Source organism: Sinohyriopsis cumingii, chromosome 3, assembly GCF_028554795.1.
Source record: "Sinohyriopsis cumingii isolate HCF-2022 chromosome 3, ASM2855479v2, whole genome shotgun sequence".
Taxonomy (NCBI): Eukaryota; Metazoa; Mollusca; class Bivalvia; order Unionida; family Unionidae; genus Sinohyriopsis; species Sinohyriopsis cumingii.
In genome coordinates, this window is record NC_142963.1 from 99160995 (window position 1) to 99233083 (window position 72089).

Here is a 72089-nt window from a genome sequence, read left to right on the forward strand (position 1 = left end):
TTCTTAAAATATCAACTCGCGTTTCATGGGAGTCTCTTTTAATAATTGTATGCATAATAAGGTACAATTGTAGCTTGTGTTTATACAAGTGAACCAGAATGATGATGATGATAGTGAAGAGGAAATTATAGATGGTTATGAATAACAAATTGCATAATGCTATGCACTGAGAGGGACATCAGAAATAATTTAAACAGTTTATCCCAGAGACCATGAGATCATTATGCGATATAATGGCACTGAATTATCTATATTGATTATCCAAAATGTTTCAAAGACATTGGATAGGTATTGAATATATATATATATATATATATATATATATATATATATATATATATATATATATATATATATATATATATATATATATATAAGTAAGTAAAGAAACTATACAATCTTATTTAAAACACTAGGTGACTAAACAAACCAATACAAAAGTCGTTGAAAAACATTTAACTATAATGGGCAAAGACGACTTTTCCAGCCACGAAATGGAGACTCGGAATTGCCGAAACTATGGGACTGGTTTAGAGGAAAATACAAGTGCGATTAAGAGATCGATACTATTCCAGAATGAGATAATATAGATATCAGATAAATACACGTACATATTCATGATGAAAGTGAAATAGATACCAAAATATCGAGTGCAAATAATCCAGAGTCAAACAAACAGCTAACATAAATATAAACACAATGTAACAAGATAACCGGGTGGAATTTCCGGATTGACAACAGAACACTTTTGACGATTATATAAGTACAATGTTTAATAATGAATTAACAATTGGAATAATTAACATAAGAACGCACAGACATAATAATGAAAAAAACAGTTAAGTTACATTACAAACTACAGAGACAAGGAGTGAATGGTTCACAACGATTTCACAATGAAAAGATGGATATAGTTTACTCAGCTAGTAAACAATGTAGAATTTTACTCATTAGTAAAATGAATTCACTCAGATGGTGAAATTATGCACACACAAAAAAAGACAGATATACAAACCATCATTACAGTCCCGAAAGATACAATGGGTTTTACGAACCCAAAACTTATATGTAAGGAGATACACTCCGTCATCAGCACACTCTATTTCATCACCACGGCTGCTACAGTTAAGCTTCACAGCTGCTATGGTCAATTCCCGTGGTTGGCTTTACAGATTGCACCACGTCGACCCCGATCACTTATGACTTTGAACGCTCGGGTCACTCTGGTCACTCTAGACACCCTAGATACTCTGGAAACTACAGAACGTTCTACACAGCTCTACACACTCCGGACACTCGGAACACTCGGAAAACTCCGACCACTCTGAACAGCTGAAAATATATCCAATACCGTGTACTATATATGACACGGGTATAATAACGTAATAACGTTATACACGGTAAATTATACGGATTACATTACCGGTACAATAATTTCACATCAACAGGTTCAGAAGTGAACGTAAACCTGCTTGATGAGAATCCTATTATACTAAACATTTCTTAAAAACGTAGCTTTATGTTACTAAAATAGATCCCTTGCTAAGTCGCAAACAATAATAGAAATACGTGCATTATACTGCGAAAACCAAAACTACATAGCAAACATACAAAATAAACGTGGTAGTACAATAGTTATATCTTATATACAAGAAATTAATAAACTTACATGCCTCTGCAGCTGAAGATGTGCAAGTCCTTATAGTAGACCGCTGACTGACAAGACTATCCGTACTGTAAAGAGCTTTACCTACGGCGAGGTATTTATACACAGATATCGTCTGTGCACTGAAGGCATTCGGTTCTTCCCATCGAAAGAACTTCGCATAGGATGAACCGAACTCACATTTTCGAAATACAATACCAATATACATAAATCACCCTCGGGTATCGTTGTACACGAAAACCGAAACCCGAGTACACGTATTTCATAATTAAAAATGTTTATGCAATTCCGTGGCACACAAGTGCATACATTCAGTCAAATTCAAAGAGTGTTTCAATGGTGTAGTTGCTCTCCTTGAAATACTTCAACATGTCCCCATATTGTGGTTATATCTGTATTGATAATTTAAATTAATGAATTGGATCCGCGGATTACAAGAGCCATCCTCTCGCTCCAAGCACCAACAACCCATACCTACACATACTCATAATCGAGAAATAGAATATATCACGTACGTTTCTATTTAGAAAAAACTGACATTCAACCAGAAATATGCACATCATTGTTACGAAGGATATATGGAAGTCATGACGTACGCATTTTTCTGCAATGCTCCTCTGGTATGGCTCTTTGTGGGTAGAGAGAAATTGATGACCGGGCATCTGTATGTCATCTAAAAATTTTATATATACATTTTAGTCAAACCTAAACACGCTAACTACGAAGTAAACATCTTAGAACAATAGAAAACGGTCAAAACCTTTTTAAAAAATTATGAGATATAACCAATTCAGACATTGATATCCATGAATTCGTGCAATGGTATAATATATATTTAAAGTTGTATGTGTCAAATGCTTCTTTATACGAATCTGGTAATCTTGATGTGTGAATGCGATTTGATACATTTTAGGCAATGAAAATGTATTGTAAATAGATTTTTATATTCGGGTTTGACACATTTCCTTTATCTCTGTGAAAGTAATAATTTTCACAACGTATATTTTCAGATTTTTTGCGTTTTGTTTTGAACAGAAACTTGGATTTTTATTCAGTTTATTGAAGTATTAAGTTTGAAAACAACGATTAATTTGGAATGGTAATGAAATAGTTACTTTTCAGGCTTTCAAAATGAGTAGGTAATATAGTAGCTAATATTGTAGGAGAGGTTCTTGCTTCAGATAGGTAGGATACAAAAGATAATTTACAAACAATTTACATTGGAAAACAAATTACAAATTAGATAATACATTGGAAAGGTACAATTGATGTAGAAAGCTAGACTAGAGCGTGCATTAAGAAAGATAATAGTTTTCGAAACACCTGTCAAAACTCTCAAATGAATTCCACTTAAACACTTAAGACGCACCATCCGTTATTAAATAGAGTAAAAAACACTTAACTTCCTTTCATTTGTGCTTGAAGTATGTTTCTCATTGTGTAACTGAACGCATAAGTTAAATAACAGTAGGATTAAAAACAGGTTTGGACACCACACATTATATGCGTATCTACTGCCCTTTTACCTACCAATGACTGATCTTAGCGCTACAAACCTATCAGTGGTATGATAAGATGTGGAACTTGATCAATGTTCAAGAAAATATATTTAGTGGTTAAAATGCTCCAGCCTAGATCTGAGATCAGGTGAATGACATCTCTCGCTTATAATAGGTCGTAATCACAGTAACAAATAAATCAATTCTGCAAGAACAATTTAGATGAGGAAAGACTTTCTTTGGATACCGGTATAATTCATAAAGTAATTCTGGCTCCACTCAACATTCCGTAGTATGATATCATACCACACCACCCTTGGCTGAACGCTGTCTTCGTTGTCGTGTAAGCGTGTGTTAAAAAGTGTGACAGGATAAGCAATATTCAGTGAGACAGAGAAAGATGATTAGTAAGGAGTAGAAACCGAACCTACCTCATTGGGTCTGCGATCGAAGTCACTTTTATGTACCCAGGCTGACGAATACAATTTCGATGTAGTTAAATCATGGTTGGGTTTGAAAACAACAGACGAGACTAATCTATTTACTTGCATTGAGATTTCCAGAAATTGTCCATGAGCAATCAAAGACTCTAAAAAACACTTTATGGGGTTTATGCGACCAGATGTAAGCTAAACATGCAGGCTCTTTGTTTTTCAATAGGTATAACTGTTTTATCTACTATGACTGCTTTCATTACAATCCTTATATTAAAATATAGTACTTGCCAGATGCTGAAAACAATCTTTGTTTTTAATAAACTAACAATAAACTTAGCGCTAAGTTGGAAATACTGCTAGAATTTATCTTCCCTCTCTGATCTGGACACGTCATTTTCCTGGTTCAATTCAAGAACAGGATTTTAATGACTAGTCAGTGAAGGCCTCAAAGCTCTCAAATATTAATTGTTGGAAATAGGAATTGTTGTCATCTGATCAAGTGTGTATTTAGCCCGGGTGTTTTAATTTACACAAATCGCGTTTAGTAACCAATCAAATTGGAAAAATGAATTTGAATACAGTCAATTATTTTCTTCTATGCAAACAAATATTTGTTAACTTTTGATTGTTGAACTTATTAGTTTAAGGGTTGTTAACCTGGCTAGCGTTATTGTTTTTTTTTCATTCTGAAAGCTACATCGATGTTGTGAGAGAATTTTCTTACCTTAAAAAGTTTCGAGCATCCTGAAACAAAAACAGATCAGATGGAGATAAATAATATTCAGATACAGGAGGTAATGATTGTATGTATATAATCGTAAAGCGATTTTGTCTGCTTTTATCGAGCCCTAAGCTGTTATAAATGTTGTCAGGATTTGAAACATGGGCGTTATTGGGCACGGGACAATGCATCTTCTGGCAAGCAAGTGAATAGAAAGAATTTTAAAATCCTACTTGTGTTTGCATGTATTGACTGCACGACGATGTCCGTAGTGGTATAGGTTATATATATATATATATATATATATATATATATATATATATATATATATATATATATATATATATATATATATATATGTATATATGTATGTATATCTTTGCTCTCTTCCCAGTTTGCCATGTTCAAACAGGTCAATATCCATACATAACGAAGACAATATATGCTCCCGGGCTAATTCCAGGGTCTCCAGTTCTAACGTTCATCAAACTGATTCAGTACACATATTTCGCAATAAATCATCAAATTTTTACTGTTTTCGTTTTTATGTTTCTAGCAACGGACTTTCGTTACTGCGAACCAACTGAGCTGCCAATTCTTAAAGCGAAGACCTGTATTGATGTCAGTAATGTTCAATTCACCGATGAAAGGGCCTGTCTGGATTTGGGATTTCCTTCCTCGGTTACTCTCATTCATATCCAGACATTTGTCTATATGGATCAAAAACGGGAAATTGAGTCTATATACTTTTTATTATGACAATTGCTGTGTAATATTACAGTAAAGACATTACATTATATATGTTGTTGCAGCTGAAGGAGTGAATCAATCCTGAATAAAAGCTTTCTACTTAGACTTGAATTTACTGGTTATTTGCAAAAAAATCATTTATTTTGTTTTCTATTTGTGAGTTTTGCCTACGGGACTTGTAATCAGTAATCGTAGTTTCCACAGTCAAAGACAAGCATGACAATTTATTACAATTTAATGTCTACTTTTCATTGTTACTAATGTATATACTGTTATAACATATTTTCCTCTTCTTAAAGGTCATGAGTGTGTTCAATTTTGATTAACAGTCTTTTATTGTTTTCGGAGAAGAGTAAATTATGTTCAGATCGTGCTTTAACATATAAATGATGCATATTTTTGTCACTTAAGCCAGCACATGTAACTCACAAATTACAAATGTAAAAAGGTTTATCTCGCTATACTACCAGGCTAGTTTTATAAATCCTGGTTGCAATATATACTTCTATGAATTAATGACCCGAAATATTTGACTTAAATCGACATAAACGGATGAACCACAGTAGTTGTGCTTAACTGTTTACACTATCCAGGATATCATGGTTCCATTTGCAACATGATTACAATTGTGCGATGATTAGCTAGTATGCAACGTGTACGGAATAACTATTTTCAACGTTGCTATAAACGACATAAGTAGGTTTCACTTGGTCATGACTATTTCCGAAATTGTCCGCAAATGAACATTTATTCTGGCAAGATGTCTGTCGAGTTGTTTCGATTTTTTCCAGATGTTTCTGTCCTAACATTTGATTATTCAAAATTATATTTTAGGGTTCATAAACATATCTCCCGTATTTCTACATTTATAAGAGTCTTAAATTTAAACACATTCCGGCAAACTTATATACGAGCTTTCTCGAAGTGATTGAGAACTAACCAGATGCAATCTAAACAAATACACATGTGCCAAAGATCTACATTTTTCTTTTATTTATGCTATGTTCACATTTGGTAGGTGAAATGTCGAAGAAAATCTTTATTGCAACGATTACTACAAGAGGTGTCGGTGGGAGGGAAACATCCACCACTCCCTTCCTATCTTTCAAATTTTATTAAAAGCTGGCACACTTGCCATCAAACTTTCATGATGAAATACTGATCATAATGCTTTGCAAACTGCCACGATTAAACCAAGGTTAGAAACCGACATACATGAATGAAACAATAGGATAAAGATTGTTAGTATTTTGTGCAAAAATGTGTCTCTATTTGTCAAAATATGTAAAAGTGTGAGAGGCAAGCCTTTAAAATGTGTCTTATACCACTGATGGTCATTACACGTCACCATTTATCAGTACAAGCCATGCACGACTGGCCCTCAAATATTAAAACAGAAAACATGGGTCTCTTTTGGTCAAAGTTTTCTTTCAAAACAGCTATTTCTTTGGCCTTCAAAATTATATGAGAAAAAATTATACATGTGATAGTTGATGTATAATACCGAAATGAAATTCAAATAGCTGTTATAGAAACATAATATACTTCCATACTCACCGCCTGAGTAGCAAACGCACACAACATGGAATAAGCCACGCGTATTTCATTTTTTATATTGCAATTCACTATCAGTCTACTATTATGGTGCTATCTGGTTATAATGTTCTACAATCCAAGTACACTCTGCCGCCATGTATAGCATATCTTGTGCTGAAAAATGGCGTTAAACCCTATAACAACAATAACAACAACACTCTGCAACGTAATAAACAGTATTTACTATAACTTTCGTTGAAGACAAGAGAGGTGGTTATTGCTTTGAGCATAAAAGTTCAAATGACAATCTCAGATGTTACCAAGTAAATATAGCATTTTCCGACAAAAAACAAAGACAAATATTCAACAAAACATGAATAAACTAAATGGAAGGCCTGCATAAAATTAGACATCTTTTTATTCAGGGGTAAATAGGGCGAAGGTAAATATTACTGACTGAACGAAAAATGGTTTACGTAGATTATGTCGAGCTTTTGTGACTTTTATCATGTCAAGTATGTTTATAACAAATTTAAGGCAAGGTAATTATCTTCAAATTTTGCATTCAACATTTCAAGTATCCGACGAATAAAACAATTCTCGTTATCATATATCTGATATAATATAAACAGTGTACGGTGTTTTTCCGCTTTATGGATATTTTCTTACACGTACAGCGATAAACACCAAACGTTTTTGCATGTTACAATCCTTGATACTATTTCGAATGGCTTTGCGTGTGGAGGATAGGAGGATGCCATATAATCATCTTTTCATTCATGCCATACATCAGAAACGTTAATTTGCTCCGTTAATCAAGAAAACCGCGTTCCAGATCCGGAAATCAAAATAGGGGACCAAAGTGTTAAATTACAATAAAACGTGTCTCTATAATCTGGAAATAATCTGTCCAAATATAAGGAAATTCAAAAAATTGTATATGAAACTACAGTCAGTCGGATAACAGATTTACCTACGTCAGTTTGGGAGTGTGTAAATGTATCAATCTCTGATTAGTAAACTTCGAGTGGCATGTTAAAGTTATCAATTGATCATGTGATCATGGGTGTGGAAAAAGTAAGTAGCGTGACCATATTGTAACCAGCGATTGTATAAACAATGTCTGTTTTAGCTAATCGCTGACGGGGGTGTTAATAATTAAATAAACACAATGGGATCAAATAGGCCACTGTTTTTGACACACACACACACACACACACACACACACAAACACACACACACACACACACACATATATGAAGAATGTTCTGGAATATTTGGGTAGTGTGCACCCTTTTAATGTATTTAGCAAGTTAGTGTCGCAGTTTGGAAAATTATTGCCATGTAGCTCGTTACACTAATGATCAATACTACTACTAATAATAATAATGTTCAATCAATGATGAATATAACTAATATAGAATGTTCCTCCGTCGTACAAGTAATCGAACAGGTGCAATGTGTTCGTGACATGTACATATGAAACGTTTCTAAGCAAGTTTAAAACAATTTTTTTAATATATCATCGCTTTCTACATTTTCATGATACGCATTCAATGATGTACTGTCTTATGGAATGCTTGACGTTATCATTACAGTTGTATATTTTGTTACGCAAATCAAAGTAACAAAACAAAGAATTGTCGCTGATCGCCTTTTACCGTTTACGTGTTGAAACATATCTCAGGTGCGCTGTTATTTACAAGGACGCACCCTATCAAAAACATCAAACATACAATAAAGTCTATTTCATATAGCACCCTGCATAATTCACATGTTCGACTGCATCTTTAGAATATTAGTGATTCTGTTTCTTTACATCTTCAAAATGAATCAAATGTATTCGTTAGATACATAAATTTTCTCAAAACTTCTAGTCTCCATTCCTCAAAATAATTTACCCTTTCTGTACATTTTGTGATGCGTTTAGATATTTACCCGGTTGTTCGCGTTAGTAGCCCATAAACAGATAAAAATTAGGAAATTTTATTGTCCATTTTATAGAATAAAACTCCTTTCTTGAGGCTTCCGACCTATTTTTTCACACCTTTCAACTATGAAATGCTTGCTAATCGATAAATTTGCTTCGTCCTTATTTCCTATTATTGACACTTCTTGATCTGACACGTGGGTTCAGATAGTCGGAAGAGAATTATAGCAGTTATGTGATGATGATTTCTTACTTTGTAGTTGATAACGATAGGACCTGCTTCTTCCAGTTCGTTATCGTCGTATTGATCTTCTCAGGACGCCTAGTTAAAACAACATTTGCCGTCGTTTCTGTTGCAGATAACACGTTGTTAATATTGACTTTCATTATAATTTTCATATTTTGGTTTTTGTTTTCTAACGACGACATAAAAAGAAATCCAATGTGGATTATTTTCTTCCACTTCATCCTTTACTCTATATGTTTATAGCGAGTCGCCTAACAAAACAAACCTCTTGTTACCCAACGTGTAACATCTATTTAGGCTATATTCATAGAACAATGTATTTTAATCGTTATCGATATCCTCTTGAGATGTTCGAATCTTGACTGTACCTAGCATTCGTACGATTCATAAACACGCGATCGCTAAATAAATCCATACCCGGTCATTTTGGGGATTTCTACCTTCTAAATTTATTCCCAAATCGATTCATTGTAAGAGATGGATAAAGTTCCAGTGGAATGGTATAATTAACAGAAAGACACTTTCTAACATTTTTCAAACATTTCATTACACTTTATTTATTTCTTTTCGAGGTGACATAGCAGAGTTTAATATTTGGCACTTTTATTTTCTACATCAATTTTCTAAATATAACTTTATGTTTAAAATGCCTTGCTCATTAAAACTCAAATAAATGAAATGAAAATAAAATGTCTTGAGACTACTCTTAAGGTTACTTAAAAAATGCAATGTGGCATGTGAATATTGCACGGTGTCATTTTGAATTCGCTTTATCATATTGAGGTTGTTATGCTGGAGTACTCATCCTGAATATGTGTCCACCCGATATATGTTTTAACAAGTGCACTTTTTCCCCTGTGCAAGTCTGCCATATCTGATCAGGGTCAAATTTTAGAACTGGATGTTTCCAGCTTGCTATGCATGAATTCTACATTCAGCAATTTAAATCTTCTGCCAATCTCATACTTGGAAGTATATTATTATGTTAGCTCCAGATTTCAGTCAAATATTTAAAACGTCTCTCGATGAAAATAATGTTGGGGTTTATAGCAATATTGATTCAAGAAGACACACATTGTGTAGATCACACAGTATGATATTATTTTGATAAATTAAACAGGCACCATGGACATTATTCCACAATCGAGAAGGAATTTTTGTCTTTATTATTGACTTTGCAACACGTTGTGTTGTGTATTAATTCAACTCTTTCCCCCAGTATTGTATTTAATAGTCATAAGCCCTTAATTTCGTTAACAAAATGAAAAGCAAAACTCCAAGATTGTTCAGGTAGAGTTTGGTGTTGCAGAAATACCACACTGACATTAGGAAAATCAAGGAAAAAAATAACCAATCTGAATGGAGATGTACTTTCACATGCATAAAAGTAATATATTCCTTTCTTGCATATTTTTAGTGAATCAATGTGACTAATATGTATCAAATTATTTTGTTAAAGTGTTCTTAAATTCGTCTGTATTTGAGGGTAGCAGTTTTTGGCTGCCTGAATAATGTCACTTTTCAAAAATAGTTTTACTTGGACTTGAATTCAAAATGTTGGTATCGTCATTGGAGATGCTAAGGGCTACCTGCGTTTGCCATGTTTGTAATATATAACTAGGTTATTTCCTGATATTGGAGCCCAAAGTCTAGCCGTACTTACAAAATTTAGAATGTTGTAGAAGTGAATTTGTTTACAAATTTGATGGGAAAATGACCCAAATCCTGGTCATCTTATTGTGTCTAAGTTTTTAATAACGTTTTGAAGTAAAGAAGACTCCACTGCCATCTTAATATCAATCTTATAGATCTGTTCTGTTATAATTTAAAAGAAGTTGTTTTTCCGAGTAATGCATTGGATTTACAAAGTGATTACTGACATTTTGAACTAAAGCACTATTTCGGGATTATTGTTAATTCATTCAAAGACATCACATATTATATGATTGTGATACACCAAGAATGTTGGAAGACTGACGCAGTCAAGACAATCGGTTCATCATCGCAATTAAGAGTGGATTTCAATCGGAACACCGCTGGAATTCATTCTGAACACTATATGTTTTCACTTGTAATAGAAAGATTCAGATTAGTTTTTGATTTTATTTACGACATTGCAAGTTCCTCTTAAATGTTCATTTTTAAGCGTAGATAAATATGTTCTTTGTTGAATTTTACTCAGCGTTTAGGTTTTGCTTTTCTATGTTACTTAGTCCAAGTCCATATAGTCGTAACACTTGTCTCAAATGCAACTTACAAGCTTAGCTGAGAGGTATGATCCAAAGCTTCTATAGTTTTGCGGAAATCGATTTTCCTTCTGCTTATTATATTTGGTATCAAATGCGAGTCCTCCACGAAGATTGGTAAGTATGTGATAAAGAATTAAAGATGTATTTTTAACTGAGTTTGAAACAAACGTACAACTCGATGGAAAGGTCCTTGCTTTATAGTCACCACATTGATAGAACGAAATAAACAGTTTATGGCTTTAGTCTTGAATCTGCTGGGTCTAGTTTGTATGTAGTCATATACAGTGAAATATATTCTAAGGAAACTAAAACATACCATAAAAGATTAAAATGTTTTATAATATATTTTAAATCTTCTGCGATAATATAAGATCTGGCGAGTTCTAAAAGCATTTTTTAGCAGTTCAGTTTTATTCAATCTTTCAAATAAACCCATGTATTGGTATGAAAAATAAAATAATCATTTCTCAAAATTCTTGTTTCTACTTCCTGTAAATGTATCATCCTTTTAGGTTTATAGCGAGGTGCATTAATTGTTGGCAGAAATACCGGTAAAGATCTCAAATTTGACAATTCATTTTACAGAATATTGTTTATTACTTTCCCAAGTTTTACGTAGATCAAGAATACAATTGTCATTAAAATAAGTATGTTAGGTCATTATTTGGTAGTATTGATACACTATGATTTGGGTCATTTTTTTAAAATTCGAATGCTTTAGCAATCAGATCAGAATGGTGGAACGTACTGTTCTTATTTTGTAATTCAAATTACGGCGTAAATGTTCAGGACCAGTTATGTTACAGTTAAATAATCATGATCTTTCTACCGCACAATCTGCTCTCTTCGCATATTTTATACATATTTTAAGCATGATGTCTTGATGCAAACAATTTTTTATATGGACAAATCTCTTGGTCGGTTCAAAATAGACTCCGTTGAATGCACAAGTAAGGATTGTGAAAATGTGGAAATGATGGAGATATAAAGAAGAAAAAATGAAAAAAAACCACCATCAAACCAAAATGACCAATCATCAAAGATGATTATATTAATTATTGTTTCTTCTACAGCTAGCAAACAACGGTCATTTAAATGTTTGATATACATGTCTTGCAGATATCTTACGACACTGTTGTTTTATGGAAATTTCTCTTTATTTCTATTAAAAGTAGGAGTCGTCATGTATGAACCAGTCTACAATACATTCTTTCACATTTTTCGCAGGAAGCAAAGTTTGTGCCTTTATATAATACTATTTTATCTAAATGAACATTCTGAGTGTGTGTGTGTGTGTGTGTGTGTGTGTGTGTGTGTGTGTGATTAGGAATTTCAACGTAGCATTACCAATTTTTCAGTCATTTCCCTACGATGTCTGCAGTGTGGCAGTTTATAGTAATGTCTATCACTGGGGCATCCTGGCCTACATGTCCCACCCAGTCACATTATCCTGACTCCACTCTGACCAGTCCTAACGCTAACCTCTTAATACTGACCGCCAAATAAGGAAGCTATTAGTACCATTTTTAGTCGTTTTGGTATGACTCGGCCGGGGTTCAAACCTACGACATCCCGCATCAAACGCGGACGTTGTAACCACTAGACTACCGGAGCGGTAATGAACATTTTGATCAAATATTTCGACTTGTTTGAGTGGTGTATTGTTCTTCACTTAAAAAAGTAGTATGCACTCATTGTTTAAAATGAATGAATACATCTCAGTTGAGAGCATTTACGCACTTACAAGTAATATTTGATTGGTTGTTGCGTTATGTTGTTATCTCCTCTGCTATAAAGACGTTTCGGCTTCAGTGTACAATATGTTTATGATGTATAACTGCTATTTATGCTCAATTTTATCCAAGGTCTCATTTGATAACACATAATACAAATCATTGGATCAATGTATATCACATAATATGTATGTTCGCATCATAATACTATGACGTTTTTAAGACGATTATTCAGGGTACATGGGGCGAGACGTGGTAGACAACATATTCTTCAAAATAACAACTAAGATTCATTATTTCCTTTCCTTTTGACAGCGCTTGCTTTTGTCATTGAATAATATATTTTCCGAACTTTTCTCAGCCCTAAAGGTATCTTCCTTGTCGTATTGAGGTAAATATATTCTTGATATGTTCCCTCATTATTCTGCCCCTTTCAGTATTCTGTCTCATATACTGTAATATCTCCTAAAATTACTATTGTTCTATGCAATTATGAATATAGCCTATAGCAATAATAAAATCATATAATTACATTCTGACTTTCTCACTAAATATATTTGGACGTACAGAACACATCTGTTGCCGAAAGATAGCCATAATCCATAGTATCCATCAACGAATTTGTAAATTATCTAAGCATTCTCGGGTTTCATTTTGAGGATGCTGTCCTACATTTTAGAATTAAGAGTTCGATTCAATATTTCCAATATTTCTCTTGGTGATTACTGAAAGTTCCTTTTGTGTTCATAATACTCGTTTTTACAAACCTAGTTATTTACACATTTAAACACAGTGAACATACTGATAGTTATCTAAGCCAGCTAACAACCTGGAACTGTATTCAGTTGTCACGTGGGTTAGAAACTATGCCATTAGTAAGCGAGGCAGATGGATGGCACATTCTTTTTTCAGATTTTAAGTCAAGAGTTTAGGGTTCTTACCAAATATTTCGCCTAAATTATTTTGCATATATTATTGCTGTCAACCTAAGTACCCTAAATGTAAGATTTTCCAAATACAGTCTAAAAACAGAAATCTCCACAAAAACATAAGCATGTCATAATTTGTAATATACAAAGAAAGAACAAATACTAAAATCAAAATATATTAGTGACAAATTACAACGCATGATATTAACCGATAGTAGGAAAATAGAGATATGCAAGGTAGATGAATCCCTTGTATTTAAGTGATAACTAGCCTTTTTCCTGGGTAATGTCCATATGAAGGGTCATTCTGGAATGGGATTAACAGATTCCAAGTGAATTGCGGATTGATACATTTCAGGATATGTGCTAGCTTTGTGTCCTGGATAGTTTGTATATTAGTGCCTTATTGAAGGCGGAAGCGGCAATATGATTGTGCTTCTGTAACAATTATTTTCGCTCATAGTTTTGCTTTCTCAGAATAGATTCTAGATAAGTAATTTTCACAAACTATTTTGAAGACCTGTGGTAGAGTGCTCCTTTTGCTTGAAACTATTGAAGGATAAGTAGAGATGGCCTAGCGTTTGGTGGCTATGGGTCATATGTGACCTTGATGGCACATGAATCGTACTTTCCACATTCCTTACATATCATTTACCAGCAACAAAGATGAATCTACATTCGAACCAGACAGGGATTTAATTGACGGTTTAATTGAGCATTTATCATATATTTTACATGCGATCTTTGTAAAGGGACAACGTAAAAATAACATGTTTAACGTAGCATATAAATAGGTATCAATTATTCGGAGGAAACTCATAAACCTGAAGATAAAGAATGATTTAGGATTTTCATGTGCTAAGGTAAAAGTAGAAGTAACCACAGAATAGACCAGGTTAAAGTTTAGAAAGATACAGTAATTGGTTCAATAAGTATCCCCATTTAAATCGACATGATACCCCAAATTGATCATGAATATGACATGTCCGGAATTTCTATGGAATAATTGAAAAGAAATGCATTAGACCCGTTAGACTGTCTGAAAATGTAAAATCTAAAACGTTGTCATGTTGATTTTATTTCTGTAAACAAATGTTTGAGTTTATTCAGCATATCAGCAGTGGTATAAAATCACTAAAGAATTCGTAGCACTTTGATATAGATAATTTGATAGAAACTTTTCATTGTCATTTATTGTGACATTAAAACTCTCACCATACCATACGCGATGAACACTTGGAGGTCATCACAAAATTATGATGAGGGTGACTTTTGAGGCCAATAACTTCATGGGGAGCTGATCACAAAATTATAATGAAGGTGACCTTCGAGGTCAGTAATTTACTGAGGAGTTCATCTCAAAATTATAACGAGAGTGACATGCGAGGCCAATAATTTACTGAAGGTACAGGCTACATTTAGGTGCTTAGTAACTTACTGGGTTATTAAATGTACAACTAACTGAAATATGCAAAGTCTGAGATAATAACAGGTGAAGACGAAACACATATTAACCCAACAGGTACATGATATATCAGTGGCAATAAAATATTTAAAGATAGAACAAACGCTTCTTATATTATAACACTCAAATAAGGTAGTTCTGCCCATGGAGAATGTGACGAAATGATTTAATACACAGAACGAGCGAATGTTGTATGTTCATCTTGAATGTCGGTAGATGCGATGCATGTTAGACATGTTAGACGAGTGATTATATAGAAACCTTTAAAAACACTTGAAAGCATGCAAGTTCAGGACCATTAACTAAATGTACAGGAAGCATTGACTTTCATTACGACAAACACACGTAGCAACAGTCTTTAAGTAGGATGATTAAGGGCACGATAAAGCATATGTCAAGTCGAGAAAACAATATAAAAAAGTAACTTTCTGCGAAGTGACCTTGCATAGCTCCTGTATGGGAATCTCTATAAGAGGTCAAGAACTATGTCATAAAAGAAGTGCGATCATTGGGAATTGGTTTTCAGTAAGAGTAGCGCTAGAAAATGTTCATCAATATATACAGTAAAAAGCACAGTTGTATTGATGGTATGCCTAGGATTGCAGACAATAAGAGTAGGAAGATAAGAAAAGATAAGAAAGGAGCAAAGATTAAAATTTTGCAGTATTGATCAAGGAATTGGCCTCAACAAAAAGTTGAATCTATGATATCCGTGTCAAGATAAAATCGTAACCACAACTACTACGATACACACACACACGCACACACAAACATTCATTAGAAATAGTATAAAGATCGTGAGAATTCAATATCAGTGATGATTATTGCTGTAAAGGGAATCTAATATAACCACATAGTTCACGAACGCAGTAATCAGTTTATTTTATTCCAATCATATGGTTACTAGAATTGAAAAGACAGAACGACTACATCTGTCGAGAAACGATATTATTTAAATATGTGAATGAAGTACAGATATAAATATCAGATGTTTGGCCTCCGCTTTAACAAACGCTAAATGTTCTATATATTTAAAACTATTATGTTATATCCAGACTAAAATGGCGAAATATTCTCTCTAAATATATTAAACAGGGGCAGAGGAACATCGCTAAATTTATATTGTCTAATTTCATGGACATTTGTGTGGTTTCACGATCCTATAATTTAAATTTTAAATCGTTATGAAAATGCTCTTTGTTTTGAAAGTACAATAACTGAATTGTAAGCAGTAATGCATAGCGCGTTAGTATTTTGAATGACTTTATCACATATAAACATATCACGAGCATTGTTCTTATAATTTCCTTGGTTGCCAATGCACTAGGTTGCACTTTTTGGGTTGCGTTCTATATTGGTAAGATCCAAGTGTCTCCTGACTTGCCTTCTAAGTCATCATTGTCGTACTATGAAAATCTGACACTTTTCGTCCAATGAAAACATAACCCTCTCTGATTTTAAACAATCCAATTCGAAGTTACAAGTTATCTTTCCAACTTACTCTGGATAAATTAAAAGCAGTAGTTTCCAACCACGTTTTCAGCAACAATACAAATAGTTTATCTGAGAAACATGACCACATTTTCCACATCTTCATCATGTTTTTTTTGTGACAATAAACAAAGTTTTGGCGACCCTTTGCGACCCTTTGCGACCCTTTCAAACGTTTTGACGACCTTATTTGGGTCGGAAGCACTGAATTAAAGTCTTCTGTTTATGAAAAAAGATAAGAAGACAACTACTGAGAAAAACAACTTTTAATGATAGCTTCGAAACAAAGGAGAGAAAATGTAGAAAATGGTACATTCTGTCCTAATGTAAACAATATATATATATATATATATATATATATATATATATATATATATATATATATATATATATATATATATATATATAGAGAGAGAGAGAGAGAGAGAGAGAGAGAGAGAGAGATATCAAACTTGTATCATAATATTAAAATCTATCAATAATTGTTGACTTATTTTAAACGGAATTAGCATATTCAGAGTCTATGTAGAACAAACGATTCATTTATTTGTTTATAGTTTAAAGTCCTATGGTAATTGTCAGTGAAACATACGATTATGCACTCAAAAGCGTTTTGGGACCATACGTATATAATCAGGATATTGTCTGCGAAGAACGTCACATATAAATGTATAAAATGCCGTCTGCAAAAGGAATATGTAAACGTATCACAGATAAAATCTATAACGTTTAGTATCCAACGAATAATTTAAAACTTTACCATATAAGAATATTCCTAAACAGAGGTTAATTTTATAAACAAAATTGAAAGTAACACAGCTCCAATGTATCTGCCGAGTTTTGTTACGTGAGACAACAACATAGTAAATTTAAGGTCTTTCTCAGCCAACCATACGATTGTTCGAAACCTCACTAAAAACGTTTAGAATTGTGAAAGCAGCTCATCCTTACTGTTTTTAAGCAGCATTTCATATTAAATAAAGTAAAGTGCTAAGAAATTTAAGAATAAATTTAATTTAGCATGAAGCTAAATATTCCCAAGTCAGTATGTGGTTTGTACCGTCATACCATTTTGAACTCCCCCGCAGTCATTGCGATTGTCTGCTTCGATTGTGTAAAGAATTCTGACATGATCATACATCTATTTGTTAACATAGCTTATCTCTAAATCTACAGCAGTTTTGTATTAATTCGCTTTTTATCTTATCCTTGAACAATCCAAACACGTTTTTATTTAGTCGCAAAGAGTAATCTTTTTATTTTTCGAAATGTACGTGAAAATTAATCCAGTTTTACACATATCAATCCAATATAAAATATATTCTTCCATTTCCTTAATCAATATTTCGTCTTCGCATTAAACTTTTCTAACGAGCGTGGGTTCAAATTCGTAATATTTTGGTACATAATATGTTAGATTGGCCATGGTTTATACACATTTAACTAAACAAAACATTAGATTATCTTTCTTCACGTAGCCGTCGTCAAGACCACCACATGTATTTATTTGGACACGCTTCTTTCAAGTACTGGTAATCTTTTGGTATAATTCAAGATCTGGTGAGTTTTAGATAAAATTACTGCGTTTTCAGTTTCATTAAAGCTTTCAACAATAATATATTGGCATTTGAGAAATATATGTGTTCAAAATTTCTGGTTTCCTTTTCCTCAAGATTCTTTTTTTTTTCTGTACATTTATCATCCTTTAGATGTTAAACAAGGTGCATTCATCATTAGCCTTCAACCAAAAACTATTTAAAACCCTCATTATTCTTTCAAAATAAGCTTCTGTGTCTTTTTTGCTTCTATTTTATACATGGATGAACAATACAATTTGAACTAAGCGAATTATATTTGTATTGGTTATTTGGTATAAGAGATACTTCATGATCTGGATTTTTCATTGGTAATTAGATGAGGATAGAATTGATGCAAATTATGAATAAATAGTGGAATATATTTTTATACTTATAATTTAAACCACACCGTACATATGCGGGACCTCTGTACGAAAAAATTAAATCATCTCGATCTTTTACTTCTCAGTTGTCTACCGTAAAGTCTGCTTGGAAAACTCCACCTCTTTCCCCAGTTTTGTACATACATGAGTAGAATGTTTGCATAAAACAATCTTTGCTGTCTCTCTTGTTTGTCGGCATTGGTTCCTCAAGAACAACATAGAGAAGCAATTGTAAATATTTCAAACTTCATGTATATAGTCTACTCATTTGCAGAGTATGATATGATACCTCTTGTGAGTAGACATGAAGCAAAGACACGATCATGATGGGGTTTCTTTTGCTGTTTTCGTTGTCATTGACATAAATGGATTCTTAAGGTTTACAACCTCACTGCTTATTAACTCAATGTAACTTGGTGAAATATAAAATATAGAACGAAAGTAACCTTTGACTGATTTTACGATTTTACAAATTTCTAAATTTAACGACAGGACACTTTTCTGGCAGTATGCCATTTGCGTTAGGTGTTTGGTTACTTAAAATTTAAAATAAAGAACAAAGGGAATTTTTGATAATTTTTCCTGCTTTTAAAATGCACGTACAGAACTCTTTTCTGGCAATATGTCTACTGAGATAAATATTTGGTTTAGTAATATTTTGTTTGCTTGGAAAACGACTATTATTTTGTTTGTTCTGCTTTGTGAGCAAAACAATTTGAAAAATCCTTTATTAACAAATAATGACAAGATGCACAAAATTATTATCTCCATTAAGTTTTGACCTTTAAATATGACCCTTTAAGATATTTATAAATCTGTCTTTCCTGTAACGATCAAATGTTCTTTGTAATTTTGAAAATGAAAATAAGATCTGAAACTATATTTTAGTCTATTAGGAAAACAAAAGAAAACGGGAACAATTAAAGAAAATTGAGCAGAAAATGATAGAAATTCAGGGGGAACTGTCGAATAACATAAATGGGGTAACTGTGGAAATGTAGAGAAAAAAAGCAGATTTGGATCAATCTGGGAAAAAATACATAGAAGGTGTTAATGTAAGATCTAAAGCTAGATGGAACACATTTGGGGAAACAAGCATAAAGTATCGTTTTTAGACCTTGAGAAAAGAAACTATGTCAATAAGACAATAAAGGAAATTATTTTTGATGGTGGGACAAATATATCTGACCAAATATATATTTTAGAAGCTCAAAAACATTTTTATATGGAATTGAACAAAAATGGAATTGCTCAGCTCGATGATGAGGCTACTCACGAAATTCGAAATAGATGTTTTAATCATAATATTAAACTTAATCAAGAGGAAAGAGAATCATGCGAGGGTCTGCTTACAATAAATGAATTTGGTATGTCTCTAAAATGGAAGGAAAATGGAAAAAGTCCTGGCTGAGATGAATTCGCTGTAGAGTTCTATAATTTCTTTTGGAAGTCTCTTGGGGGATTTATATGCAGATCAATAAATTATGGATATACAGTAGGAAACCTTTCAGATTTTCAGACTCAAATAGTCATCACATATCTACTAAAAAAAGAAAAAGACAGAAGATATGTTAAAAATTGGAGACCTATATCACAATTAAATATTGCCATTAAGATTGCTTCGAGAGCCATTGCAGCTAGGATTAAAAAGGTTATTCCATCAATAATTAGTGATACTCACAAATGATATATGAAGCGTAGATTCATTGGAAAAATACCAGGCTGTTATACGATATCATGGAACACCCTCAGAATAAAAATATATATGGTTTATTATTGTCATTAGACTTTGAAAAAGCCGTTGCCTGAATTAACTGGACCTTTTTGGATGAAGCTTTAGAATCTTTTAACTTTAGTGATTCCGTTTGTAAGTGGTTTAAACTGCTTTGTAATGACTCTAAAAGTTGTGTTATAAATAATGGGTATATTTCATCTTTATTATATTTGAAAGAGGATATCGCCAAGGAGGTCCCCTTGCACCTTATTTGTTTATCATTGGGGTTGAGATTTTAGCTATGACTTTAAAATGAAATGAGAATGTACGGGAACCAGTCTTTGACGACGGTGAATATAAATTGGGTCAGTATGCAGATGACGCTTTTATTCTTCTTGATGGATCTCAACTTTCTCTTAAAGCAACTATGAATATTTTGCAAGGTTTCTTTCTATTATCTGAACCTAAATCTAACATTACAAAAGCAAAAGCTATCTGGATTGGAAACCCGAATTTCTCTAATGCAAAAATATGTCCCAAAATGGGCATAATTTAGTCCTCTTCTAACAATACACTCCTTGTCATAGATGTTTCTCCAGATTTACAACAACTGGTGGAAATTAATTATATAAAGAAACTAACAAAGCAAAACGAATACTGGCAAGCTGGAATGAAAGACATGTGTCAATAATTGGTAAGGTAATTGTTATAAACACTATTGTTCTACCCATATTCATACATCTTTTTCAGCACTTCATAATATAAGATGGGTAAAAATATTGCTGGAAAAGAAAAGTGGAACGTGGCCGAACTTAGTCAATAAAACTATTTTCAGAAATAGAAAAGGATACTTGGAATTTAGGGAGAAGGAAATTAGAAGAATTTAGTTAGCTCATTAAAACATTTTCTTAAGAGATGTAATTGGAAAGAGGAACAGCAAAGTCCTAACGAGCATCTATCCATGAGTATTTAACATTTTGTCTTCCCTAAAATGTTCTATCAATAAAAGTCCCGGACAGTAGGCGGTTTTGAAATTGTGAACGGTCTAGTAGATGATCACGGTAATTTAATACCTTTTGAAATAATAAAACAAAAAACTAGAAGCGATGAATTCTTGAAATACTTAATATACAAAATTCAAAAGCATGGAAAAACGCCATAACAAACCATTTAGTACATACTAATTTTGATAAGCACGAAGATAAAACAATGAACTTGTAAAAACAAAATTCACCCAAGTTTGTTTACAGACATCTTTTAAAAAGATAACAGGCAACAAACTGCTAAGCAAGAAACTTGGATGCAAGTATTTAATTAAAATATAAGTAGTGAGGAGCGAAATGCTGTACCAATGATACCAAGTTGATCTCTTTTAACTTTAAATTAATCCATATAATAATCGCTACTATTGATTTTCTGAGAGAATTAACATATCAGATGATGATAAATGTACTTTCTGTAAGAGTGAAAGTGAAAGTATTAAGCATCTCTTTCATGATTGCAATACTAGTTCACTATTTTGGTACCGTTTAATTGAACATTTTGCACCTATTTGCCCAAATATTGTACAGTTGTTCCAAAAAGAAACATTTTTAGGGAGGGAACAAATGGACAGTTTGTCTAATTTCGTGCTTATTTTGGCAAAACGTTATATTTATACTTGCACATTCAATATGAAAAATCCTTCTAATTTTGCTTTTAAGCAGATAGTTGCAATGGATAAGAGCATTGAAAAATATACATCTAAGGGAAATGAAAATAGGACCAATTTCTTCAAAAACGGACCTCAATAATGAACATGTAACTTGTATCTGACTTGATGGTAAACAGGAACAAAATACTGTAATATCACACAGTCCATGTCACCTAGATTGTGTGCCATATGCATATGTTTGTGTGTGTTTTCTTTCTTGTTCTGTAGATTATATTTTTAATATCCCTAGATTATCTGATAACCAGAAATGCTCGATTATAAGGTGACTTTGGGATGGTTCCCCGACACAGTGGTCAACCTACTACGGTGTTAATAAAAATAAATTATAAATCTGTTTTGTTCCTGTCTACGAAAATGGTCTTACAAGCTTGTCTACAGGTTCATAAACAGCAACATAAATGTTAGACCCATTTTCAAATCTTTCTTACATCACGTATATTTGTTAGACGAAATTGAACCAATATACTGTTTGTAGGAAAGTTATGTTTGTGATCTCTGTGGATGAATCACTAAGTGGATTTAGAAATACCATGCAAGATGCAAAAACATGTATTTCAAAATTCATACATGACAAAGGCTTGTGAGCATTTTCATCCAATCTGGTAAATATACATGTTTATTTCTCCTCGTATTGTCATTAATGTATCTAGCATTAAACTTCAATGATGTATCGTATTAAAATGCCAACGTCTCTCTGAATTCGTTTCTTGATCTATAATATGGAATGCCAGCGAACTGAATCAATAAATCAAACAATCAAAAAAAAAAAACAAAACAGAAACAAACAAAGAATGAAATAATCACATGTCTTCTCTGTGTCTTCCCCAGAATGAAATCTCTGCTCATTTCATTATTTATTGTTTATTCAACAAGTAAAATTTTCTCGACAATGTTTCCTGATAATTTTATTAGCCATCCTTATTTTTCCTCTTCCAGCCGGAAGACGAAATAATTCAAGCTGAAATGACCTCTTTCATATTGATGTGTAAACTTCTTCTAAATTAACAGAACAATGAACATCTTTTGAGATTTTTTCCACATTCTATTGGAAGATTCATCATATCCTTTCCTTTTTACCAGCATGTTCAGGTTGCCTTTCATTAATATAGTTTTTAAAATTTTCTGACTCCCAATGATATCAGCGTGACTAGCAAAACAATTATGACATTATTACACCTTGGTGCCTGGCACGTGCACTGTGTATAAAAGATTCTTATATTGTACATCTGCAAGCGGAGAAATTAATGACAAAGTATACCTCAAGTTTCCTAGCCGGACTATCAAATTTGTATTGATAGATTGGAGAAAACCTGGAGACAAACCTAAATAGAATATATAAAAATGGACGAAATAATATGAGGAAATACAAGTTTTATTTAGGATAGGTTCGCTCCTTGAACAGTCATAATTCATATACTCTTCTTAACATTAATATTATTCAGCAATAATAGAAATATTAGCTAGATTGGAGCAATTGCCCTTACTTCCTCTTTACACACACATATGGTTAAATGATTTCTTGGCACTAGAGACGCTAACGGTCACAGTTGTACAGATTTTACTCTCTTCGATTGCCACGTTGGATAACTTTATGCAGACTGTGGGCTTGAACTTAAATACCTTCACATCCTTGCATCGCGACCAGTCTAGTGCTAGAAAGAAAAGAATATAATACAAATAGGAAGCTGTACTGAAATTGGCATGAGCTGAATAGGTTTGGTGTGCATTTAAGCAGGTAAAGCTTGGATTCTGCAGGGGAGAATATATCTGGTATCTGCTTTTCTTGACTAGTGTTATCGTTTATCTAACCCTTTTTTGTTTCCACCCAAAACGCAACCTGGAAAGTATCACAAAATAATACGAAGCGACCACTCCTTCAGTCAGATTGAGCTACTGACTATGCTAATGTCACATAATTGAGCCCAACAATAAGAAAACCGTAAATAATTATATGGAATGCAAATCCACTCAAAGATGATCATAGACCTAACTTATTGCAAGTGAAAATGTTTGCTTACCATTAATTGTCTTCTCATAGATAATGTTGTCACGGAAGCTAGCGTGCACATGCAACTGGTTATCTGGTGTATGAGTTATTTTCAGGCATACTGCAGAGAGAACATTCAATATACATTTTTAACTTAGATGAATACAGATCTTTGACTGTGAAATTAGGTTGCATGAGTGTTGTCCTATCATCAATTGCTCGGTAAAGATACATTTACTTTTCTTCGTGAGTAAGTATAATACAAAATAATATTAGAGATAGTTTTGTGGTAAAATATTGTTTCCCGGTGTAATTGCAATCCTATGCAAACGTTGCCAGAAATGTATTATAAATCGGAAACTTTGATAAATCACTTGCGTGCAGGTGCAGATGTATTGCAAGCCATAATATGTTTACAAGGTTAATCTATTCTTTTCTATATTTCTTCAACTAATGTATACAACGTATTAAAACATGAACAATCTACTTGCTCTGATTTTAAATACATTACATAATTGTATTCATAGATACTTTGTCCATTCACTGAACTATTTCCAAAATTGGGTAATCCTGCTTTCGTCGTGTTTTACTTCAAACGATTATATATAATCCAAGGAAAATTCGCATTTGTAAGAGACCAATGCACAAAACTATATGATAAAAAGATAATCTCAGCCAATGCCTATGTTTCGTCTCTAAGAAAGAAAAAATCGGACACTTACATTTAAAAGCGCATAAATGGCAGGTTGAGCCATCGCACTTGAAAGGGTGATATCTCTTCTCTAGACGGGCATCCTCTAGCGTTCCCATATCCTGAAGCTCCGCTAGGTTTCCTCCGGCTATAATTGCGTCACTGCCATCAACAGTGATATAATCGCGATCTTTGTTCAACGAAAACGTTTCAAGTACTGATAAGTGAAAATTCGAGAGGAAAACGCAGTCTGTTGTATTTATTGATATGTTAACAATATATAATATGAAACTTATTGTATTTCCTTATTACAGTAATAATAATAATAATAATAATAATAATACTTGTCAAACGATGTGTATAGTGCGGTAATGATGCAGATTCATGTATCCTTCTTCACAGTAAAAGCGGTTCAAGATCATTAATACATATGCACAAGGCGATATAAAACCATCTTGACGCATACATACATATATGCATGCATACATACATACATACATACATACATACACCCCCCCCACCCACACACATACACACACAAACACACATACATACATACATAGATACATAGATACATACATACATACATACATACATACATTCATCTAAGTAAACCGTATATGTAAGGATCGTACCATAGTCAAGCAAATGCTCATAGTCGATGTCTTGTTGAATTATCATGGATCCCTGTACGCTGACCAGGTGGACGGCAATGGCAAAAACGATCAAACGCATCATATTGATCACCTGTAATAGTATTAGTAGTACTAATAGAAGTAGTATTAGTAGTAGTATTAGTAGAGGAAATGTACAAGTGGTGAATTTTTAAATGGTTGCTTTTAATCTCTATTCCCTCAGATGCTAATGATCCTTATGTAACCAGATTAAGTTCTCAATGCTTCGACTCTAAATCAATTACATATCGAATATATTCCCGTGTTAACTCAGAATATAGATGTTTCTCATAAGAATCACAATGTCAACGTAATGTTTTTAAACATCTGACTTAGTACACTTCTTAGTACTCCTAGGAAATGAATCCAAAAATCATACCTTTTTCAATATCGTCTGCACAGAAACATTAAACTACGAAATATAGTGACTAAGATGGAATTTTTAACGAAGGAATCGCGTTATAAAAAACATCGGAATAAGATAGAGATCAGCTGCAGCGTGAAAGAAAATAGAGATCATGTTTATTGTAATATGATTGTCTGTGCATCAAAGAAAAAGAACGAAAGAATCAAACTTTATAGATGTTGCCTGAGTAATCAATAACTCTATCATCCAAATGTTTTGGGTTGTATCGTGATATAGGACTGAAGAATATACATGGTCTGCATTGTATCATATTGACATTTCTAATTATATACTTACTTCAAATATATCAAGACCAGACTTGTATGCTGAAAGGACATCAACTTACCAATCTGCATAGCACATCAACAACATGAACATCTGGTGTAAGTTTTATTTGTTTTTTATATGCTACATTTTCGCCGCTAAATGGTTTTTTCTGGGTATTATCACTATATACAATAAGTAAAAATAAAAATAACCCCTCCGTATGAGAAATTTTAAATCACAAATTATCTCCTCTTTGCTTGTAATACTTGTACGAACATTGTGATCTAGCGGTTTCAAAGATCTTTGATAACACTGCACAGAGAGAATCACGTTCCTAGAACAAAAATAAACCCTGTACCAAGTTCTTAAAGAACTCAGTGCTGCCTGAGATTTTTAGGCAACATTCAGGAAAACAAAAATTGAAAATAAAATGATAGAATTTAATTAAAGAAATACAATTAAAAATAAGTATTTCAAAATAATGAAAGGAACTGTGATATCTGAAATTATAGTCAAAGTATTTTTACTCACCTAAATATCAAGATAAGCTACTACGAATCTGATGGTTTCTTCGTCTCTTCTACTTCCAGCACTCAGACAGGGAATAATTTTTCTAGCTGAAGAATGCTACTTAAATAGGACACGATGCAGAAAGTGAACCAATGAGATCAAAGCACACTTTATATGATTTACAACAGAAAAGCATGGTTGATTCTTTAACGAAAACCATTCGCTTACATGTTTTGAATTGAAATTGCCGCAAGACATAGAAAAAGAAAATTAGGTAATGTCTAGACTATTAAATACTTTCTAGTGTTAAGTGTTTAAGAGTACCCGAGTTGAAAATATTGACACGTGCTGCAAAAACAATGTTTCTACCTAATACCCTGTGGAACTACCTTTTTACACGATATATACTTCTACAATTCATTACCTCATTTGGTAAAATTAGGTTTCATTTGTTATGCAAGCTAAACGGGTTGTAAATTTTCTTTTATATGCTACGCTACCTGTCCGAACTGAAAACCTTGATCGCTATGTTCTACTCTTTGTAAGAGCCTCGTAGCAATTATAATGTTTTAATATCAGTCCTAATGCTTGTCATAAACTCTATTTCAATATACTGAATGTAAGAATTAAAAATATCTCTTTACAGCACTCCCGCTTTAAAGCTGTAGTCATCACATACTAAAGCATGAAAAATTGACATTTAAAATGTGTTACTAAAACAAACGAGAAAGGGAATTGATTATTATAGCTATTTATATATAATACGCAAGCATTGCACACAGTTTTACGATGTTATAGATGTATCGAATCTTTGTGTCAGAATGGGAAGAACTTTAGAGTTTAAAAAATAAATTAAATGGTTCTACTTTTCTTTTTATTATTGTTGTATTTTTATTTCCACTATTTCATTACATTGTTCGACCGTTTACCTCTAGCTGGTACCTAATAACCAATACTGCGCAGACGTGCTAGATAAGGCTACTACCTACCCACAATATCCACCTTACCTACCTACCTACCTACCTACCTACCAACCTACCTACCTACCTACCTACATACATACATACTCTCAATTAATATCACTCAAACACTGGTTTGAAAAGAACAAGATTGTGATGTAATACAAACTCATAAACCATTGTATAAATTCATAAATATTAATGAGGTCGAAAGGTATTCTTTTTTTATTAACTGATTATTTGTTGTCTTTTAAGATGACAAAAAATCTCTTAATATATTTTAGATTGAGATGTTTAAAATTTAAATGTCACGAACAACAAGTATATATATATATATATATATATATATATATATATATATATATATATATATATATATATATATATATATACATACATTGTTTCTATTCGGAATATAGCGAAACAAATACAGATGTTCGGTTATCATTCGTCATATCTAGAATATTTTCTAATCCCGAGTACAAGCGCATGTCAATCCCGGCAGAGGAAGTAAATATTCCTTGCCGCCACCTCATTGAACCGGCAATTTCTATAAGACTGCCCAAACGTATGTGGTCGCCATGTAGCAGATGCATGAGCGTTTCCGCCGAAAATTTCTTTCTTGGGGCCAAGGCAATATTTTTTATGCTTTTGCATGAAATAATAGTAGACTGAGAAACTGCGAACAAACTCGTATGTATTCGTTAGGTCACACATTTCTGTCCTATGTGCTAACTCTGTCCTGTACCTGGTTTGGATTGTAATCTAAAGAATTGACACCTTTAGTACCATACACCGCCATGTCTAGGCATGCGTTTCCAAAGGAGGTACATGCAAGATAGAATATATATTGTTACAAATAAATTCCAAAAGTGGGTTACAATAAAGGATTGAAACACTCATGAAGTTTTATTTAGGGCTGTCTATATGCATTTATTAACGGGAATTATTCTCATTATTCTAACAAAGGGCTATGCATTATTAGAACGCTAGAAATTATTTCTTAGTACAATACTCTGTTGCAAAGTTATTGGGGCCATAGAAGCGGGCCATCTTATAAGCGGGCTTGTCTTATATTGAGGTAGTTTGTGCTTCTTACTAAGAACACTTAAACTTCTTCCATTAACTCACTGACGTTATTTTGGGGACTTCTTATACTAAGGCGCTTCATAGTGAGGAAATACCGTATATCCTGGAGGAGTGACAATGGACATGTCTTTTCCATTTTAAATCGACTTCATTTTGAGGCCACATTTTATAGACCACATCATTCCAGAAAAGCCAACAAGGCGTAACTACTAAGAAGAAAAGCAATCAGGAAGATGCACTAATGATGTCCATTGTGGAATCAATATTTACAACTCAGCTGGAAATGACGTGATCATTAAACTATTGTGTAATTTATCTAATGTCAATTATTATCTCCGTGTTTTGTAGGGCTTTGAAGTCTATATGAAACTGAATCTACGATAACTGTATATCATCTTCATTGACCAAATTCCTCCAGAAACTGGTTCTGTAGAAATGTTTAAAGGTATTTAAAAAACTGATTGTCTCGACTATTTACCTTGTATTGCAGAGAGATACATTTCATGGTAATTTAAGTTTAATTGTTGGCTTCAGGTTCCCGTGAACTATATGGGTTTGGCACTATAAGCAGAAACAGCAGGATCGAGAGTGATCGTTTCAAGGGTACATTACAGTAACAAAGTCCACAAAATAGCGAACAGTTTTATTTCAACCCCGGTATGAAAAAAGCTATTGATAAGTTAAAAAAATGACAAATACATGGCACAGGACCCAGCTTTGGATGCTTTCCAAACTCTGCTAAATTGTTTTGACAATCGGTAAAAAAAACTTTGTTTCTTACCTTTATTGTCGCTGAAAACTTCTGTCCCTTCTGGGTGAAATCTTGAACTGAAAGTAAGGGCTTTATCCATCAAACTCTATCTATGTGTTAAACTCTGTTACTCAAATCTTCTTCAGCAGCATCATTAATGAAATTACGATCAATACCCGAGCTCGTATAGTTGTGGTTGCAATATGTTTCCTATGAGGTACAGAAAATGAAAATATACTCCATGTTCCACATGTACTTCTTATACATATTGTCTTAGTTTTAAATTAAATTATAAGTGTTGCATTTTTAAGTAAGTGAACTGTAATGAGGAGCTCGGTAGGAGGAGGAGCTCCAGATAGTTACGACTGAAATTTAGAAATGAATCTCATAAATATAACACTAACTTGGACATCACAAACAAACCTTTTACGGTACTGGTCCTTCTAAACGAAAGCTGGTGCTGCCAACGTAAAATATTTAAATGTCATTGAGAATTATTTAATATATACAACTTCTAGCCAGTGTGATTAAATGTTATAAATTACACATTTGAGAAACTTAAAACTACAATTAAATAAATTAAGTGACTAAACAATCGAATAAAGGAAATTATAAAAAAGAAGATATTTATTCGTGGAGGAAAAAGACAAATTATTTTGCCATCGGTTATAAATTTTAGTAGCCGAAACTATAAGAACACGTTTAAAGAAAAATAACTGGATGAACCAATGTATAAAAATTATTCTACAATAACTTACTTTTGATATTGTTGACCTCCTGCCCATGAGATGAATCACATATTAAACTTCATCATGTAAGTAAAGTGAAGATCAAAATATTAAAAGTGCAACAATCATCTGAATATGCACAAGTGTGAAAAATAGGTAACACCGAAATAGTTTAATAATGGTACAATTACCCTCCTTGAAATGCCTTAAAGTACTATTTTGCTACGCAGGTTGTTCCATCATCTCTCTCCAAACATTAACATCTCATACCGTCTCGTACCAATTATTACGAAATCGAATATATCACCGACTGTTTGGTGGATACGCAGAAACTAAAATCAAGGATACAGAGTTTTGTGACAGAATAGATTAATTGAATCCCCACATAAAGATTTTATCGTGTTATTCACAGGGATGCAAGTAAGGAGCGGGTAAGGCGAAACTGGTGATGGGCCAACTGTATCCAACTTTATATCCATCATTTTAAAGTTAGACATCGTATTTACTTTTTAAAGTGAAATTGAAATTAAATATGAAACGAATATCTTAACAAAGACAAAGGAAATCCTTTCAAAGTCATGAACTATTTAAAGTCAGGAGATATGATCCACCTAGACCTCATTGGTATCCGTGATATCAGGCGAGATTTTTAAACTCTTTAAAGATTTACAAATTCTTCAAAACTCCATTTGGTGGTAGTTTTGACGCTTTTTAGTGTATTTTGAAGTATAAATTAGTACAAATGAACGTTTTAAAAATGATAAAAATGATAAAAATAATTTTAGTAAAATAAGTGAGAAACATATTGACTTAAAATGTTATGAATTTTCACATATACTGGCAGTATATTTTAAGACCCGTGTTACAACGTAAAATGTCTTGCGGATAAATATAATGTAAATAGCCTTTTGCTTTCAGTTTTTCTTTTGTTGTTTTAATATGTGATTGGAATAAACAATTTTAAAACCTGTTTTCTTGAAGAGAATTGTTTTCGAAACACCTGTCAACGCTTCTACCTTTGGTTCTATTAAATAATTAACACTCTGGTAAGATTTTATAGACCTAAACATTAATTGACTTCCTCTCATTTTGGTGGAATGGACAAATTGAATGTTGGTTATGTTGTATTGTTTCAGAATTTTATGTTATTCCTAGTTGGATAATGTACATGTTTGGGCACAACTTGGGCTATATCTGTAAAGAATAACTTTCATTATTAAATCATATCGGAAAGCTGGCATCTGATCGGTCAGTTCTCTACATTGTGTTCTTCTTAAGTAGCATTCTTGAGGAATTTGTAGCAGAAAATACCATATATGTTTGTGTCTACATCTTATGTCTAGAAACCATGTCAAGACATTTATATACATACGATAGGTATATTGTCGTAAAGAAAAGCCACATCACATTTACAAATTCTTAAGTATGATTTGCTTTAAATGTATTTTCTGGAGTAGGCTTTTTTCTTATTCTGAAATCAACTCTCTCTTGTTTCTTTCTCTTCACTTTCAAATTTCTTAAAAGGAGTGTACCTGATCATTCAAAACGTAAATTTGTTCTGTTTGTGAATGATGAGGTTCAAATTACACTTCGATAAATACCCAGCCATAACCATTTTATCCTAATAATCCTAAATTTATTCCCAGTAAAGCAACTGGTTTCATCAATACAATAATTAAGTTTAGAACGCACGCATTTTTCATTTATTAATCTCTTCACAATGCACCTGAAGATATAGTGCCATCTTCGCTAACCACAGAATATCAGTCCAATTTTGTATCGTCTCTGTGGATCCAAGTAGATCAATTACTCTTGGAAAGATAAGATGACAAGGCCCATACAAAGTTAAAACACGTACAGTTAATAATGATCAACATAATTCTGTATTGAGCACAAATAGTTTCATCTTAGCCGTCATGTCTCCAATATCCATTCTCATGTTCTAATTTGCTTCCTACGCTTTCTGAGGTCTGTAGTTGACGTTCCTTCATTCAAACAAAGTATGTTGGTAGTCCCTGCCTTAATGCGGTTCCAGACATATTATTTAAATAATCTTTCTTGATTTACTCATGGTTGGCTATCATAGTTACTAAAATTTGAATTGCTCACCACATCCCTTGGTGAATGTTTTTAAGATTTTCTGTAGCAATTATGTGTAACTGATTATGATATTCCATGACGTTGCATCTGAATATTTATGCAAGCAGAATATTAGTTGTTCCATGAGAAAACCCAAAACTACACAGATCTAGACTATGGGAATAAAGGATATTGTAAATATTGATTGTGTTGATTTCGGTACTGTTCCTGTTGTATGATGATTGCGCACCCACCACCACAGCTCTGACCATCTCAACAGCATCATTTGCGAGAAACCTATGGTGAGGTTAGATGTAGCACATCATTTTATACAAACTATAATAAATGATTACAAAGATGTAAATTGTATATACAGAGCAGGGTTGTCACCTGTTAAATCAATACGAACAGTACAAACAGATGAATTATCTAGCTAAGATATTACACAATGCTAAGCGAAAATGCACAAATCAAGTGTTGTCTGCACTGTCAAATTACAACGTCCCGAAAAGACCCACAGACTACAAAAAGGCTTCTTTGTCTTGTACTTTCATGTTCCCTTAAGACATCTAGGCTAGTGGCTTGCTTCTTTCATCTTAAAATACCCATGCTACTTTTTTCTTGGAACATAATATTTGCTCAAAGCTGTGTTAATCCGATATTTGTAGCCAAATGCAACAAAATAAACGATACTTAACCGATTAAACCAATGCACTAAAAACGGTACATGTATACGGGTAGCCTGCAATAATCATTTAAGATATGGAACCACGTGTCTGTAAATTGATTTAGTCATTTGTTTACAAAGTATTATTCCAGTGAAATAGACGATACGGTGCCAACTATGTCTTTATGGCCATTATATTAAACAAATGCTGACAAGGTCTGCTACTTTATTGTGTCCCTTACATTTGCAGTTTCGTATGAATTACATATGTATTCTATACGACTATTAGGTTTAGAAACATATTAAGATCTAGTACTATGATAGATACCGCTATGTAATTCGTTGTCGGAGTTCAAATTTGATTCTTCATCTTTCAGTGGAACATCCGGGAATTATTCAAAGGGGTTTTGTTTCGTAAACTTACGCTCATGGTCACAACAAGCAGATTGCTAAGACAGAAGTCTCCGTAGTTTATTCCAACATCGGATTAGATGAGCACAGCAAATGGACATAAACGTTAGGGGTCACTTAAACACTAATGCTTTGCATAAAGAGAGATAAACTGTTAGGTAACTTGAAAGGTAATTTGGTTTTCAATGCAAAACTATACCCCCTCGTATCTCATATTGTTGAGACTAAGACAAAGTTTGTTAAAAGAAACCTTTTGAGTCGTATCATATACTTATACCCTGAATTCAAACAATATTTACTCTTCAGTCGCTTGGAAATTGTTTTTGTTTTATTTGGCTTATTTGAGTGAAATTTAGAACTACCAACAATCAACTTCCCGGTATTATGCAGGTGTTAGAAGTCTGGGAACAAGTCTCGAATTTTCGCAATATATTGTGAACTGCACGATAGCTGTTGAGATATTTTGCGAAATGTATTCAGTTTATATTACAACTTTTTATAAGTTCTTCATTATGAGACGACAATAGGACAATTAGCAGCTTTGACAATATCGACTGCTGAGGAATCTTGTCTTCCATTGTGTACCAGGTTTGGATCACATTTCCCTCTATCCATAATTGATAGTCTTCGTGTCAGTTTCTATCAAAATCGTTATTCTAAGGGGGTACATACAGTAACGACCGAATCGTGCAAAGCAACAGTTTTAAAACAAAATGCGTGATCTGGAGAACAAGGAGCAAAAATCCATTATTTCTGCTCCTTGCCATTCTGAAGTCGGACGTCGGTACATTGATCCAATACCGTATATGATTCAACAGACCGCGACGTTGCACTAACACAATTAATCTGTGGAAATTTTTTATTTGTAATGATCGCAGCTAAATTTAGGAGAAATATGCGTGCTAAATCGCTTTCAAACACTGTAACTAGATTTATCCAGCGACCATAATTACATATGCAAAGTACTTCACAAACTCATACGTACGCAAATACATCGACCCACAATGTATCATGTCGATGTGCGAAATTCCAAGGAACAGCTATTCAGTTATATCGACCTAATAGTAGACGGTACGCTGTTATTATAAGCATTATTTGCTACAATCGTTTGTACAACAGAAAGGATAAAGGAGGGATATGTGTTAATAATAAAAGTAGGACAAAAGTCAGGAGCATGTTGGGCAATTTAAGATATTTCTTCAAGAACGTTTGTATGACATATACGTGAATTGTCTTTGTGAATTTGAATAAAAGCATGCTCCTACTCATATAGTAGTTGTCTCTTTCGTCCGTAATAGCTCCGTTTCATTAAACCATCAGCTCCACATCACAGAGGCTATATAGGAATATTTGTATTAGTCAATATCCGCATTTCTAATAGTACAATCACTATCACTAAATGGAGGAATATATATTGTATCAACGATTTACATTTTTGAGGCGATAATATCTTCTTGAACCTATCATTGATCTACTACAAGCATTGTTGTTGTCATTTGGAAAGCTTTCTGTATCAATCTCCGTGCACCTTTATGCTAAATCTTGATGTAAAAATGGTGCTTTTGGAACAATGACCTGATCAAATGGTAGGCATATACCATGGCATAGTGAGACACCTTCTGTACGAGTATCTTATTTCCTAATACGAATACATACTGGCATGAAAAATTAAGTTTTAATATTTGCTCTGCGAGAGTCTAGACCACCATTTCTATCTTTCTGATCAAAGCTGGTTTTGGCTTCATGACATCTACACTCAGAAGATTAACTCTAACTAAAGGGGGAAAAAAATGAAGAAAAATCATATCATCTTGGCCTGTAGAACTATGTCTGCATAGAAAATAGTCCAGTATCACCACTTTAAGGCCTGATATAGTTCCACTGGTTTACATACCATAGTTTACAATCTCAGTCTTACGTACGTAAGGTGGATGATTCTGGATGAGTAACTGGTAATTGTTATTGCAGGAAGTGCTTATGAATCATCCGAGAAGGCCAACCAAGCCTCGGAAAAGGCTTAATATATGACATACGTTCTGCTCTTTGTAAACTGAAGGGAAGAAAGTGGTTTTAAACTGGGACTGATTTTAGTTGCATTGTTGCTTTGTTTCAACCGCTTAAGACAGGATGCTGTATACATTTCAGCTTGGCCACGTATCTTCATTGGTTAAACCAGACCTTGTATTGCGCGTAGAAGCATATGTTGATGATCGCTTAATGTCGGCGATTGCTTGCACAAGGCTACAAGGTATAGAAGGCGACACCCTGGAGAAAAGGCATCATAAGATGTTGCGATAACTTGTGTTTGTTCCTTCAATTTTAATGCCTCAAGAGACTTTTCGAGACGATGGGTCCACGTCCCTCCTGAAAACATCTATGTGGTGCAACCAAATTTAAAGTAGTGGCAACATTGTGAATGGATCTTGTAGCTAATGGGCAAGTCCACGGGGCCAACGTTATAGAAGGGAACAGACCTCGCTTCTGCTGTATGGCCCAGAGCCACATATAAATGCACGGTGTACACCATTAAATGTACGGTGAGAACATTTTAATTATGTTATAGGAAATAGGGATGCTTTCTAATATTAATTGTTTTATATAATAAGGAACACATGCAATTTACAATAGACTCGTACACATTGTCGTATTTTGTGCGACAGCGAATCGAAATTTACAAACCAATAACTTCTTTTTAATTTGGCTTTTATTGTTCACTCATTTAAAACTACATTAAATAGAAAATTATGCAAGATGAATAACTCTGGAAAACATCATACCTTGATAAAGCATATTTAAAATACAACATAAAAATGTCATGTGGTACCTTTCATATTTCGATTATTCTTTATAGTTCTCTTAAGGCATAATACTGACATACCTCTGTTTTATTGGATTGAACTAAACCATACAAAACGAAGTAAAATTTAGGAAACTGATATATAAATCTAAGTGCCAAACTTTGTAAAGGGACTCAACTAAGCATTTGGGAAGAACTAAATCACCTGAGAAAAAAAGAAAAGAGGTAGCATATGTCTCAAAAATATTATAAAGTTCTATTTCGCTCAATATAATATTATATGCAATATTTCTCCAGTTGTCAGACACTCTCCAATTCGGAAAGGATAAAAATGCATAAATAACAAAGATGCATTAGTCCCGACTAATGTGAAATAATAAGTCTGAATTAATGCCAGTTTATGATCCAGTTCTGCCTATCATTTTTGCAAAGAGCTGTTAGTATGACCAGGATGAAACCTTCTTGATTGGCCAACCCCGATGATACACGTGTCCTTTCGACATCAAGGAATACCAATTTTATTACCATGACCGTCCATCGTTTTGATGGACCCTATTCTGTTCCACCAGTGTCAGCTAGTATCTCTGTGGGATGAAGTGTACTCAAAGACTCAGTAGAGTGGGCGAAGAAGATATGATCCATTCGTTCGGGATGAGACAGTGATGGGGATCACAGCTGCAATCCGGATTGTCTTTAATTAAAACAACCTGGTTGTCTCCATATACGACCAGAATACTTTTCGTTACATCTACATCTTCACCGCCCACATGAAAATTCTGAAATTTTGTCTATGACGTGAAATCTGTTAATTTTGGACAGTTCCGTTTAGTATATTAAAGGCACTTAGTAGTTCCAAACCTACATTTATTGAATGACTATTCGTTTCACAACAACATCAAATGCGTCCTCCTGGAGTATATGTGTCGATGTTTCATGTTGGGAGAGGGTGGGTCAACTGGACGTGATTCCCGACCAGGAGGAGTCGGATACTATCCCATACCCGCATTTAATTTATGTATGGATGTATTTTCTGACCTGTCAAAGAATATTCGGTGTTCCTTATAATACCTACGCTCCTAGAATCACTGGACGAGAAACCAATTTTGTCTGCTTCATTTAATTTCTTTCACTCTGGGTCTCTAGACATGTCAACTGTCTTAGTTCCCATGAGGAAACATCATGTACTGCCCTCCTGTTCTTTATTGTTTTATACAAAATGGAGAACTCACAAGAACCTTTGTCCGCTCCATGTCCCTTTAAGATCCAAGTTTCATCGCCATTAAAGATGGTGAAAAACTCGATGGTGTTTCTTAAAGGAGTTTCAGTTCACAATATAGAATCTCACTCAGTCCTTTGCACCAATACCTCATACTCAGTCGGCGATATAGTAGACAGAGCCTGAGGAGATCTTTTGAAGAAGCTTTCCTTCGCATCAACATTCTAAATCCACTAGCTCTCTAGCGATTCAAGGGAGTGTCACCCACATAAGTCATCATTGCATAATAGTACCACATATGTTAATGATGCACTCATGACCCTTCTCTTTAAGTGAATGTTTTTAACATCATATAATACATTTGTTCCGAGGAGATTACACATTCATGGTTTATCTGTGAGGAAACCTTATAAGAGGCTCATTTGCACCCCAGTGCTAGACCAGAGGGCATGGGTCACGAAGACTTTCTATCTGAGATGAAATGAATTATATGCTTTAGCACAACATTACTCAAATACTTCATCTGCATGCACGTGTTAGACACATTTTCTAGCAAGGTAGCAAAACTAAGTTACTACTAATTCATATCAGTTCTCACCCACCCCTACCCCTGCTCAGCTACAAACAAAGCAATAGAATAAACTACATTTCGCTCTAATAAGAACATACGCCTTATAATATTTAAATGTGTGTTAGACAAATTATCCCATGATGAAATACTTTCACACCTGATATATCAAAATGCAGACATCTTGATCATCGGTGTCTTTCCAACAGTCTATAATAAATCGGTTTGAAACCGGACAACCCTCTCTCTCTCTCCCTCTCTCTCTTTCTCTCTCTCTCTTTCTCTTTCTCTCTCTCTCTTTCTCTCTCTCTCTCTCTCTCTCTCTCTCTCTCTCTCTCTCTCTCTCTCTCTCTCTCTCTCTCTCTCTCTCTCTCTCTCACACACACACACACACTCACGCACATACGTGTGAACAAGACAAGCACTCAGAAGTACATACACGCCAGGACTGATGCATGTTCAAAATAACGATTGTTAATGATATATATTATACAAAGGACCTCATCGATTAACTGGGGAGTTGAATAATGTATTCACTTTAACTACTGTGATAGGTATGTTTTGTTTAAAACTACTTGAAACGTTCCATTTTATGACAGAATACAAACTTATTTTAAAAGCCCTTTGCTTGCACAATATCAATAAATTATTTCTCACTTTCTTTGTTATTAATGTATTTTACTTTCAAACTGTCCATTATATCATTGCATTTGTTAAACTAAAAGTGAAAAGAAAATTATCTAACGTGAAACAACAGCGTTCCGTTTTGAACCAGCATTGACATCCCTGGTCGAAATGATGCGATCACTATATTATTGTATCTTTATAACTTATTTATTACCTCATTATGCGGTATAGCACTGATCTATACAAGAGGCTGAATAGACCAAAATATTCCACAAACTGAGTATACATTAAACTTTTTGAACGTTAAACAACTGAGAGTTCAGGACCATAAACTGAAGGTCCCTGAAGAATAGTTACTAAATTCAGGCAAATTTGAAGGCTAGTAAAAACAACGTTTAAGCGAGATGATTAAAACCATCCTAAAGTATATGACAACTCGATATGTCAATAGAAAGTTATAACCTTGCGTAGATCGATGTTGTATGTCTCTTGTGAGGAAATTCCGATATGGGATCAATAACTATAATAATGCATATACCTCTGCAAGAAATACGGTGTTTGTGAATGCAAATTTCAGTACGTATTGTCTAGATAAAACGCATCAACCTGCAGATATGATCGTGATACATGACTGCTTGGATTTTTACGATGCAAAATTTTAACCAATAAAATAAAATAAAAGGATAAATACTCTATCATTCGACACCGATCCGGCATTACATATATTCACAAACCTTCGAAATAGTATCAAGATTTGCAGCATCCAATATTGGTTGTGACGATTGATGCAAAGATAATCAATTATAATCGTAAAGTTGAACAACAACACCGTAAATGACTTATTCCTAACCATATGTTAATTAAAATTATTATCCTGGTGTACATCTCTCTTTCGTACGTCAGATACAAGTCATTTTGATTCAGAAAGCAAGAAATTACAACCTTATATAAATTTAAGCCATCAAACAACTGGACCAGAAAGTAGCCACAGAACTCTAGATAATCTGCGGTAACCATTTCCAACCTTCAATCTATGTCACGTTGACCCCAGAATCAATCGGTCGTTCCTTTCTTATCTAAAGTGATAGTCTTCCACTACGTTTAGTCATTTTTTGTCGCACAGGACTAGTATTGTTTTCGGGACATTTTTTATTTCTTGAGGTTACTCCGACCTAGACCTTTAACATCGTAACCCATAAAGCAATAGGTATTTTCATGTCTCAAATGCAACTAATTTGTGAGGTTTAGCCGAGAGATGTGATCTAAAACTTACATAGTTATTGTGGTGGTTGGTTTTCTTATTGATTAAAATGTTATCATCTCAGATGCAAGACTTCCATAATATTCGATTAATACGTGATAAAGAACTCAAGAGTTTTGTGAAACATATAAGTGAAGAGACCAAAGAGGCATGAAAGGATTCAGAGCTTTGTCAGCTATATAGAATTATATCAACTATTGTCACAAACAACACGAAACGTTCTATATTTATTTTCTTGTTACGGAGGCCTCAAAATCCTAAACTCAAAGTAAGGGCCTGTTACATCAATCTGCATGCCTGTCTCAAACTCATTTGTTCATCATGTCAGCAGCATCAAGACGTAAAAATATAGTTGTACTAGAACATGCATAGTTGGTGTTACAATATATATTTCATATCTGAACTTCTAAATGTTTCTTAAAATATCAACTCGTGTTTCATGGGAGTCTCTTTTAATAATTTTATGCATAATAAGGTACAATTGTAACTTGTGTTTATACAAGTGAACCAGAATGATGATGATGATGATAGTGAAGAGGAAATTATAGATGGTTATGAATAACAAATTGCATAATGCTAAGCACTGAGAGGGACATCATAAATAATTTAAATAGTTTATCCCAGAGACCATGAGATCATTATGCGATATAATGGCACTGAATTATCTATATTGATTATCCAAAATGTTTCAAAGACAATGGATAGGTATTGAATATATATATATATATATATATATATATATATATATATATATATATATATATATATATATATATATATATATATATATATATATATATAGTTTCTTCCTAGTGTTCTGATATCCTTAATATTCCGAAGTAAAGAAACTATAAAATTTTATTTAAAACACTAAGTGACTAAACAAACCAATGCAAAAGTCGTTGGAAAACATTTAACTATAATGGGCAAAGACGATTTTTCTAGCCACGAGATGCACACTCGGAGTTGCCGAAACTATGGGACTGGTTTAGAGAAAATACAAGTGCGATTAAGAGAGGGATACTATTCCAGAATGAGATAATATAGATATCAGATAAATACACGTACATATTCATGATGAAAGTGAAATAGATACCAAAATATCGAGTGCAAATAATCCCGAGTCCAACAAACAGCTAACATAAAGATAAACACAATGTAACTAGAGAACCGGGTGGGATTTCCAGATTCACAACAGAACACTTTTGACGATTATATAAATACAATGTTTAATAATGAATTAACAATTGGATTAATTAACATAAGAACGCACAGACTTAATAATGAAAATTACAGATAAGTTACATTACAAACTACAAAGACAAGTGGTGAATGGTTCACAACGATTTCACAATGAAAAGATGGATATAGTTTACTCAGCTAATAAACAATGTAGAAGTTTGCTCGTGTAGTAAAATGAATTCACTCAGATAGTGAAATTATGCAAAAAAAAAAAAAAAAAAAAAAAAAAAAAAGACAGATATACAAATCATCATTACAGTCCCGAACGATACAATGGGTTTTACAAACCCCAAACTTATATGTAAGTTAGTTCAGCTTCACAACTGCTATGGTCAATTCCCGTGGTTGGCTTTACAGATTGCACCACGTCGACCCCGATCTCTGATAACTTTAAACGCTCGGGTCACTCTGGTCACTCTAGACACCCTAGATACTCTGGACACTACAGAAAGCTATACACATCTCCTTCACACTCCGGGCACTCGGAACACTCGGAAAACTCCGACCAATCTGAACAGCTGAAAATATATCCAATACCGTGTACTATATATGATACGGGCATAATAACATAATGACGTTATACACGGTAAATTATACGAATTACATTACCGGTACAATAATTACACATCAACAGGTTTACAAGTAAACGTAACCCTGTTTGATGAGAATCCTACTATACTAAACATTTCTTAAAAAACGTAGCTTTTTATTACTAAAATAAATCCCTTACTAAGTCGCAAACAATAATATAAATACGTGCATTATACTGCGAAAACCAAAGCTACATAGCAAACATACAAAATAAACGTGGTAGTACAATAGTTATATCTTATATACAAGAAATTAATAAACTTACATGCCTCTACAGCTGAAGATGTGCAAGTCCTTATAGTAGACCGCTGACTGACAAGACTATCCGTACTGTAAAGAGCTTTACCTACGGCGAGGTATTTATACACAGATATCGTCTGTGCACTGAAGGCATTCGGTTTTTCCCATCGAAAGAACTTCGCATAGGATGAACCGAACTCACATTTTCGAAATACAATACCAATATACATAAATCACCCTCGGGTATCGTTATACACGAAAACCGAAACCCGAGTACACGTATTTCATAATTAAAAATGTTTATGCAATTCCGTGGCACACAAGTGCATAAATTCAGTTAAATTCAAAGAGTGTTTCAATGGTGTAGTTGCTCTCCTTGAAATACTTCAACATGTCCCCATATTGTGGTTATATCTGTATTGATAATTTAAATTAATGAATTGGATCCGCGGATTACAAGAGCCATCCTCTCGCTCCAAGCACCAACAACCCATACCTACACATACTCATAATCGAGAAATAGAATATATCACATACGTTTCTATTTAGAAAAAACTGACATTCAACCAGAAATATGCACATCATTGTTACGAAGGATATATGGAAGTCATGACGTACGCATTTTTCTGCAATGCTCCTCTGGTATGGCTCTTTGCGGGTAGAGAGAAATTGATGACCGGGCATCTGTATGTCATCTAAAAATTTTATATATACATTTTAGTCAAACCTAAACACGCTAACTACGAAGTAAACATCTTAGAACAATAGAAAACGGTCAAAACCTTTTTAAAAAATTATGAGATATAACCAATTCAGACATTGATATCCATGAATTCGTGCAATGGTATAATATATATTTAAAGTTGTATGTGTCAAATGCTTCTTTATACGAATCTGGTAATCTTGATGTGTGAATGCGATTTAATACATTTTAGGCAATGAAAATGTATTGTAAATAGACTTTTATATTCGGGTTGACACATTTCCTTTATCGCTATGAAAGTAATAATTTTCACAACGTATATTTTCAGATTTTTTGCGTTTTGTTTTGAACAGAAACTTGGATTTTTATTCAGTTTATTGAAGTATTAAGTTTGAAAACAACGATTAATTTGGAATGGTAATGGAATAGTTACTTTTCAGGCTTTCAAAATGAGTAGGTAATATAGTAGCTAATATTGTAGGAGAGGTTCTTGTTTCAGATAGGTAGGATACAAAAGATAATTTACAAACAATTTACATTGGAAAACAAATTACAAATTAGATAATACATTGGAAAGGTACAATTGATGTAGAAAGCTAGACTAGAGCGTGCATTAAGAAAGATAATAGTTTTCGAAACACCTGTCAAAACTCTCAAATGAATTCCACTTAAACACTTAAGACGCACCATCCGTTATTAAATAGAGTAAAAAACACTTAACTTCCTTTCATTTGTGCTTGAAGTATGTTTCTCATTGTGTAACTGAACGCATAAGTTAAATAACAGTAGGATTAAAAACAGGTTTGGACACCACACATTATATGCGTATCTACTGCCCTTTTACCTACCAATGACTGATCTTAGCGCTACAAACCTATCAGTGGTATGATAAGATGTGGAACTTGATCAATGTTCAAGAAAATATATTTAGTGGTTAAAATGCTCCAGCCTAGATCTGAGATCAGGTGAATGACATCTCTCGCTTATAATAGGTCGTAATCACAGTAACAAATAAATCAATTCTGCAAGAACAATTTAGATGAGGAAAGACTTTCTGTGGATACCGGTAAGATTCATAAAGTAATTCTGGCTCCACTCAACATTCCGTAGTATGATATCATACCACACCACCCTTGGCTGAACGCTGTCTTCGTTGTCGTGTAAGCGTGTGTTAAAAAGTGTGACAGGATAAGCAATATTCAGTGAGACAGAGAAAGATGATTAGTAAGGAGTAGAAACCGAACCTACCTCATTGGGTCTGCGATCGAAGTCACTTTTATGTACCCAGGCTGACGAATACAATTTCGATGTAGTTAAATCATGGTTGGGTTTGAAAACAACAGACGAGACTAATCTATTTACTTGCATTGAGATTTCCAGAAATTGTCCATGAGCAATCAAAGACTCTAAAAAACACTTTATGGGGTTTATGCGACCAGATGTAAGCTAAACATGCAGGCTCTTTGTTTTTCAATATGTATAACTGTTTTATCTACTATGACTGCTTTCATTACAATCCTTATATTAAAATATAGTACTTGCCAGATGCTGAAAACAATCTTTGTTTTTAATAAACTAACAATAAACTTAGCGCTAAGTTGGAAATACTGCTAGAATTTATCTTCCCTCTCTGATCTGGACACGTCATTTTCCTGGTTCAATTCAAGAACAGGATTTTAATGACTAGTCAGTGAAGGTCTCAAAGCTCTCAAATATTAATTGTTGGAAATAGGAATTGTTGTCATCTGATCAAGTGTGTATTTAGCCCGGGTGTTTTAATTTACACAAATCGCGTTTAGTAACCAATCAAATTGGAAAAATGAATTTGAATACAGTCAATTATTTTCTTCTATGCAAACAAATATTTGTTAACTTTTGATTGTTGAACTTATTAGTTTAAGGGTTGTTAACCTGGCTAGCGTTATTGTTTTTTTTTCATTCTGAAAGCTACATCGATGTTGTGAGAGAATTTTCTTACCTTAAAAAGTTTCGAGCATCCTGAAACAAAAACAGATCAGATGGAGATAAATAATATTCAGATACAGGAGGTAATGATTGTATGTATATAATCGTAAAGCGATTTTGTCTGCTTTTATCGAGCCCTAAGCTGTTATAAATGTTGTCAGGATTTGAAACATGGGCGTTATTGGGCACGGGACAATGCATCTTCTGGCAAGCAAGTGAATAGAAAGAATTTTAAAATCCTACTTGTGTTTGCATGTATTGACTGCATGACGATGTCCGTAGTGGTATAGGTTATATATATATATATATATATATATATATATATATATATATATATATATATATATATATATATATATATATATATATATATGTATATATGTATGTATATCTTTGCTCTCTTCCCAGTTTGCCATGTTCAAACAGGTCAATATCCATACATAACGAAGACAATATATGCTCCCGGGCTAATTCCAGGGTCTCCAGTTCTAACGTTCATCAAACTGATTCAGTACACATATTTCGCAATAAATCATCAAATTTTTACTGTTTTCGTTTTTATGTTTCTAGCAACGGACTTTCGTTACTGCGAACCAACTGAGCTGCCAATTCTTAAAGCGAAGACCTGTATTGATGTCAGTAATGTTCAATTCACCGATGAAAGGGCCTGTCTGGATTTGGGATTTCCTTCCTCGGTTACTCTCATTCATATCCAGACATTTGTCTATATGGATCAAAAACGGGAAATTGAGTCTATATACTTTTTATTATGACAATTGCTATGTAATATTACAGTAAAGACATTACATTATATATGTTGTTGCAGCTGAAGGAGTGAATCAATCCTGAATAAAAGCTTTCTACTTAGACTTGAATTTACTGGTTATTTGCAAAAAAATCATTTATTTTGTTTTCTATTTGTGAGTTTTGCCTACGGGACTTGTAATCAGTAATCGTAGTTTCCACAGTCAAAGACAAGCATGACAATTTATTACAATTTAATGTCTACTTTTCATTGTTACTAATGTATATACTGTTATAACATATTTTCCTCTTCTTAAAGGTCATGAGTGTGTTCAATTTTGATTAACAGTCTTTTATTGTTTTCGGAGAAGAGTAAATTATGTTCAGATCGTGCTTTAACATATAAATGATGCATATTTTTGTCACTTAAGCCAGCACATGTAACTCACAAATTACAAATGTAAAAAGGTTTATCTCGCTATACTACCAGGCTAGTTTTATAAATCCTGGTTGCAATATATACTTCTATGAATTAATGACCCGAAATATTTGACTTAAATCGACATAAACGGATGAACCACAGTAGTTGTGCTTAACTGTTTACACTATCCAGGATATCATGGTTCCATTTGCAACATGATTACAATTGTGCGATGATTAGCTAGTATGCAACGTGTACGGAATAACTATTTTCAACGTTGCTATAAACGACATAAGTAGGTTTCACTTGGTCATGACTATTTCCGAAATTGTCCGCAAATGAACATTTATTCTGGCAAGATGTCTGTCGAGTTGTTTCGATTTTTTCCAGATGTTTCTGTCCTAACATTTGATTATTCAAAATTATATTTTAGGGTTCATAAACATATCTCCCGTATTTCTACATTTATAAGAGTCTTAAATTTAAACACATTCCGGCAAACTTATATACGAGCTTTCTCGAAGTGATTGAGAACTAACCAGATGCAATCTAAACAAATACACATGTGCCAAAGATCTACATTTTTCTTTTATTTATGCTATGTTCACATTTGGTAGGTGAAATGTCGAAGAAAATCTTTATTGCAACGATTACTACAAGAGGTGTCGGTGGGAGGGAAACATCCACCACTCCCTTCCTATCTTTTAAATTTTATTAAAAGCTGGCACACTTGCCATCAAACTTTCATGATGAAATACTGATCATAATGCTTTGCAAAGTGCCACGATTAAACCAAGGTTAGAAACCGAAAGACATGATTGAAAAAATAGGATAAAGATTGTTAGTATTTTGTGCAAAAAATGTGTCTCTATTTGTCAAAGTATGGAAAAATGTGAGAGGCAAGCCTTTAAAATGTGTCTTATACCACTGATGGTCACTACACGTCACCATTTATCAGTACAAGCCATGCACGACTGGCCCTCAAATATTAAAACAGAAAACATGGGTCTCTTTTGGTCAAAGTTTTCTTTCAAAACAGCTATTTCTTTGGCCTTCAAAATTATATGAGAAAAAATTATACATGTGATCGTTGATGTATAATACCCAAATGAAATTCAAATAGCTGTTATAGAAACATAATATACTTCCACACTCACCGCCTGAGTAGCAAACGCACACAACATGGAATAAGCCACGCGTATTTCATTTTTTATATTACAATTCACTATCAGTCTACTATTATGGTGCTATCTGGTTATAATGTTCTACAATCCAAGTACACTCTGCCGCCATGTATAGCCTATCTTGTGCTGAAAAATGGCGTTAAACCCTATAACAACAATAACAACAACACTCTGCAACGTAATAAACAGTATTTACTATAACTTTCGTTGAAGACAAGAGAGGTGGTTATTGCTTTGAGCATAAAAGTTCAAATGACAATCTCAGATGTTACCAAGTAAATATAGCATTTTCCGACAAAAAACAAAGACAAATATTCAACAAAACATGAATAAACTAAATGGAAGGCCTGCATAAAATTAGACATCTTTTTATCCAGGGGTAAATAGGTCGAAGGTAAATATTACTGACTGAACGAAAAATGGTTTACGTAGATTATGTCGAGCTTTTGTGACTTTTATCATGTCAAGTATGTTTATAACAAATTTAAGGCAAGGTAATTATCTTCAAATTTTGCATTCAACATTTCAAGTATCCGACGAATAAAACAATTCTAGTTATCATATATCTGATATAATATAAACAGTGTACGGTGTTTTTCCGCTTTATGGATATTTTCTTACACGTACAGCGATAAACACCAAACGTTTTTGCATGTTACAATCCTTGATACTATTTCGAATGGCTTTGCGTGTGGAGGATAGGAGGATGCCATATAATCATCTTTTCATTCATGCCATACATCAGAAACGTTAATTTGCTCCGTTAATCAAGAAAACCGCGTTCCAGATCCGGAAATCAAAATAGGGGACCAAAGTGTTAAATTACAATAAAACGTGTCTCTATAATCTGGAAATAATCTGTCCAAATATAAGGAAATTCAAAAAATTGTATATGAAACTACAGTCAGTCGGATAACAGATTTACCTACGTCAGTTTGGGAGTGTGTAAATGTATCAATCTCTGATTAGTAAACTTTGAGTGGCATGTTGAAGTTATCAATTGATCATGTGATCATGGGTGTGGAAAAAGTAAGTAGCGTGACCATATTGTAACCAGCGATTGTATAAACAATGTCTGTTTTAGCTAATCGCCGACGGGGGTGTTAATAATTAAATAAACACAATGGGATCAAATAGGCCACTGTTTTTGACACAAACACACACACACACAAACACACACACACACACACACATATATATGAAGAATGTTCTGGAATATTTGGGTAGTGTGTACCCTTTTAATGTATTTAGCAAGTTAGTGTCGCAGTTTGGAAAATTATTGCCATGTAGCTCGTTACACTAATGATCAATACTACTACTAATAATAATAATGTTCAATCAATGGTGAATATAACTTATATAGAATGTTCCTCCGTCGTACAAGTAATCGAACAGGTGCAATGTGTTCGTGACATGTACATATGAAACGTTTCTAAGCAAGTTTAAAACAATTTTTTTAATATATCATCGCTTTCTACATTTTCATGATACGCATTCAATGATGTACTGTCTTATGGAATGCTTGACGTTATCATTACAGTTGTATATTTTGTTACGCAAATCAAAGTAACAAAACAAAGAATTGTCGCTGATCGCCTTTTACCGTTTACGTGTTGAAACATATCTCAGGTGCGCTGTTATTTACAAGGACGCACCCTATCAAAAACATCAAACATACAATAAAGTCTATTTCATATAGCACCCTGCATAATTCACATGTTCGACTGCATCTTTAGAATATTAGTGATTCTGTTTCTTTACATCTTCAAAATGAATCAAATGTATTCATTAGATACATAAATTTTCTCAAAACTTCTAGTCTCCATTCCTCAAAATAATTTACCCTTTCTGTACATTTTGTGATGCGTTTAGATATTTACCCGGTTGTTCGCGTTAGTAGCCCATAAACAGATAAAAATTAGGAAATTTTATTGTCCATTTTATAGAATAAAACTCCTTTCTTGAGGCTCCCGACCTATTTTTTCACACCTTTCAACTATGAAATGCTTGCTAATCGATAAATTTGCTTCGTCCTTATTTCCTATTATTGACACTTCTTGATCTGACACGTGGGTTCAGATAGTCGGAAGAGAATTATAGCAGTTATGTGATGATGATTTCTTACTTTGTAGTTGATAACGATAGGACCTGCATCTTCCAGTTCGTTATCGTCGTATTTATCTTCTCAGGACGCCTAGTTAAAACAACATTTGCCGTCGTTTCTGTTGCAGATAACACGTTGTTAATATTGACTTTCATTATAATTTTCATATTTTGGTTTTTGTTTTCTAACGACGACATAAAAAGAAATCCAATGTGGATTATTTTCTTCCACTTCATCCTTTACTCTATATGTTTATAGCGAGTCGCCTAACAAAACAAACCTCTTGTTACCCAACGTGTAACATCTATTTAGGCTATATTCATAGAACAATGTATTTTAATCGTTATCGATATCCTCTTGAGATGTTCGAATCTTGACTGTACCTAGCATTCGTACGATTCACAAACACGCGATCGCTAAATAAATCCATACCCGGTCATTTTGGGGATTTCTACCTTCTAAATTTATTCCCAAATCGATTCATTGTAAGAGATGGATAAAGTTCCAGTGGAATGGTATAATTAACAGAAAGACACTTTCTAACATTTTTCAAACATTTCATTACACTTTATTTATTTCTTTTCGAGGTGACATAGCAGAGTTTAATATTTGGCACTTTTATTTTCTACATCAATTTTCTAAATATAACTTTATGTTTAAAATGCCTTGCTCATTAAAACTCAAATAAATGAAATGAAAATAAAATGTCTTGAGACTACTCTTAAGGTTACTTTAAAAATGCAATGTGGCATGTGAATATTGCACGGTGTCATTTTGAATTCGCTTTATCATATTGAGGTTGTTATGCTGGAGTACTCATCCTGAATATGTGTCCACCCGATATGTGTTTTAACAAGTGCACTTTTTCCCCTTTGCAAGTCTGCCATATCTGATCAGGGTCAAATTTTAGAACTGGATGTTTCCAGCTTGCTATGCATGAATTCTACATTCAGCAATTTAAATCTTCTGCCAATCTCATACTTGGAAGTATATTATTATGTTAGCTCCAGATTTCAGTCGAATATTTAAAACGTCTCTCGATGAAAATAATGTTGGGGTTTATAGCAATATTGATTCAAGAAGACACACATTGTGTAGATCACACAGTATGATATTATTTTGATAAATTAAACAGGCACCATGGACATTATTCCACAATCGAGAAGGAATTTTTGTCTTTATTATTGACTTTGCAACACGTTGTGTTGTGTATTAATTCAACTCTTTCCCCCAGTATTGTATTTAATAGTCATAAGCCCTTAATTTCGTTAACAAAATGAAAAGCAAAACTCCAAGATTGTTCAGGTAGAGTTTGGTGTTGCAGAAATACCACACTGACATTAGGAAAATCAAGGAAAAAAATAACCAATCTGAATGGAGATGTACTTTCACATGCATAAAAGTAATATATTCCTTTCTTGCATATTTTTAGTGAATCAATGTGACTAATATGTATCAAATTATTTTGTTAAAGTGTTCTTAAATTCGTCTGTATTTGAGGGTAGCAGTTTTTGGCTGCCTGAATAATGTCACTTTTCAAAAATAGTTTTACTTGGACTTGAATTCAAAATGTTGGTATCGTCATTGGAGATGCTAAGGGCTACCTGCGTTTGCCATGTTTGTAATATATAACTAGGTTATTTCCTGATATTGGAGCCCAAAGTCTAGCCGTACTTACAAAATTTAGAATGTTGTAGAAGTGAATTTGTTTACAAATTTGATGGGAAAATGACCCAAATCCTGGTCATCTTATTGTGTCTAAGTTTTTAATAACGTTTTGAAGTAAAGAAGACTCCACTGCCATCTTAATATCAATCTTATAGATCTGTTCTGTTATAATTTAAAAGAAGTTGTTTTTCCGAGTAATGCATTGGATTTACAAAGTGATTACTGACATTTTGAACTAAAGCACTATTTCGGGATTATTGTTAATTCATTCAAAGACATCACATATTATATGATTGTGATACACCAAGAATGTTGGAATAGTGACGCAGTCAAGACAATCGGTTCATCATCGCAATTAAGAATGGATTTCAATCGGAACACCGCTGGAATTCATTCTGAACACTATATGTTTTCACTTGTAATAGAAAGATTCAGATTAGTTTTTGATTTTATTTACGACATTGCAAGTTCCTCTTAAATGTTCATTTTTAAGCGTAGATAAATATGTTCTTTGTTGAATTTTACTAAGCGTTTAGGTTTTGCTTTTCTATGTTACTTAGTCCAAGTCCATATAGTCGTAACACTTGTCTCAAATGCAACTTACAAGCTTAGCTGAGAGGTATGATCCAAAGCTTCTATAGTTTTGCGGAAATCGATTTTCCTTCTGCTTATTATATTTGGTATCAAATGCGAGTCCTCCACGAAGATTGGTAAGTATGTGATAAAGAATTAAAGATGTATTTTTAACTGAGTTTGAAACAAACGTACAACTCGATGGAAAGGTCCTTGCTTTATAGTCACCACATTGATAGAACGAAATAAACAGTTTATGGCTTTAGTCTTGAATCTGCTGGGTCTAGTTTGTATGTAGTCATACACAGTGAAATATATTCTAAGGAAACTAAAACATACCATAAAAGATTAAAATGTTTTATAATATATTTTAAATCTTCTGCGATAATATAAGATCTGGTGAGTTCTAAAAGCATTTTTTAGCAGTTCAGTTTTATTCAATCTTTCAAATAAACCCATGTATTGGTATGAAAAATAAAATAATCATTTCTCAAAATTCTTGTTTCTACTTCCTGTAAATGTATCATCCTTTTAGGTTTATAGCGAGGTGCATTAATTGTTGGCAGAAATACCGGTAAAGATCTCAAATTTGACAATTCATTTTACAGAATATTGTTTATTACTTTCCCAAGTTTTACGTAGATCAAGAATACAATTGTCATTAAAATAAGTATGTTAGGTCATTATTTGGTAGTATTGATACACTATGATTTGGGGCATTTTTTTTTAAAATTCGAATGCTTTAGCAATCAGATCAGAATGGTGGAAGGTACTGTTCTTATTTTGTAATTCAAATTACGGCGTAAATGTTCAGGACCAGTTATGTTACAGTTAAATAATCATGATCTTTCTACCGCACAATCTGCTCTCTTCGCATATTTTATACATATTTTAAGCATGATGTCTTGATGCAAACAATTTTTTATATGGACAAATCTCTTGGTCGGTTCAAAATAGACTCCGTTGAATGCACAAGTAAGGATTGTGAAAATGTGGAAATGATGGAGATATAAAGAAGAAAAAATGGAAAAAAACACCATCAAACCAAAATGACCAATCATCAAAGATGATTATATTAATTATTGTTTCTTCTACAGCTAGCAAACAACGGTCATTTAAATGTTTGATATACATGTCTTGCAGATATCTTACGACACTGTTGTTTTATGGAAATTTCTCTTTATTTCTATTATAAGTAGGAGTCGTCATGTATGAACCAGTCTACAATACATTCTTTCACATTTTTCGCGGGAAGCATAGTTTGTGCCTTTATATAATACTATTTTATCTAAATGAACATTCTGAGTGTGTGTGTGTGTGTGTGTGTGTGTGTGTGTGATTAGGAATTTCAACGTAGCATTACCAATTTTTCAGTCATTTCCCTACGATGTCTGCAGTGTGGCAGTTTATAGTAATGTCTATCACTGGGGCATCCTGGCCTACATGTCCCACCCAGTCACATTATCCTGACTCCACTCTGACCAGTCCTAACGCTAACCTCTTAATACTGACCGCCAAATAAGGAAGCTATTAGTACCATTTTTAGTCGTTTTGGTATGACTCGGCCGGGGTTCAAACCTACGACATCCCGCATCAAACGCGGACGTTGTAACCTCTAGACTACCGGAGCGGTAATGAACATTCTGATCAAATATTTCGACTTGTCTGAGTGGTGTATTGTTCTTCACTTAAAAAAGTAGTATGCACTCATTGTTTAAAATAAATTAATACATCTCAGTTGAGAGCATTTGCGCACTTACAAGTAATATTTGATTGGTTGTTGCGTTATGTTGTTATCTCCTCTGCTATAAAGACGTTTCGGCTTCAGTGTACAATATGTTTATGATGTATAACTGCTATTTATGCTCAATTTCATCCAAGGCCTGATTTGATAACACTTAATACAAATCATTGGATCATTGTATATAACATAATATGTATGTCTGCATCATAATACTATGATGTTTTTAAGACGATTATTCAGGGTACATGGGGCGAGACGTGGTAGACAACATATTCTTCAAAATAACAACTAAGATTCATTATTTCCTTTCCTTTTGTCAACGCTTGCTTTTGTCATTGAATAATATATTTTCCGAACTTTTCTCAGCCCTAAAGGTATCTTCCTTGTCGTATTGAGGTAAATATATTCTTGATATGTTCCCTCATTATTCTGCCCCTTTCAGTATTCTGTCTCATATACTGTAATATCTCCTAAAATTACTATTGTTCTATGCAATTATGAATATAGCCTATAGCAATAATAAAATCATATAATTACATTCTGACTTTCTCACTAAATATATTTGGACGTACAGAACACATCTGTTGCCGAAAGATAGCCATAATCCATAGTATCCATCAACGAATTTGTAAATTATCTAAGCATTCTCGGGTTTCATTTTGAGGATGCTGTCCTACATTTTAGAATTAAGAGTTCGATTCAATATTTCCAATATTTTTCTTGGTGATTTCTGAAAGTTCCTTTTGTGTTCATAATACTCGTTTTTACAAACCTAGTTGTTTACACATTTAAACACAGTGAACATACTGATAGTTATCTAAGCCAGCTAACAACCTGGAACTGTATTCAGTTGTCACGTGGGTTAGAAACTATGCCATTAGTAAGCGAGGCAGATGGATGGCACATTCTTTTTTCAGATTTTAAGTCAAGAGTTTAGGGTTCTTACCAAATATTTCGCCTAAATTATTTTGCATATATTATTGCTGTCAACCTAAGTACCCTAAATGTAAGATTTTCCAAATACAGTCTAAAAACAGAAATCTCCACAAAAACATAAGCATGTCATAATTTGTAATATACAAAGAAAGAACAAATACTAAAATCAAAATATATTAGTGACAAATTACAACGCATGATATTAACCGATAGTAGGAAAATAGAGATATGCAAGGTAGATGAATCCCTTGTATTTAAGTGATAACTAGCCTTTTTCCTGGGTAATGTCCATATGAAGGGTCATTCTGGAATGGGATTAACAGATTCCAAGTGAATTGCGGATTGATACATTTCAGGATATGTGCTAGCTTTGTGTCCTGGATAGTTTGTATATTAGTGCCGTATTGAAGGCGGAAGCGGCAATATGATTGTGCTTCTGTAACAATTATTTTCGCTCATAGTTTTGCTTTCTCAGAATAGATTCTAGATAAGTAATTTTTTCACAAACTATTTTGAAGACCTGTGGTAGAGTGCTCCTTTTGCTTGAAACTATTGAAGGATAAGTAGAGATGGCCTAGCGTTTGGTGGCTATGGGTCATATGTGACCTTGATGGCACATGAATCGTACTTTCCACATTCCTTACATATCATTTACCAGCAACAAAGATGAATCTACATTCGAACCAGACAGGGATTTAATTGACGGTTTAATTGAGCATTTATCATATATTTTACATGCGATCTTTGTAAAGGGACAACGTAAAAGTAACATGTTTAACGTAGCATATAAATAGGTATCAATTATTCGGAGGAAACTCATAAACCTGAAGATAAAGAACGATTTATGATTTTCGTGTGCTAAGGTAAAAGTAGAAGTAACCACAGAATAGACCAGGTTAAAGTTTAGAAAGATACAGTAATTGGTTCAATAAGTATCCCCATTTAAATCGACATGATACCCCAAATTGATCATGAATATGACATGTCCGGAATTTCTATGGAATAATTGAAAAGAAATGCATTAGACCCGTTAGACTGTCTGAAAATGTAAAATCTAAAACGTTGTCATGTTGATTTTATTTCTGTAAACAAATGTTTGAGTTTATTCAGCATATCAGCAGTGGTATAAAATCACTAAAGAATTCGTAGCACTTTGATATAGATAATTTGATAGAAACTTTTCATTGTCATTTATTGTGACATTAAAACTCTCACCATACCATACGCGATGAACACTTGGAGGTCATCACAAAATTATGATGAGGGTGACTTTTGAGGCCAATAACTTCATGGGGAGCTGATCACAAAATTATAATGAAGGTGACCTTCGAGGTCAGTAATTTACTGAGGAGTTCATCTCAAAATTATAACGAGAGTGACATGCGAGGCCAATAATTTACTGAAGGTACAGGCTACATTTAGGTGCTTAGTAACTTACTGGGTTATTAAATGTACAACTAACTGAAATATGCAAAGTCTGAGATAATAACAGGTGAAGACGAAACACATATTAACCCAACAGGTACATGATATATCAGTGGCAATAAAATATTTAAAGATAGAACGAACGCTTCTTATATTATAACACTCAAATAAGGTAGTTCTGCCCATGGAGAATGTGACGAAATGATTTAATACACAGAACGAGCGAATGTTGTATGTTCATCTTGAATGTCGGTAGATGCGATGCATGTTAGACGAGTGATTATATAGAAACCTTTAAAAACACTTGAAAGCATGCAAGTTCAGGACCATTAACTAAATGTACAGGAAGCATTAACTTTCATTACGGCAAACACACGTAGCAACAGTCTTTAAGTAGGATGATTAAGGGCACGATAAAGCATATGTCAAGTCGAGAAAACAATATAAAAAAGTAACTTTCTGCGAAGTGACCTTGCATAGCTCCTGTATGGGAATCTCTATAAGAGGTCAAGAACTATGTCATAGCAAGAAGTGCGATCATTGGGAATTGGTTTTCAGTAAGAGTAGCGCTAGAAAATGTTCCTCAATATATACAGTAAAAAGCACAGTTGTATTGATGGTATGCCTAGGATTGCAAACAATAAGAGTAGGAAGATAAGAAAAGATAAGAAAGGAGCACAGATTAAAATTTTGCAGTATTGATCAAGGAATCGGCCTCAAGAAAAAGTTGAATCTATGATATCCGTGTCAAGATAAAATCGTAACCACAACTACTACGATACACACACACACGCACACACAAACATTCATTAGAAATAGTATAAAGATCGTGAGAATTCAATATCAGTGATGATTATTGCTGTAAAGGGAATCTAATATAACCACATAGTTCACGAACGCAGTAATCAGTTTATTTTATTCCAATCATATGGTTACTAGAATTGAAAAGACAGAACGACTACATCTGTCGAGAAACGATATTATTTAAATATGTGAATGAAGTACAGATATAAATATCAGATGTTTGGCCTCCGCTTTAACAAACGCTAAATGTTCTATATATTTAAAACTATTATGTTATATCCAGACTAAAATGGCGAAATATTCTCTCTAAATATATTAAACAGGGGCAGAGGAACATCGCTAAATTTATATTGTCTAATTTCATGGACATTTGTGTGGTTTCACGATCCTATAATTTAAATTTTAAATCGTTATGAAAATGCTCTTTGTTTTGAAAGTACAATAACTGAATTGTAAGCAGTAATGCATAGCTCGTTAGTATTTTGAATGACTTTATCACATATAAACATATCACGAGCATTGTTCTTATAATTTCCTTGGTTGCCAATGCACTAGGTTGCACTTTTTGGGTTGCGTTCTATATTGGTAAGATCCAAGTGTCTCCTGACTTGCCTTCTAAGTCATCATTGTCGTACTATGAAAATCTGACACTTTTCGTCCAATGAAAACATAACCCTCTCTGATTTTAAACAATCCAATTCGAAGTTACAAGTTATCTTTCCAACTTACTCTGGATAAATTAAAGCAGTAGTTTCCAACCAGGTTTTCAGCAACAATACAAATAGTTTATCTGAGAAACATGACCACATTTTCCACATCTTCATCATGTTTTTTTTTTTGTGACAATAAACAAAGTTTTGGCGACCCTTTGCGACCCTTTCAAACGTTTTGACGACCTTATTTGGGTCGGAAGCACTTAATTAAAGTCTTCTGTTTATGAAAAAAGATAAGAAGACAACTACTGAGAAAAACAACTTTTAATGATAGCTTCGAAACAAAGGAGAGAAAATGTAGAAAATGGTACATTCTGTCCTAATGTAAACAATATATATATATATATATATATATATATATATATATATATATATATATATATATATATATATATATATATATATATATATATATATATATATATATATATATAGAGAGAGAGAGAGAGAGAGAGAGAGAGAGAGATATCCAACTTGTATCTTAATATTAAAATCTATCAATAATTGTTGACTTATTTTAAACGGAATTAGCATATTCAGAGTCTATGTAGAACAAACGATTCATTTATTTGTTTATAGTTTAAAGTCCTATGGCAATTGTCAGTGAAACATACGATTATGCACTCAAAAGCGTTTTGGGACCATACGTATATAATCAGGATATTGTCTGCGAAGAACGTCACATATAAATGTATAAAATGCCGTCTACAAAAGGAATATGTAAACGTATCACAGATAATATCTATAACGTTTAGTATCCAACGAATAATTTAAAACTTTACCATATAAGAATATTCCTAGGATTAAAAATGTTATTCCATCAATAATTAGTGATACTCACAAATGATATATGAAGCGTAGATTCATTGGAAAAATACCAGGCTGTTATACGATATCATGGAACAGCTTCAGAATAAAAATATATATGGTTTATTATTGTCATTAGACTACGAAAATGGTCTTACAAGCTTGTCTACAGGTTCATAAACATCAACATAAATGTTAGACCCATTTTCAAATCTTTCTTACATCACGTATATTTGTTAGACGAAATTGAACCAATATACTGTTTGTAGGAAAGTTATGTTTGTGATCTCTGTGGATGAATCACTAAGTGGATTTAGAAATACCATGCAAGATGCAAAAACATGTATTTCAAAATTCATACATGACAAAGGCTTGTGAGCATTTTCATCCAATCTGGTAAATATACATGTTTATTTCTCCTCGTATTGTCATTAATGTATCTAGCATTAAAGTTCAGTGATGTATCGTATTAAAATGCCAACGTCTCTCTGAATTCGTTTCTTGATCTATAATATGGAATGCCAGCGAACTGAATCAATAAATCAAACAATCAAAAAAAAAAACAGAAACAAACAAAGAATGAAATAATCACATTTCTTCTCTGTGTCTTCCCCAGAATGAAATCTCTGCTCATTTCATTATTTATTGTTTATTCAACAAGTAAAATTTTCTCGACAATGTTTCCTGATAGTTTTATTAATCATCCTTATTTTTCCTCTTCCAGCCGGAAGACGAAATAGTTCAAGCTGAAATGACCTCTTTCATATTGATGTGTAAACTTCTTCTAAATTAACAGAACAATGAACATCTTTTGAGATTTTTTCCACATTCTATTGGAAGATTCATCATATCCTTTCCTTTTTACCAGCATCTTCAGGTTGCCTTTCATTAATATAGTTTTTAAAATTTTCTGACTCCCAATGATATCAGCGTGACTAGCAAAACAATTATGACATTATTACACCTTGGTGCCTGGCACGTGCACTATGTATAAAAGATTCTTATATGTATATCTGCAAGCGGAGAAATTAATGACAAAGTATACCTCAAGTTTCCTAGCCGGACTATCAAATTTGTATTGATAGATTGGAGAAAACCTGGAGACAAACCTAAATAGAATATATAAAAATGGACGAAATAATATGAGGAAATACAAGTTTTATTTAGGATAGGTTCGCTCCTTGAACATTCATAATTCATATACTCTTCTTAACATTAATATTATTCAGCAATAATAGGAATATTAGCTAGATTGGAGCAATTGCCCTTACTTCCTCTTTACACACACATATGGTTAAATGATTTCTTGGCACTAGAGACGCTAACGGTCACAGTTGTACAGATTTTACTCTCTTCGATTGCCACGTTGGATAACTTTATGCAGACTGTGGGCTTGAACTTAAATACCTTCACATCCTTGCATCGCGACCAGTCTAGTGCTAGAAAGAAAAGAATATAATACAAATAGGAAGCTGTACTGAAATTGGCATGAGCTGAATAGGTTTGGTGTGCATTTAAGCAGGTAAAGCTTGGATTCTGCAGGGGAGAATATATCTGGTATCTGCTTTTCTTGACTAGTGTTATCGTTTATCTAACCCTTTTTTGTTTCCACCCAAAACGCAACCTGGAAAGTATCACAAAATAATACGAAGCGACCACTCCTTCAGTCAGATTGAGCTACTGACTATGCTAATGTCACATAATTGAGCCCAACAATAAGAAAACCGTAAATAATTATATGGAATGCAAATCCACTCAAAGATGATCATAGACCTAACTTATTGCAAGTGAAAATGTTTGCTTACCATTAATTGTCTTCTCATAGATAATGTTGTCACGGAAGCTAGCGTGCACATGTAACTGGTTATCTGGTGTATGAGTTATTTTCAGGCATACTGCAGAGAGAACATTCAATATACATTTTTAACTTAGATGAATACAGATCTTTGACTGTGAAATTAGGTTGCATGAGTGTTGTCCTATCATCAATTGCTCGGTAAAGATACATTTACTTTTCTTCGTGAGTAAGTATAATACAAAATAATATTAGAGATAGTTTTGTGGTAAAATATTGTTTCCCGGTGTAATTGCAATCCTATGCAAACGTTGCCAGAAATGTATTATAAATCGGAAACTTTGATAAATCACTTGCGTGCAGGTGCAGATGTATTGCAAGCCATAATATGTTTACAAGGTTAATCTATTCTTTTCTATATTTCTTCAACTAATGTATACAACGTATTAAAACATGAACAATCTACTTGCTCTGATTTTAAATACATTACATAATTGTATTCATAGATACTTTGTCCATTCACTGAACTATTTCCAAAATTGGGTAATCCTGCTTTCGTCGTGTTTTACTTCAAACGATTATATATAATCCAAGGAAAATTCGCATTTGTAAGAGACCAATGCACAAAACTATATGATAAAAAGATAATCTCAGCCAATGCCTATGTTTCGTCTCTAAGAAAGAAAAAATCGGACACTTACATTTAAAAGCGCATAAATGGCAGGTTGAGCCATCGCACTTGAAAGGGTGATATCTCTTCTCTAGACGGGCATCCTCTAGCGTTCCCATATCCTGAAGCTCCGCTAGGTTTCCTCCGGCTATAATTGCGTCACTGCCATCAACAGTGATATAATCGCGATCTTTGTTCAACGAAAACGTTTCAAGTACTGATAAGTGAAAATTCGAGAGGAAAACGCAGTCTGTTGTATTTATTGATATGTTAACAATATATAATATGAAACTTATTGTATTTCCTTATTACAGTAATAATAATAATAATAATAATAATACTTGTCAAACGATGTGTATAGTGCGGTAATGATGCAGATTCATGTATCCTTCTTCACAGTAAAAGCGGTTCAAGATCATTAATACATATGCACAAGGCGATATAAAACCATCTTGACGCATACATACATATATGCATACATACATACATACATACATGCATACATACACCCACCCAACACCCACCCAACACCCACCCACCCACACACATACATTCACACAAACACACATACATACATACATACATACATACATAGATACATACATACATACATACATACATACATACATACATACATACATACATACATACATCTAAGTAAACCGTATATGTAAGGATCGTACCATAGTCAAGCAAATGCTCATAGTTGATGTCTTGTTGAATTATCCTGGATCCCTGTACGCTGACCAGGTGGACGGCAATGGCAAAAACGATCAAACGCATCATATTGATCACCTGTAATAGTATTAGTAGTACTAGTAGAAGTAGTATTAGTAGTAGTATTAGTAGAGGAAATGTACAAGTGGTGAATTTTTAAATGGTTGCTTTTAATCTCTGTTCCCTCAGATGCTAATGATCCTTATGTACGCAGATCAAGTTCTCAATGCTTCGACTCTAAATCAATTACATATCGAATATATTCCCGTGTTAACTCAAAATATAGATGTTTCTCATAAGAATCACAATGTAAACGTAATGTTTTTAAACATCTGACTTAGTATACTTCTTAGTACTCCAAGGAAATGAATCCAAAGATCATACCTTTTTCAATATCGTCTGCACAGAAACATTAAACTACGAAATATAGTGACTAAGATGGAATTTTTAACGAAGGAAATCGCGTAACGGAGTTGCGAATGAATTGACGAACAAATGAGGTGCACCACAGTATTCCTGACACATATTTTTTTTAAAAAAAACATCGGAATAAGATAGAGATCAGCTGCAGCGTGAAAGAAAATAGAGATCATGTTTATTGTAATATGATTGTCTGTGCATCCAAGAAAAGAACGAAAGAATCAAACTTTATAGATGTTGCCTGAGTAATCAATAACTCTATCATCCAAATTTGTTTGGGTTGAATCGTGATATAGGACTGAAGAATATACATGGTCTGGATTGTATCACATTGACATTTCAAATTATATACTTATTTCAAACATATCGAGATCAGACTTGTATGCAGAAAGGACATCAACTTAACAATCTGCATAGCATAGCAACAACATGAAAATCTGGTGCAAGTTTTATTTGTTTTTAGATGTTACAATTTAGCAGCTAAATGGTTCTTTCTGTGTATTATCACCTTACACAATAAGTAGAAATAAAAATAACCCCTCCGTATGAGAAACTTTAAATTACAAATTATCTCCTCTTTGCTTGTAATACTTGCAAGTATTCGAACATTGTGATCTAGCGGTTTCAAAGATCTTTGATGACAACGCACAGAGAGAATCACGTTCCTAGAACAAAAATAAACCCTGTACCAAGTTCTTAAAGAACTCAGTGTTGCCTGAGATTTTTAAGCAACATTCAGGAAAACAAAAATTGAAAATAAAATGATAGAATTTAATTAAAGAAATACAATTAAAAATAAGTATTTCAAAATAATGAAAGGAACTGTGATATCTGAAATTATAGTCAAAGTATTTTCACTCACCTAAATATCAATATAAGCTACTACGAATCTGATGGTTTCTTCTTCTCTTCTGCTTCCAGCACTCAAACAGGGAATGATTTTTCTAGCTGAAGAATGCTACTTAAATAGGACATGAGGCAGAACGTGAACCAATTAGATCAAAGCGAATTTTATATGATTTACAACAGAAAAGCATGGTTGATTCTTTAACGAGAACCATTCGCTTACATGTTTTCAATTGAAAATGCCGCAAGACATAGAAAAAGAAAATTAGGTAATGTCTAGACTATTAAATACTTTCTAGTCTTAAGTGTTTAAGAGTACCCGAGTTGAAAATATTGACACGTGCTGCGAAAGCAAACAATGTTTCTACCTAATACCCTGTGTAACTACCTTTTTACACGATATATACTTCTACAATTCATTACCTCATTTGGTAAAATTTGGTTTTATTTGTTATACAAGCTAAATTGGTTTTAAATTTTCTTTTATACGCTACGCTGCCTGTCCGAAGTGAAAACCTGGACTGCTATGTTTTCTACTCTTTGTAAGAGCCTCGTAGTTATTTTAATATTTTATTATCGGTCCTAATGCTTGTCATACACTCTACTTGAATATACTGAATGTAAGAATTAAAAATATCTCAAGTCAAATTATTTTGCCACCGGTTGTAGATTTTAGTAGCCGAAGCTACACGTTCAAAGGAAAATAATTGGATGAATCAATGTATAAAAATTAATCTACAATAACCTACTTTTGATACGGTAGACCTTCTCTCCATGAGACAAATCACATATCAATCCTCATTATGTAAGTAAAGCGAAGATCAAAATAGTAAGTGTACAACAAACTGCTTAATATGCACAAATGTGAAAAATAGGTATCACCGAAATAGTTTAATAATGGTGCAATTACCCTCCTTGAAATGCCTTATAGCACTATTTGGATAGGCATGTTATTCCATCATCTCGCTCCAAACATTAACATCTCTTATCCTAAATCAAATATATACCCAACGTTTTTGCGAAGACGCAGAAACTCATATCAGGAGGATGCCGAGTTTTGTGACAAAATAGATTAATTGAGCCCCCACATAAAGATTTTATCGCGATATTCATCGGAATGCAAGTGAGGAGCTGGTAAGGCGATATTGGTGATGGATAATCTGTATCAAGTTATATATATCCATCATCTCAAAGTTAGATATCCTGTTTACTTCTTTAAAGTAAATTTGAAATTAATCATCAAACGAACATCTTAACAAAGACAAGGAAAACCGATGAAACTTTTCCGTTTTAAAGTCAGGAGATATGGTCCACCCAGACCTCATAGGTATCTGTGAATTCAGACGAGATTTATAAACTCTTAAAAGATTTATAAATTCTTAAAATCTCCATTTGATGGTAGTTTTGTGACTACTTTTAAGTGCTTGGATGTGCAAATTAGTACAAATGAACGTTTGAAAAAAAAAATTATTTTTAGCAAAATAAATGAGAAACATATTGATTTATAAAATTATAAATTTCCACATATTCTGGCAGTATATTTTAAGACACGTGTTACACCGTAAAATGTCCTCCATATGTACAGAATGTAAATATTATATTGGTTTCTGTTGTTCTTTTCTTGAGGTTAATTGTATTGGAGGTAATATGTTTAAAACCTGAATCTTAGAAGTCTAGTTTTCGTAAAGAGAAATATGAAGATCGTTATTCAGTTTATTCAATTAAGTGTTCGATAATAATAACGATTTGTATTGAAACAATCTTGCACAATTGTTATTTCTAAGGCTTTTTCAAGGATTATGTAACTGAAGGAAAATGTAAGTCGAAATGTTGTTTTGGTTTAAGAAAAGTAGAATACAAAGGATAATTTAATATCAATTGAGATTGGAAAAGAAACTAAGGTTGATTTGGGAAAATTAGGTAATCAGCTGTAGTTGTACAACGGTGTTCGAAAACTAGTTACAAACATTCAATAGGATTATTGTTTTGGAAACACCAGTCAACACTTGTAACTTAGGTCCACTTAAAGACTTAACACTTTGATAAGATTTAAGAGGCCTCAACATTATTTGATTTTCTTTCATTTTGGTGGACTGGAAAATCTAAACGTTGGTTATTTTGTTTTGTTTCAGAGGTTTGTATAACTGCAAGTTGGAGAATGTACATGTTTGGGCAAAACGTGGGCTATATCTGTACACAATACTTTTCATTATTAACTCATATCTGAATGGTTTAATCTGATCGGTCAATTCTCTAAATTATGTTCTTCTCATGTAGCATTCATGAGGAATTGTAGCAGAGAATAAAACATATGTGTGTGTTTCTACATCTTATGGCTAGAAAATATATATATAAAGACATTGATAATTGTACGATTGGTATATAATTTCTCCTTTTTCTTGCTATTCTGAAATTAACTATCTTTTCTTTTCGTTCACCTGCAAATTAATTTTTAAATTTCTTAGAAGGAGTGTACCTGATCATTGAAAAGGTAATTATGTTCAGTTTGTGGGTGATTAGGTACAATTTACACTTCCAGAAATACCCAACCATGACCATTTAATCCTTATAATCCTAAATGTATTCTCTTTGAAGAAACTAATCCCATCAATAAAAGATTTAAGTTTAGAAAGCACGCAGTTTTCATTTATTAGTCTCTTATCAATGCACCTGAAGATATTGCGCCATCTTCTCTAATCAGAGGTCATCGATTCAATCTTGTATCGTCTTCGTGGATCCAAGTAGATTTATTACTCTTATAAGGAGAAAATGACACAGGTCGTACAAAATCAAAACAATTAAAGATAATGATGATCAACATTAATCTTTATTGAGCAAAAATACTTTCATCTTAGCCGTCATATCCCCAAATTCCATTCTCATGTTCTGATTTGCTTCGTACGCTTTCCGAGGTCAGCAGTGGAGGTTACTTCATTCAGACAAAAATCGTTGGCAGTCCCTAACTTGATGCGATTCGAGACACATTATTCAAATACATCTTTCTTGATTTCCTCATGGTTGACTATCACTGTTACCAAAAGTTGAATTGCTCACCACATCCCTTGGTGAATGTTTTTAAGATTTTCTGTAGCATTCATGTGTAACTGATAACTGTAGGATATTCCATTTCAACAGACGAAGCACATATTTCGTCATTGGAAACTGATTAATATTGAGTTAAAATGGCACTGCCGGGCAGGTAACTGCTTTATGATTCTTGCACAATGGCTATGGGAGCCATTTGTATTTGTTCATATCGTAGTTTGGCTCTATTTCACCTTCCAACACGGAATGTAGCATGATACCACTTTTATGTGCCTTATGACATGTCTTGATTCTAGATCATGAGAATGACATTACCAGTTTTTTTGCTTGTCTTAGGATAGTCATTCTCGCCATGGTGAGAACGCAATCTGATGAAGCGTAGTAATGTCTTACCGCCTCCTGATTTCTCTATTAATCGATTACCTACCTCTGTTTGGCATAACGAGTAGTTAGAGTCATGTGTAGCCATCTTTGTAGCTGGCGCTTATACTTTAGCTGCTGTTTCCAAAATGTTAGATGATAAATGCCATTGCAGGTGAATACGTGTGAAAGCAGAATATTAGTTTTCCAAGAGAAACCCAAAGCTGTACTGTCTCGACTATTTGAACAAAATATATTATAAATTATGTTTAGGTTAATTTCGGTACTGTTCCTGTTGTATAATTATTGCACTCCCACTACCACAACGTTCACCAGCTCATCGGCATCATTTTCAAGAATCATATGGTGAGGTTAGATGTAACGAATGGACATAAAGGTTAGAGGTCACTTATACACTAGTGCTTTGCACAAAGAGGGGACCCTCGTATTTAATCTTGCTGAGACTAAGACAAATTTATAAATTTAGAACTATCCACGTCTTACTTCCCGGTAGTATCCAGGTCTTAGAAATCGGCGATTAAGTATCGAATTGTTTCAACATATCACGAACATTGGGATCGCTGTTTTTCTAATACGAATACTAACTGCATGAAAATTTAAGTTTTGATATTTTTTGCGACAGTCTAGCCCATCCTTTCTATCTTTCTTATAATCTAGGCCTGTAGAACTATGTCTGTATAGAAAATATTCCAATATCAACACTTAAATGTCTGATATAGTTCCAATGGTTTACATAACATAGTTTACAATCTCAGTCTTCAAAAGTATTGTAAGAACACAACCTAAGTTAACTATCTCCTAAAATGTATGATACTTAGCTTTCCTCCTGTACTCCATTGCTAAATGATCTTCAGGTAAGTATATATTTAAAAGGGAACAATGAATTAAATATTGAAAAAATGGACCATTATTCAAGACGAATAACTCTGGAATACGTCCTAAATTGATAAAGCATATTTTATAAGACAAACTTTCATGTGGTACATATAATGCTTCGATTATTCTTTATAATTTTCTTAAGGCTTGTATTGGCATATATATATATTTTATCACATCGAACTAAACCATTCAAAAATGAAGTAAAATTGAGGAAATTGATATTAAGTGTCATTTTTTGTAAAGGGACAAAATTAAGCCTTTGGGAAGAACTAAGTCACCTGAAATAGAAAGAAAAGAATGTAAGAAATGTCTCAAAAATATGATAAAGTTCCATTTCGATAAATATAATATTATATGATAAATTTTTCCAATTGTCAGAACAGTCCAATTGGAAAAGTATCAAAGTGCAAAAGTAACAAAGATGCATTAATCCCTACTAATTTGCAATACTCAGAATCAGAATCAGAAACAGTTGCAGTTTAAGATCCAGTTCTGCCTATCCTTTACACAACAAGCAGCCATTATAACCCAGATTAAACCTTCAGATTCTTGGTTGGCCAACCCGGATGATGCACGTGTCTTTTCTATATCAAGAAATACCAATTTTATTACCATGACCGTACATCGTTGTGATGGACCCTATTCTGTTCTATCAGTCTCAGCTAGTGTCTCTCTGGAAAGAAGTGTATTCAAAGGTGCAATAGAGAGGGTGAAGAATGTGTTCCCGGACTGTACTATTTTCAAAAAGAGAGGACCGATTTGACTCTTTGTTTATTGGATACATTCCTTCGCGATAAGACCGTGATTAGGACCACAGCTGCAATCAGGGATATCTTTAAGTAGATCAACTTGACTGTCTTCATATACGATCATGATATTTTTCATTACATCTACATCTTCATAGACAACATTCAAATTCTGAAATTTTGTCTATGACGTGAAATCTGTATATCTTGGACACTTCTGTTTAGTCTATATTCCGTTCCCACTCTAATGGGTGTAATATCAATATTTTAAAGACACTTAGGGGTTCCACACCTGTAGTTGTTCAATGACCAATTGTTTCGGAAACAATAATCTCAAATGAGTCCTCCTGGAGTATCTATCTCGATGTATCATGTTGGGAGAGGGTGAATCATGTGGACCTAATACCCTATCAGGAGAAGTCGGATCCAATCCCATATTAGAATTTAAGCTATGTAGGGATGAATTTTCTGACCTGTCAAGGAATAGTATGTGTTCTTTCTAATAAAATCTGTTAATTACTTACGCTCCTTGCAAGACTGGACGAGAAACCATTCCTGTCTGCTTCATTCAGTCTCTTTCACCTAGGGTCTCTAAACATGTCAACTGTCTTAGTTCCATGAGAAAACATCACGTACTGCCCTCCCGTTCTATCTTGTTTCTAACAAAATGGTGAACTCACAAGAACCCCTGTCCGCTCCATGTCCCCATATGATCCAAGTTTCATCGCCATTAAGATGGTGAAAAACTGGAACAATTTCTTAAAGGAGTTCCAGTTCACACTCCTGAATCGCACTCAATCCTTTGCACAAATACATCATATTCAGTTGGCAATGGACTAGATAGAGTCTGAGGAATTCTTTGGAAGAAGCTTTCGTCCACATCAACAATCTAAAACCACTAACTGTCTAGCGATTCAAGGGAGTGTCAACCACATAAGTCATCACTGCATTAATGTTGCACTCATGATTCTTTTCTTTACGTGAATGTTTTTAACCTCATGTAATACATTAGTTCCGAGGAGATAACACATTCATGGTTTATCTGCGAGGCAACCTTATAAGAGGGTGATTTACACCCCAGTGCTAGACCAGAGGGCATGGGTCACGAAGACTTTCTATCTGAGATGAAATTAATTATTTGTCTTAGCACAACATTACTCAAATCCTTTATCGTCATGCACGTGTTAGACATATTTTCTAGCAATGTAGCAAAATTAAGGTACTAATAATTCATATCAGTTTCCATCGACCCCTCCACGGCTCAGCCGAAAACAAAACAACACAACAAACTACATTTTGCTCTAATAAGAACATACGCCTTATAATGCTTAAATGTGTGTTTGTAAAATTATCTCAATATGAAATACTTTCAAAATGTAGTTAAAGTAAAAGAAAACTATGTACTAAAACACCCTGTGAATTATAACTTTAATGCATGTGACATGTACGTCCTCAGCAAATAACACAATAAAACATCAGTTTTATGCTTTGAATCTTAAAGATTTTGGACGACACCAATTAAGGGTAAGAGACTATGTATATAAATTTATACCTTTATGTTGGAAAGGCATGTAATAAGATCGTACTCAAATTGGCAAAATAGGTATGCTATAAATTATGCGTGATAGTTTACATATATTGTGTTTTTACAGGACTAAATAAGACTGTTATGTAGAATGAACTACTGTCTTGCAATATCAGGCCCCACAGGGAAGTAGTTAAAGGTCTATATGAGGTGGGACATGTGACTGATTCTTTAAGTGGATAATGATTGTAAATGTAACTTAAAGTTACTGAATAAATGACATTCGAAAGATCCTGGGATTTATACAAGTTCAATTTCCTTCACCTGGACGTAAAAGAAGGCAGCTAAGTAGTTAACATGTTTAGTGAGACAGGATTACAGATTGAGCAGCTGCATCGAGCGCCAAATCGAACATTTAAGACTAAATTGATATGTGCATTTAAGACTAAATTGGTATGTAATAAATAGTCGTCCTTATGTATGTAGGTATGAGTAATGTTGCATGTAAGCATAAGATCTGTCAGGGATGAAGTTTTCTAAGTGTCTGCAAAATATCGGTTCATCTGAGGATTAAATATTAGTACCTTGTTGACATACACGTGTTTCATACAACCTTAAAAAATCTTGATGTTGAGGAGTTGCCTCTAAAACACCATCAATGTTATAAAAAGCTGCATTTGTCATTGAAAATGTCCCTGAATGTGTTGAGTTACCACATGTGTGTGTCAGAGCAAATAGAAAACATTCCATGTCTTCTAGTAAGAATTTACACCAGCGACATTTTATCCATAACAATGTAGTTCTGCATAAACAAATGTAGTACATGAATGACAGACAACACCAGTATTTAACAAAATTAACACTAGAAGAAGGTATAATAAGACAAAATACTCCTTGAAACCTCTTTGAAGTCTTTAAAAACGCATTGGAAAATAATTTTGAGCCACTACACGAATCATGAAATTCACTTTTGTTACACTTTGTGTCCAAAATATGGTTTTACCCAGATACAATATTTTCAAGATTTATCATGCTAAATTCGTTCAGGCGGAAGGGTATAACCTGAAAAAGTATTGTCCTATTTCAGTAGATTAAAATAATAAAATGTTATCCTATGATAATAAAGATAAACATTACATGTATCTTTTGAACAAAAACACCTCAAGCAGTGTAACAAGATTACCGGTTGGGATTTCGCATTTACTACAGAACACGTTTGATGGTAATATAACTACGTTTAATGACGGATGACTTGAATGAGAAAAGACTTGTGATCAATATGTGCGTATAATATCCAAATATAGGTTCAATTATCATAATCAGCAAGAACTAAATAATGAAAATACAAATAAATGACCTTACCAAGTACAACGACAAGGCGTGAATGATTCACATTGGTTTAACAACTAAAGAATGCTGTGTTTTTCCCAAATAGTAAAACTGTGATATTTTACTGATATAGTAAAAATGTATTCACTCAATTAGTGTAAATGATAAAACAAAGGGACAGAGATAGAAACTATCTTTACAGTCTCATAAACACACTGGGTATTACAAACCCCAAAGATTAGCAAAAGGCTACAAAATTACATATTTGGAGTTACACACGCCGTCACCAGCACACATGGCTACCAGTCATACTGATCACTGAAGCAGACATTATTCCAGGTTGGTCAATCAATCAGTCAGTGCCCATCAATCTTGTTCAGCAACACCTGATCATCTGCTTCTCGATCAGCAACACTGTTTACTCAGCTTTACGGCTGCCATGGTTCAGCTTCACAGCTGCTATGATCATTTTCTATGATTTGCTCTACATCTTGTACCACGACGAATCCAATCACTCCGATAACTCAGATAACTCTGATCACTCTGATCTCTCAGGTCTGTCTGGTCAGTCCGACCACTCCAATCACTATGGTCAGCTATACAGCTGAAGATGTGCAAGTCCTTAAAGTAGACCGCTCACGGGCAAGACGTTCTGTAATGTAAAGATTTTGACCTACGGTGTGGTATTTATACATAGACGATGTCGCAATACATCGTCTGTGCGTTGGACTTATTCGGTTATTCCCATCGGAAGTACCGAACTCACTATTTCGAAATCTTTGTACAATATACATAAATTATCCTCGGGTATCGTTGTAAACAAAAAACGAAACCCGAGTGTATGTATTTAAAAAAAGGATTTATACAATTTCATGTCAAATAGCGCTGTTACAAAACTGTTAGAAATATATTGGTAGTTTTAGACCCTGCTATTACCTAACGTCGCAAGTATTATAATAACATTTATATATTCGAATTCTTAAGGTTAATATATTTAAGTGCTTTATTAAGCCATGATTAGTATTTGTCCACCATTTTGAACATTTCCGTGGGAGGATTAAGATTCCATAGAATCTAGCTGTTTTCAACATCAACGGAGAATAACACCACCCTTTTCAGACGCAACCTAGATGAATACTGGCTTCATGAATATCTCATAGAAACGTTTCAAATGTACAGAACAAGCTGTATGTAAAGAATTATGTGACATTATTTAGCCCCTAATTATCTTATTATCTATAGCAATTATTTGGAATACCAACTGAAGCACGACTCAATGACATGTGCACTGTAGAATATGTATATTTATATCTTTATAACTCCTAGTACAGGACTGTGTCTACTTTATGTGTTTTTATTCATGACTATAAATTGTAATGATCATCTATCGTCTAAATATTAGTGAATTTATTTTCACCGGTGTAAAATTTTATTTTAAAATATTAAGAGTATAGATTACGTAGGAACTATAAATCGTTGCTTACGTAGATGTTTACGACCAATAATAATAATAATAATAATAATAATAATAATATACATTTACTCGCTTGTGGTTATTTACCATTGGGGGTTTGGGTCAGGTGGGTTCTCAGAAGAATTAAGTTATTTTTCATTGGATCGATTAGGTAACATAATATGTATTTTAAAATGATAGATTGGGTAGTAAGATCTATCACCTGGAATATCTTGCAACACATGGTAGTAATATATACTTGAAGGTTTATATAATGAGAGAACTTAGCAATAAGATTTATTGCTATGTTGGTTTAAAAAGAAGAAAGGAGGATTCTGTATAAATTTATTTAATTATGCACAATTAAAAAAGATCTTACTTTGCAAAACGAAATGGGCGGCCTAGAGACATGCAGAGATAATCTCAATTTTGACCTGCACGATACTGAATTTGAAGTAGCAGTGATTAAAAACTGATTATTTAAGTTTCTAGTTCGGACTAAAACAAAGATGAAGGTGGAACATACTGTGTTACTTGAAACAATCGCTTACAATTCTAGCTAAGTTGGTAGTTTAAATATCGTCCCTTACAAAGAACATACTATTTTAGACCTCTTTAATTTTCAACATTTAAAGGAGGTAACTCTTGCATTAAATAAATTTACTGGCATTTCGTGTTAACTAGCCATAC

The 72089-nt window shown here is 33.5% G+C and overlaps 2 protein-coding genes across 2 annotated transcripts; both read right to left on the reverse strand.

Annotated features, from left to right (window-relative positions):
- Nucleotides 1-23395: 23395 nt before the first annotated feature.
- On the reverse strand, nucleotides 23396-26678 carry LOC149803376 (uncharacterized). The gene is made up of 5 exons (XM_089951389.1): nucleotides 26598-26678; nucleotides 25355-25466; nucleotides 24751-24909; nucleotides 24060-24149; nucleotides 23396-23693 (listed from the first exon to the last, which is right to left on the reverse strand). Exons 2-5 carry the CDS (start codon nucleotides 25455-25457, stop codon nucleotides 23533-23535), a joined length of 513 nt encoding a protein of 170 aa, XP_089807515.1. The 5' UTR covers nucleotides 25458-25466; nucleotides 26598-26678; the 3' UTR covers nucleotides 23396-23532.
- A 32056-nt stretch (nucleotides 26679-58734) lies between these two features.
- LOC149803377 (uncharacterized) lies at nucleotides 58735-62163 on the reverse strand. Its single transcript, XM_089951390.1, has 5 exons — nucleotides 62058-62163; nucleotides 60742-60853; nucleotides 60090-60248; nucleotides 59399-59488; nucleotides 58735-59032 (listed from the first exon to the last, which is right to left on the reverse strand). The coding sequence occupies exons 2-5, from the start codon at nucleotides 60842-60844 to the stop codon at nucleotides 58872-58874; spliced, it is 513 nt and encodes a 170-aa protein (XP_089807516.1). The 5' UTR covers nucleotides 60845-60853; nucleotides 62058-62163; the 3' UTR covers nucleotides 58735-58871.
- Between the last annotated feature and the right edge of the window lie 9926 nt (nucleotides 62164-72089).

Excerpts from the sequence above, each read along its gene's own strand:
- LOC149803376 (XM_089951389.1), bottom strand. The coding sequence starts at position 25,457 with ATGATGCGTTTGATCGTTTTTGCCATTGCCGTCCACCTGGTCAGCGTA. Across the intron at positions 24,910-25,354 it reads TGAGCATTTGCTTGACTATG|ATCGCGATTATATCACTGTT; the intron begins GTACGATCCTTA and ends CGTTGAACAAAG. Across the intron at positions 24,150-24,750 it reads CCATTTATGCGCTTTTAAAT|TATGCCTGAAAATAACTCAT; the intron begins GTAAGTGTCCGA and ends TTCTCTCTGCAG.
- LOC149803377 (XM_089951390.1), bottom strand. The coding sequence starts at position 60,844 with ATGATGCGTTTGATCGTTTTTGCCATTGCCGTCCACCTGGTCAGCGTA. Across the intron at positions 60,249-60,741 it reads TGAGCATTTGCTTGACTATG|ATCGCGATTATATCACTGTT; the intron begins GTACGATCCTTA and ends CGTTGAACAAAG. Across the intron at positions 59,489-60,089 it reads CCATTTATGCGCTTTTAAAT|TATGCCTGAAAATAACTCAT; the intron begins GTAAGTGTCCGA and ends TTCTCTCTGCAG.